Source organism: Salarias fasciatus, chromosome 15 (assembly GCF_902148845.1).
Source record: "Salarias fasciatus chromosome 15, fSalaFa1.1, whole genome shotgun sequence".
NCBI lineage: Eukaryota > Metazoa > Chordata > Actinopteri > Blenniiformes > Blenniidae > Salarias > Salarias fasciatus.
The window spans coordinates 4,218,371-4,290,459 of NC_043759.1; the positions used below are offsets into that span (position 1 = coordinate 4,218,371).

At 43.0% G+C, this 72,089-nt stretch overlaps 1 protein-coding gene and 2 long non-coding RNA genes across 3 annotated transcripts in view; all 3 read right to left on the reverse strand.

Annotated features, from left to right (window-relative positions):
• LOC115402076 (uncharacterized) overlaps positions 1-3,522 on the reverse strand; it is a 7,869-nt gene extending 4,347 nt beyond the window's left edge. Inside the window, exon 1 of the long non-coding RNA XR_003933067.1 lies at positions 3,477-3,522. This is a non-coding gene — a long non-coding RNA (uncharacterized LOC115402076). The remainder of the gene's footprint in view (positions 1-3,476) is intronic.
• Positions 3,523-11,957: 8,435 nt separating this feature from the next.
• On the reverse strand, positions 11,958-44,302 carry LOC115402261 (NACHT, LRR and PYD domains-containing protein 12-like; the record flags this gene model as incomplete). Its single annotated transcript, XM_030110775.1, has 6 exons — positions 44,261-44,302; positions 41,822-43,626; positions 41,126-41,299; positions 40,685-40,870; positions 35,088-35,270; positions 11,958-12,009 (listed from the first exon to the last, which is right to left on the reverse strand). Coding segments are annotated over exons 1-6 (2,442 nt in total), but the record flags the coding sequence as incomplete, so codon positions are not given.
• A 496-nt stretch (positions 44,303-44,798) lies between these two features.
• Positions 44,799-53,875, reverse strand: LOC115402081 (uncharacterized). The gene is made up of 2 exons (XR_003933071.1): positions 53,749-53,875; positions 44,799-45,116 (listed from the first exon to the last, which is right to left on the reverse strand). It is a non-coding gene; the product is annotated as an uncharacterized LOC115402081 (long non-coding RNA).
• Between the last annotated feature and the right edge of the window lie 18,214 nt (positions 53,876-72,089).

The following is a 72,089-nucleotide window of genomic DNA, read 5'->3' on the forward strand; positions in this document are numbered from 1 at the left end:
ATGCCATTTTTTTGGCTCCGGCTTCTGCCAAAAGGGTCAGGGATCTCTGCGCCCTGTCGGTCTACCCCTCCTGCATGTCCTTCAGCCAGGATGGTGGATTGGTTAATCTCTGGCCTAGTCCGGTCTTTCATCCCAAGGTTATCACTTCGGATTTCATTTGAGAGTGACGCTTTGCACCTCGCCTGTTTCGTCAGTGAATTCGCGGCTGCGGTTGCTGTGTCCGGTCAGAGCTCCGGGTTGTTACGTTGAGCGTACAGCTCGCTTCCACACTACGGCCCAGCTGTTTGTGGGTTTCAGAGCCGTGGAAGCCCGCTGTTCTCCCAGCGTCTTGCCCACTGGGTTGGTGGTGCTATTACGGCTGCTTATGAGGCACGAAACCGCCCACCGCCAGCGGTGATTCCCGCTCATTCCACACGTGGCGTGGCCACCTCTGCTGCTCTGTGCAGAGGTGTCACGGTGGGTGACATCTGCCAAGCTGCTTCTTGGGCTTCTGCGTCTATCATAAATATGTAAATAGATTGAAAAGATCAACACAGAGAAGTTCATTTATTTGTTTAAAACAGAATATTCCATTTCATTTTAAGCGTGGCAAAAATGTTTTTCTGAAATTGTACAAGATTTGGGTGACATGAGAAGTTCACGTGATAGTGTGACCAATAAGACGACACCAGGGCGTACTGAACTGTCACGTCACTGTTTCTTAAAAGCGGGATCCTGGACTAATGAGAGCCCTGTATTGTGCCCTGTGCCTGGAGTGTGTGTGTGAACTGTGAGCCTCTGGTGAGTAACTTTTACTGAAGTTAGTCTGATAAATGGAGTAAAATGTGTTGCTTTTGTTAATGTTAATATGGATCAATGAGGCATTATTTCAATGAATGTGGTAGTTAAAAAAATGTTTTATACGACAGTGTTTTGTTTACAGCTGCCCTCATTCCGTGGTTTTTTAGTGAGTGGCGGTAAAAAGAAAGATAAAAGAGGGAAAGAAATGTTCATCCATTTTGCTTCATGTTAAAGCTATAGTGTGTAACTTTAAAACGTCTATGAATGTCCTTTTTAGCCAAGCCACTGCTAGTGGAGATGACAAAATGCAGATTAAGCCGATCGGCTCCTCGAACATGTCGCGGGATTTTTCAATATATATAATTCTTGCTATGCGTGTCGACCGGCGACATTCCCGCGCTGGTGTGCAGGAAATTACGCATTTTACGTCACAAGAAGGGAGGGGGAGGACGCGCGGAGGGTCTAATAGCAACAGGCCTAGCTCAGGCAGAATGAGGAATCGGCATGGCAGTTAATCCAAAGAAACGGCCGAGAAAGAGTCCTGAAGTGGATCCTACCACCAAAAAAAAAAAGCCTGGACGGTCGGCAGGATTGCTGGTGAAGGAAAGTGACAGACAGAGAAGGCAAACAAGGATGTGTATTGGCGTGGCTTTTCCTCAGTGGAGAGCATTGAAAGCAGAAAAAGAAAACCATAATAACCTCTTCAGAAGAGTCCATCTTTTTTTCAAAAACTGTCCTTATTCACAGAGAATAAAAACTGTTTCCAGCAGTGATTCGCGCTGTAGAAACGCAGCGGCAGCCGTGGCAGTGGTTGAGGGGAGAGAAGGGGGGGGGGGGGGGGGGACACCTGGGCGTCCATCATATGGAAGCGCCGGCTTTATTGTTGAAAGAATTCCACTAGAGGGCGACCGAAGTTACGCACTATGGCTTTAAAACTGAGAAATGTCATCAGTTCATTGAATTTACAGTAAAAAGTGGTTAAGAAGCTGTGTTACAAGGTATATGTATAGGAATGTGTGTTTATATGTATCTGTTTAAATGTAAAAGTATATTTTGTTTATGAAAACAACATAGTGACCCTGTTTTTGACCTTTGCGGGCCGGCTCTTTTTCTTTGTCTTTTTCTTGTCTTCCTTTGTTTTCATTCCCTTCCTATGTATGGATTCCTGTGCTGATCTGCAAGACTACTTCTTCTAGACAGTTCAGCAGAACCACATGGTTCACCTGGCAAAGACCAGACCTCTTCAGAACAGTTCACTCAGGTGGAAAAACTACATTTGTTTCTCAAACAAATGATCAAAGTCTTCAAAAAGCTTCGTCTCTTTGTCATCGTGAGTCACTGACAGTCAGAATGTAGAGATGTTTTGTCTTTAAGGCAGAGGAACATTGAAATATCCCTCATCTACCTTTCAGTCTGAGCCCAGTCCTTCATTCACAATCATTACTGTGAAAGTTTTTTGTTTTTCACAGGAAGAAGAACCTTCAATTTATGACTCACACTTTGCTCTCATACTTCCAAGGAAATAATTATTTTATTTACACACAAAGTAACTTCATCCATCAGAGTTCAACATACTGTAATACACACACAAAAGGAGCAAACAAATGAACAAAAAGGAAAACTGTATGAAGCCCACAGTGCTGTAAATAAAGCTGGAGTTTAAAAGCTCACTGCTTCACTGCTCACCCCCTGACCGTCCTCCTCACCCCCTGACCGTCCTCCTCAACCCCCTGACTGTCCTCCTCACCTTCATGTAAACAGATCCACGTCTGATCTTCACAGTACTGCAGTTTGTTCTTGACAGATTTTGACAGTTGATCAGACTATTGATCACTGATACAACGAAATACTGCTCATATGTTTTGGAGAGAACAACCATGAGACTGAGAATCTATCAATCAGTTGAGATCAACATGATCTATTCACTTGGAAATTGTGTTAAATCGAGCCTGACTGTGCTTCATAAGTTGCAAAGATGCTCTGAGACACTGAGACATGGCCAAAGCTATTTACAATGTGGTAAAATGAAGGAAACACTGTTCTGTTGTGAGCAGTTACAGAGTAGTTTGGAGGTTTGTCCATGTTGTTTTGAGAATGTCATTTCTGTTTCAAGAAATGAGCCAAAGCAACGGAGAAAAACTGTAATCCTGTTTAGATGAGACTGACCACACTGATCCTTGGTCTCCATTTCTTCTTCAGAAAGTTGGAGCTCCGTGGAAGTGAAAGAAGAACTGGGGTTCTTCTTCTCTCTGATTTGATCTTTGATCTTTCAGAGAGCTCAACTGATGTGAAGACCAAACAGAAGCAGAGCCCAGTGGAGGACATGTCAACAGCCAAGGTTACTGGACAGAAAGCCAACAAGTCCAGAGTCTGCAGAGTTGCTGAGAGTCTGGAGCTCCAGCTGGGAGATCAGTGACAGCTGGATCCAGGAGAGATCAGCCTGCTTTGAAAGCTGAAGGTCAACATGGAGCGTGTCAGAGGTTCACAGTCAGTGATCCACTGCAGCAGCTTTCTTCTTCTAGCAAGCTTTGAAATGTGGAGCTGCACACGACTCTGCCACAGTCACAGGACTAAAGAGCAGAGAAGAAGCTCCGGTCCTCATTGAGATCCTCTGTGGATCACTCTCAGACCAGCCTGATGTCTGACCTTTATGTCAACACAACTGTACTGAAACACACTTAAACATGGATTCTGACCTCAGAGTCTTCAGACGGCAGAGTGGACTCTGCAGAAAACCACACAGCTGAGAAACTCCTGGATCCTGAAGAGGGTTCCAGCTCAGGTCCAGATGTTCCAGATGTTTCTGGAGGGAGGGGTTGGACTTCAGAGCTGAGGCCACAGAAGAACAGCTGATCTCTGACAACCTGCAGCACCGCAACCTGAATAAAGAGAGAAAGAAGTGAGATTAGAGGACAAAGTTTGATGTTGAAGTGACTGAGAGCTGAAGAAGGTTCAGACTGGAAGAGTTTAGAAATGTAAAGTCCAAACAGCTGAAGCCTCCAGGAGGAGAGTAGCTCTCATCAACATGCTGCAGAGCTCCTTCTCTCCACTCTCCCTCATCACTGTGTGGAATTTGTTATCATATTATCATCAAATCAAATCAGACTTTATTTGTCGAGCTCTTTTCATATTTATAAAAACAACGCAAAGTGCTGAAGAGAACAAACGATCATAAAATCAAAAGAATAAAAACCGCACCATCAATAAATATACACCACACACACACACACACACACACACACTGAATTATTTGCACACAGCAGAGGAGACATGGCATGACACTAAGCATCATGGGAAAACACTACCAGTGGGGCCGTTCACAGCAGGAGAAGGCGAAGGTCATTAACACTGGGGCCCCGGCGCTCGACCCCCGACCCCGCCAGACCAAGGGGAACCCGCACACCGAGGTGTGGAGACCCCCAGGCCAGCCAGGACCAGAGGACTCGAGCACAGTGACCCCAGCAGAGGACCAGGACCAACTCCCGGTGTGAAGAACCCCCCCTGAGGAAACACTGGAGCTAAAACAGCTAAAGACATAAAAAGACATAATACAAAGTTAATAGTAAGATGAGATTATAAAGTAATAAATTAAAATAAGTTAGAAATACATAATAAAAATAGAAGGAATAAATAGGATAAATAGATTAAAATAAAAATGATAATAAAAAATAAAAATGATGGAGATAAGAACTATAAAAGGTCAGTTGAAAGCCAGATTAAAAAGGTGTGTTTTTAACCTGCCTTTAAAAATATCAACAGACTCTGCGGTCCTGAGGTTCTCCGGCAGGCTGTTCCACAGGCGGGGGCCGTAGTGGCTGAAAGCCGCCTCGCCATGCGTCTTGGTTCTAGCTTGGTTCTGATGACATCATCTGATTTATAATTCATTTTTGCTGGTGTTTTCTCCCTGTATTTATGTTGAATTTTTGTTGTATACCTATGTTTCAGTGTAATTATACTGAAAGAAAAGGGGCACGCTGTAGTACATCTGTGCATGCGGTACGTGCTGGATCTACTTTGTGCTCAGACGCGATGTTGACTGGTGACGCTGAGCTGTTGTTTACCTGGCAGGACAAACTGTGTTCTTCATAAATAAACTTCGAAGAAACAGTTTTGGAGTGTCTGAAGCGTGAGTAGACACTGTGTCATCAAGTCAACACACCCTTTACGATGGGAGTTATTAATAATAATAGATTTTATTTGTAACGCACTTTACATTTAAAATCAATCTCAAAGTGCTACAAGAGGCACAGGGTTAAAAACAAGCACAGGGTAAAAACATTACAATACAAGCAACATATTAAGCAACATTATTGTTGGTAAGCCTTTCTGAAGAGGAAGGTCTTCAGTCCTTTTTTAAAAGCGCCCACCGTCTGTGGGGCCCTAAGGTGGTCTGGGAGAGCGTTCCACAGACGGGGAGCTGCGGCTTCAAAGGCCCGGTCCCCCACGGTTTTGAGCCGTGTCCTGGGCTGAACCAGACGATGCAGTTGGCCTGACCGGGTCCGGGCAGAGGTGTGTGGTGTGAGCAGTTCAGTGAGGGAGGTGGGGGCCGCACCGTGCAGACAGTGATGGGGGTGCAGGAGGATCTTGTTCTCTATACGGGCCTGAATGGGAAGCCAGTGGAGAGTGTGAAGGATGGGAGTGATGTGCTCATATTTCCGCCCCTCATCAGGACTCTGGCAGCGCTGTTCTGGACATACTGGAGCTTTTGGAGGCTCCTGCCAGAGATCCCGATGAGGAGGCGTTACAGTAGTCCAGCCTGGAGGAAACAAAGGCGTGGACAAGCTTCTCTGCAGCAGGGGGGGAGAGGGAGGAACGTCAGAGTTTCCCCTCCATACACTTTACTTGGGCGGGCCGCCCAAGTAGATTGACACCCGCCCAAGAAGATGAATGAAAAAAAAAAAAAAAAACGCGCGGTCTGTATCTCACACTGGGTGTCAGGCTCGTGCACCCCCGTGTACTCTCATCTCTGGACACATAGCATGGAAGCATGCTAGTTTAGCCGCTACCGGCTACAGGCTAACAGCCTGCAGGCTGCAGATTAATGCTGGTCGACCGTCCCGGACAGTAAAACTTATAATCAGCTCGATTGGCTGATATTTCCTGCAGAAGCTCCTCATGCTGTTTTATTGAACAGGCCGTATGTTCTGGTGTTGTGTTTGTTTATATCACGCTGCATGTGCAGCTCTGAGTCCTGCTCTGTGTCTTCTTCTCCATTTGGAGTTGCTGTGTCAGAGTGACAGCGCCATCTGAAGGCCTGGCGGGTGAACTACATCGTTTTGAGTCCTTGTTATGTTGCGTGGATGTAGATATTTCCTGAAGCGATGCTGTGTGGACAGGAAACTGAGAAGGAGATTGTAAACAAACAAGTTGGGCTCATTTGTAATTCAGGGACAGGTAGACGTCCAGTTGTGTTCCATTCTCAGCTGCTCAAAACACCACATCACACTGGAAACATCTGGAACCACGTACCATTAATAATTTTCTATGGTCTTCCAGTCATGGGATTTTCCCTAATGCCCACAGAGAAGACATTTACATTACCAGCAGAGTTCTGTCGGATTTGGACGTCTGTTGCTGTGAAAGTTAGGAGAGAGGGAGAGAGGGGAATGGTGTGACCTCGGAATGAAACAGAGGTAAGAGGAGAGGAGCGGAGTTGATGAGGAGGACCCGTTTGAATGGCTTCTGTTTTTGAGCCGTTAAGCTGCAGGAAGTTTTGACTCATCCACGCCCCTATATCCTCCAGGCAGGAGCTGAGGGTGGAGACAGAGGGGGTAGGAGAGCTGTTGGATGAAATTTTGATGTAGAGTTGTGTGTCGTCAGCATAGCAATGGAAGTTTATTCCATGCTTGCTGACAACACGACCAAGGGGAAGCATGTATATGGTAAAGAGGGAAGGACCGAGTACGGAGCCCTGGGGGACCCCACACTAAACTAGGGACGCTAGTGCAATAAAACCGTACAATCACTGATTTACATTAACTTGCATATTGTGGGTTTTATTCTTTTCTAACTCTTAGAACACTAAAACATTATTATTATTTTTTTTTTTTCAATTTTAATGTTCAGGTCTGAATTCTCAGTTTTCACCTCTTCTCTACAGAACTCCAAATCCTTCAACATCTGTTTCCTGAATCTTTTCTAACTTTGGTTTTAAATGTCAGCTGAAATGAGGAGTGAGTTCTTCTCCATTGGTTGGGCTCATTTTTTGAAACTGAAATCACATTTTCAAAACTCTAAGATCTTTTGGCTCAGCAGTCTCACAGTTCAGCTCGACGCTATAGTTCACTTTCTGAAGCTCATCTCTCTCCCAGAACTGTTCACTCATGTTTCAAAGCTACATTTCTTTCCCATATAAACAGTCAAGCATCTCCAAAATGTGAAGATCCTTCTCAACAGCATTGGCTCATTTTTCCAAACAGACCAGACGTTCTCAGTTCTCTTGGTTCTCTTGTCAAAAACAGCCTGGACAGTTCAGCAGAACCACATGGTTCACCTGTCAAAGACCAGACCTCTTCAGAACAGTTCACTCAGGTGGAAAAACTACATTTGTTTCTCAAACAAATGATCAAAGTCTTCAAAAAGCTTAGTCTCTTTGTCATCGTGAGTCACTGACAGTCAGAATGCAGAGATGTTTTGTCTTTAAGTCAGAGGAACATTGAAATATCCCTCATCTACCTTTCAGTCTGAGCCCAGTCCTTCATTCACAATCATTACTGTGAAAGTTTTTTGTTTTTCACAGGAAGAAGAACCTTCAATTTATGACTCACACTTTGCTCTCATACTTCCAAGGAAATAATTATTTAATTTACACACAAAGTAACTTCATCCATCAGAGTTCAACATACTGTAATACACACACAAAGGAACAAAGAAATGAACAAAAACTGTATTAAGCCCACAGTGCTGTAAATCAGTGGCGATTGCTCGAAGACTGCAAGGGAAGCTCAACTTCCCCTAAAATGTCAAAAAATAAGTGGTCCAATATTTACTGTTGTGTGTACATTTCATTGACTAAATATGCGCTACAACACGTTCATCTTTTTGTTTAGCATCAGCTTTAAACAGCTGGACGCTGAGCGTCCATGCCAGTGTTGCCAGGTGGGAAATGTAGGATTATCGAACCAGAGATATAAAATTATCGTATTTTGAGGAAAATTATCGTACACCCGTCATAATCAAACTAAAAAAGTCTATTGATGTGCTATCGTCACTGTAGTGCTGAAAAGCGTCACGGCTTTGCGCCAATACGGATTGGACCAAAGAACGTCTGAATGGATTCATCAGCAGCACCACAGTTGCGTTCGGCGGATGTGTCCCCGATAAACAATGACGGGTGGGAACTAACGAGCCAAACCATGAGGCCTGGAGGCCACCTCATGTCAGGAAATAGACATAGCACCAGGCTTTAAAGGGAAATAGTTTCCATGATAAGTGACAAGGAAATAAAGATCTGGCTTCAAGTATTGAAATGTTATTTTCAGTGAAACAACATTGTCTCTGTGCTCACAATGAAAAAAGGTCATAAAATAAACAAAAACTGCACTTATGCAAACTTAAGAGGGCCTGTGTCATGCCCAAACTTGATTTTTGCCAGAAAGTGATTTCCAGTAGGCGGAATCAGTTTTTGTCAAGCAAAATAAGCTGATTTTGACATTGTAATGTCTTTACTCATTTTTCATGTGGTATAAAGTACTGGTTGTGTTCAAATGTTGTAAATCTGACTCTGCTGTGTTATATTAAAAAATTTGGGGCAAAATATCCCTCTGTATACAATACCAGAGGCATGAATATGTCTTTGGCAAGCAAAATAAGCTGATTTTCACATAATGTCCCTTTACTCAATATTCAAACCGTACACAGCACTGCCTGGGATCAAATCACTCTGTTCAGCGATCTAGTAATTTTGGTGCAGAAAAAAAAAACCCACATACAACAAGGCAGCTGGACGTACAGGAGGCTATCACATGCAAACACATATAAACACCGTTCGATGTTCATGAACAAACTTGTTTGAGCCGGATGGAGGCTGCTGTAGAGACACAGAAGCTGCGCTTTTCAGCAGCCGGTGGAGCAGCTCCGTTTTTTCTTCTATTATTTTTTTTTTCCCCCTTTCCTCACTCATGGGGTGCAGCGGACTATTCAGCCAATCATTACCGTTGTTCTGAGGCAGGCTCACATTTAGAAAAGCAGGATTGGCTTGAAACTTGTCACATGGAAAGAGATGCCTTCAGGGTTCACCAAAAAAAATCCGACAACAGCTGCGACAGGCTGATTACAACCAATTACAACCACACTTTCACGGAATGGTCAAATTATTGTATATTTGGCCTTTTTTGGGATTATTGATCGTACATCGCACAGAGGGCAAAATTATCGTACAAATACGATAATTATCGTACACCTGGCAACACTGGTCCATGCGGAAGCGAGAGTGGGTTGTTCCGCTGCAGTGAAACTGGACGCTCATTGGATAAAATGCTGGGCTGGTCCCGCCCATCGGACTACGAAGCTTCAAAGGGGTCTATGGGCAGTGGGCTGGCCTGGACGCTGAGCTTCTGCGTGCTGATTGGATGATCTGTCTGAAGCTTGATTGAAAGCGAAATGAGCAAATCAGTGATCTTGAAGTAAAAAAAAATGCACCAAAGCGCTTCTGAAGTTTTTCATTCTGTTGTTCTGAGTTGATCCGGAGGCTTTACTGATCCTCGGAGACTCACCCTCGTTCTCAACCCTCAATCTTAAAAATGCACGCTCCCGCGAGTCAAGTCTTGTCCCAACTCTCAAATATTTTGAGCAAAAGGACGAGTTTGAGGGAGGTTATGTCCCTCAATGTTGAGATTTTCCCAGACCACCCTTGGTGGTAAGGGATATCCAGAATGCATTGCTGTTATGCTGTTGTTTTTAATTTATTTGAAGCGTCTTTGAGTATCTTGAAAAGCGCTATATAAATAAAATGTATTATTATTATGTTATTATTATTATTAATATTATGATTATTGCGCGTGTATAATACACACACCTGTATCTGAGTCATCAGTGCTGCCATGTGACTGAAGAGTCTTCTCCTTCGCACCGCTTTTCTTGTTTCTACAGACAATCTTGAAAAGATTCGCAAAGCCCACGCAGCTGGAGTTTCCATTTCTTGTTTATTTCTGGGTTTACTTTCTTCTTCTACGTTGTGTAGTGCTGCCATTCATCTGATATAGTGCTGCCCTCTTCAGTCTAAGGGTGTAACTGCGTTTAAGTGGTGTCCCATTTCCAAGTCACATTATATTCCTCAACTCTCATTTTTGAGGGACCCTCAGATTGAGCTTTGAGCTTGAGTGTTGAGATTGAGGGTGAAGATGGGAATTGGAATTGGCCAAACGACGAGCGTTGTGTTTGGAGACTCGTTTAGGTCACTCTGCGGTTTCTGTCCTCCACCAGCAGCTGGAGCTTCTCCCCGTCTCTCACTCTCACTCTCAGGCGGTCACACAGCGCTCTGGCCTCTGCAGCAGCTCCAGCTGCTCACAAGCTGCACACAACAGCAGACAATGTGAATGTTGTGGACCAGATTTTGGCGAAGCCATTTGATATTCTTCCTTACGAAAAGAAAATTGGTGTTAAACTGCAGAACAGATCAACTCCTAAGACTGAGCTGGTGCCAAAACGTGGGGAAAAGTAACAGGTCTTTTCAGCTGTCCTGGTCTGACCAGGTGAGCTGCTGACTGGAAGCGCTGTCACCAATAAAACATCCTGCTGGCCATGCCACTGGATGAAACCATCTCAGGGATGTGTTTTCTGGTCACAAGTGGGCTTTGGGGATCTGTCTAACGTTGTCAGGGCATACAAAAGGCATGAAAGCTAATAGAATTTACATACAAAAACAGACACATTTTACAATGTATGCTAAAAATGAGCTTCCCCTTTTTGGAAGACCAGCATCCGCCACTGCTGTAAATGAAGCTGGAGTTTAACAGCTCACTGCTTCACTGCTCACCCCCCTGACCGTCCTCCTCACCCCCCTGACTGTCCTCCTCACCCCCTGACTGTCCTCCTCACCCCCTGACTGTCCTCCTCACCCTGACTGTCCTCCTCACCCCCTGACTGTCCTCCTCACCTTCATGTAAACAGATCCACGTCTGATCTTCACAGTACTGCAGTTTGTTCTTGACAGATTTTGACAGTTGATCAGACTATTGATCACTGATACAATGAAATACTGCTCATATGTTTTGGAGAGAACAACCATGAGACCGAGAATCTATCAATCAGTTGAGATCAACATGATCTATTCACTTGGAAATTGTGTTAAATCGAGCCTGACTGTGCTTCATAAGTTGCAAAGATGCTCTGAGACACTGAGACATGGCCAAAGCTATTTACAATGTGGTGAAATGAAGGGAAACACTGTTCTGTTGTGAGCAGTTACAGAGTAGTTTGGAGGTTTGTCCATGTTGTTTTGAGAATGTCATTTCTGTTTCAAGAAATGAGCCAAAGCAACGGAGAAAAACTGTAATCCCGTTTAGATGAGACTGACCACACTGATCCTTGGTCTCCATTTCTTCTTCAGAAAGTTGGAGCTCCGTGGAAGTGAAAGAAGAACTGGGGCTCTTCTTCTCTCTAATTTGATCTTTGATCTTTCAGAGAGCTCAACTGATGTGAAGACCAAACAGAAGCAGAGCCCAGTGGAGGACATGTCAACAGCCAAGGTTACTGGACAGAAAGCCAACAAGTCCAGAGTCTGCAGAGTTGCTGAGAGTCTGGAGCTCCAGCTGGGAGATCAGTGACAGCTGGATCCAGGAGAGATCAGCCTGCTTTGAAAGCTGAAGGTCAACATGGAGCGTGTCAGAGGTTCACAGTCAGTGATCCACTGCAGCAGCTTTCTTCTTCTAGCAAGCTTTGAAATGTGGAGCTGCACACGACTCTGCCACAGTCACAGGACTAAAGACCAGAGAAGAAGCTCCGGTCCTCATTGAGATCCTCTGTGGATCACTCTCAGACCAGCCTGATGTCTGACCTTTATGTCAACACAACTGTACTGAAACACACTTAAACATGGATTCTGACCTCAGAGTCTTCAGACGGCAGAGTGGACTCTGCAGAAAACCACACAGCTGAGAAACTCCTGGATCCTGAAGAGGGTTCCAGCTCAGGTCCAGATGTTCCAGATGTTTCTGGAGGGAGGGGTTGGACGTCATAGCTGAGGCCAGAGAAGAACAGCTGATCTCTGACAACCTGCAGCCCTCCAACCTGAATAAAGAGAGAAAGAAGTGAGATTAGAGGACAAAGTTTGATGTTGAAGTGACTGAGAGCTGAAGAAGGTTCAGACTGGAAGAGTTTAGAAATGTAAAGTCCAAACAGCTGAAGCCTCCAGGAGGAGAGGAGCTCTCATCAACATGCTGCAGAGCTCCTTCTCTCCACTCTCCCTCATCACTGTGTGGAATTTGTTATCATATTATCATCAAATCAAATCAGACTTTATTTGTCGAGCACTTTTTCATATTTATAAAAACAACGCAAAGTGCTGAAGAGAACAAACGATCATAAAATCAAAAGAACAAAAACCGCACCATCAATAAATATACACCACACACACACACAGACACACACACACACACACACACACACCCCACACACACACAAACACACACTCTCTGAATTATTTGCACACAGCAGAGGAGACATGGCATGGCACTCAGCATCATGGGAAAACACTACCAGTGGGGCCGTTCACAGCAGGAGAAGGTGAAGGTCATTAATACTGGGGCCCCAGCGCTCGACCCCCGACCCCGCCAGACCAAGGGGAACCTGCACACCGAGGTGTGGAGACCCCCAGGCCAGCCAGGACCAGAGGACTCGAGCACAGTGACCCCAGCAGAGGACCAGGACCAACTCCCGGTGTGAAGAACCCCCCCTGAGGAAACACTGGAGCTAAAACAGCTAAAGACATAAAAAGACATAATACAAAGTTAATAGTAAGATAAGATTATAAAGTAATAAATTAAAATAAGTTAGAAATACATAATAAAAATAGAACGAATAAATAGGATAAATAGATTAAAATAAAAATAATAAAACATAAAAATGATGGAGATAAGAACTATAAAAGGTCAGTTGAAAGCCAGATTAAAAAGGTGTGTTTTTAACCTGCCTTTAAAAATATCAACAGACTCTGCGGTCCTGAGGTTCTCCGGCAGGCTGTTCCACAGGCGGGGGCCGTAATGGCTGAAAGCCGCCTCGCCATGCGTCTTGGTTCTAGCTTGGTTCTGATGACATCATCTGATTTATAATTCATTTTTGCTGGTGTTTTCTCCCTGTATTTATGTTGAATTTTTGTTGTATACCTATGTTTCAGTGTAATTATACTGAAAGAAAAGGGGCACGCTGTAGTACATCTGTGCATGCGGTACGTGCTGGATCTACTTTTTACTCAGACGCGATGTTGACTGGTGACGCTGAGCTGTTGTTTACCTGGCAGGACAAACTGTGTTCTTCATAAATAAACTTTGAAGAAACAGTTTTGGAGTGTCTGAAGCATGAGTAGACACTCTGTCATCAAGTCAACACACCCTTTACGATGGGAGTTATTAATAATAATAATCGATTTTATTTGTAACACACTTTACATTTAAAATCAAATCTCAAAGTGCTACAAGAGGCACAGGGTTAAAAACAAGCACAGGGTAAAAACATTACAATACAAGCAACATATTAAGCAACATTATTGTTGGTATGCCTTTCTGAAGAGGAAGGTCTTCAGTCCTTTTTTAAAAGCGCCCACCGTCTGTGGGGCCCTAAGGTGGTCTGGGAGAGCGTTCCACAGACGGGCAGCTGCGGCTTCAAAGGCCCGGTCCCCCACGGTTTTGAGCCGTGTCCTGGGCCGAACCAGACGATGCAGTTGGCCTGACCGGGTCCGGGCAGAGGTGTGTGGTGTGAGCAGTTCAGTGAGGGAGGTGGGGGCCGCACCGTGCAGACAGTGATGGGGGTGCAGGAGGATCTTGTTCTCTATACAGGCCTGAATGGGAAGCCAGTGGAGAGAGTGAAGGATGGGAGTGATGTGCTCATATTTCCGCCCCTCATCAGGACTCTGGCAGCGCTGTTCTGTACATACTGGAGCTTTTGGAGGCTCCTGCCAGAGATCCCGATGAGGAGGCGTTACAGTAGTCCAGCCTGGAGGAAACAAAGGCGTGGACAAGCTTCTCTGCAGCAGGGAGGGAGAGGGAGGAACGCAGTCTGGAAATGTTACGAAGGTGGAAGAAGGAAGTTTTGCAAATGGAGGTGACATGATTGTCAAAAGAGAGGTGGGGGTCAAACTTGACCCCAAGGTTTGTAACAGAGGGAGAGAGGGGAATGGTGTGACCTCGGAATGAAACAGAGGTAAGAGGAGAGGAGCGGAGTTGATGAGGAGGACCCGTTTGAATGGCTTCTGTTTTTGAGCCGTTAAGCTGCAGGAAGTTTTGACTCATCCACGCCCCTATATCCTCCAGGCAGGAGCTGAGGGTGGAGACAGAGGGGGTAGGAGAGCTGCTGGATGAAATTTTGATGTAGAGTTGTGTGTCGTCAGCATAGCAATGGAAGTTTATTCCATGCTTGCTGACAACACGACCAAGGGGAAGCATGTATATGGTAAAGAGGGAAGGACCGAGTACGGAGCCCTGGGGGACCCCACACTAAACTAGGGACGCTAGTGCAATAAAACCGTACAATCACTGATTTACATTAACTTGCATATTGTGGTTTTTATTCTTTTCTAACTCTTAGAACACTAAAAGATTATTATTATTTTTCTTTTTTTCAATTTGAATGTTCAGGTCTGAATTCTCAGTTTTCACCTCTTCTCTGCAGAACTCCAAATCCTTCAACAACTGTTTCCTGAATCTTTTCTAACTTTGGTTTTAAATGTCAGCTGAAATGAGGAGTGAGTTCTTCTCCATTGGTTGGGCTCATTTTTTGAAACTGAAATCACATTTTCAAAACTCTAAGATCTTTTGGCTCAGCAGTCTCACAGTTCAGCTCGACGCTATAGTTCACTTTCTGAAGCTCATCTCTCTCCCAGAACTGTTCACTCATGTTTCAAAGCTACATTTCTTTCCCATATAAATAGTCAAGCATCTCCAAAATGTAAAGATCCTTCTCAACAGCATTGGCTCATTTTTCCAAACAGACCAGACGTTCTCAGTTCTCTTGGTTCTCTTGTCAAAAACAGCCTGGACAGTTCAGCAGAACCACATGGTTCACCTGTCAAAGACCAGACCTCTTCAGAACAGTTCACTCAGGTGGAAAAACTACATTTGTTTCTCAAACAAACGATCAAAGTCTTCAAAAAGCTTCGTCTCTTTGTCATCGTGAGTCACTGACAGTCAGAATGTAGAGATGTTTTGTCTTTAAGTCAGAGGAACATTGAAATATCCCTCATCTACCTTTCAGTCTGAGCCCAGTCCTTCATTCACAATCATTACTGTGAAAGTTTTTTGTTTTTCACAGGAAGAAGAACCTTCAATTTATGACTCACACTTTGCTCTCATACTTCCAAGGAAATAATTATTTTATTTACACACAAAGTAACTTCATCCATCAGAGTTCAACAGACTGTAATACACACACAAAAGGAGCAAACAAATGAACAAAAACTGTATTAAGCCCACAGTGCTGTAAATCAGTGGCGATTGCTCTAAGACTGCAAGGGAAGCTCAACTTCCCCTAAAATGTCAAAAAATAAGTGGTCCAATATTTACTGTTGTGTGTACATTTCATTGACTAAATATGCGCTACAACACGTTCATCTTTTGTTTAGCATCAGCTACTTATCTCAGGTAATTGACTCAGATTTTTTCTCACTCCTCCTCGCAGCAGCACGGCGCTTTAAACAGCTGGACGCTGAGCGTCCAAGCGGAAGCGAGAGTGGGTTGTTCCGCTGCAGTGAAACTGGACGCTCATTGGATAAAATGCTGGGCTGGTCCCGCCCATCGGACTACGGAGCTTCAAAGGGGTCTATGGGCAGTGGGCTGGCCTGGACGCTGAGCTTCTGCGTGCTGATTGGATGATCTGTCTGAAGCTTGATTGAAAGCGAAATGAGCAAATCAGTGATCTTAAAGTAAAAAAAAATGCACCAAAGTGCTTCTGAAGTTTTTCATTCTGTTGTTCTGAGTTGATCCGGAGGCTTTACTGATCCTCGGAGACTCACCCTCGTTCTCAACCCTCAATCTTAAAAATGCACGCTCCCGCGAGTCAAGTCTTGTCCCAACTCTCAAATATTTTGAGCAAAAGGACGAGTTTGAGGGAGGTTATGTCCCTCAATGTTGAGATTTTCCCAGACCACCCTTGGTGGTAAGGGATATCCAGAATGCATTGCTGTTATGCTGTTGTTTTGAATTTATTTGAAGTGTCTTTGAGTATCTTGTAAAGCGCTATATAAATAAAATGTATTATTATTATTGTTGTTGTTATTATTATTATTATTATTATTATTGCGCGTGTATAATACACACACCTGTATCTGAGTCATCAGTGCTGCCACACACACACACTGAATTATTTGCACACAGCAGAGGAGACATGGCATGGCACTCAGCATCATGGGAAAACACTACCAGTGGGGCCGTTCACAGCAGGAGAAGGCGAAGGTCATTAATACTGGGGCCCCAGCGCTCGACCCCAGACCCCGCCAGACCAAGGGGAACCTGCACACCGAGGTGTGGAGACCCCCAGGCCAGCCAGGACCAGAGGACTCGAGCACAGTGACCCCAGCAGAGGACCAGGACCAACTCCCGGTGTGAAGAACCCCCCCTGAGGAAACACTGGAGCTAAAACAGCTAAAGACATAAAAAGACATAATACAAAGTTAATAGTAAGATAAGATTATAAAGTAATAAATTAAAAGAAGTGAGAAGTACATAATAAAAATAGAACAAATAAATAGGATAAATAGATTAAAATAAAAATGATAATAAAAAAAAATGATGGAGATAAGAACTATAAAAGGTGAATTGAAAGCCAGATTAAAAAGGTGTGTTTTTAACCTGCCTTTAAAAATATCAACAGACTCTGCGGTCCTGAGGTTCTCCGGCAGGCTGTTCCACAGGCGGGGGCCGGAATGGCTGAAAGCCGCCTCGCCATGCGTCTTGGTTCTAGCTTGGTTCTGATGACATCATCTGATTTATAATTCATTTTTGCTGGTGTTTTCTCCCTGTATTTATGTTGAATTTTTGTTGTATACCTATGTTTCAGTGTAATTATACTGAAAGAAAAGGGGCACGCTGTAGTACATCTGTGCATGCGGTACGTGCTGGATCTACTTTTTGCTCAGACGCGATGTTGACTGGTGATGCTGAGCTGTTGTTTACCTGGCAGGACAAACTGTGTTCTTCATAAATAAACTTTGAAGAAACAGTTTTGGAGTGTCTGAAGCGTGAGTAGACACTGTGTCATCAAGTCAACACACCCTTTACGATGGGAGTGATTAATAATAATAATAGATTTTATTTGTAACGCACTTTACATTTAAAATCAAATCTCAAAGTGCGACAAGAGGCACAGGGTTAAAAACAAGTACAGGGTAAAAACATTAAAGCCGCAAGCGGCATTGGTCGGGACCGAGCCTCCCCGCCGGCCTGCGACTGAGATGTCCACCCACGAACATGCTAGTTGTTAGCATCTCCCTTCGTCTAAGATGTAGCTGTTAGCGTATGTCATCCACTAACATGTAGCTGTTAGCATCTCCCATCCACTAACATTGAGTTGTTAGCATCTCCCATCCACTAACATGGAGTAGTTAGCATGTCCCATCCACTAACATGGAGTAGTTAGCATCTGTCATCCACTAACATGGAGTTGTTAGCATCTCCCATCAACCCACATGTAGCTGTTAGCATCTGTCATCCACTAACATGGAGTTGTTAGCATGTCCCATCCACGAACATGGAAATGTTAGCATCTCCCATCCATTAACATGGAGGTGTTAGCATCTCTCATCAACTAACATGGAGCTGGTAGCATGTCCCATCCACTAACATGGAGTTGTTAGCATCTCTCATCCACTAACATGGAGTTGTTAGCATGTCCCATCCACTAACATGGAGTTGTTAGCTTGTCCCATCCACTAACATGGAGCTGGTGGCATCAATCATCCACTTCTCTTGTCAAAAACAGCCTGGACAGTTCAGCAGAACCACATGGTTCACCTGTCAAAGACCAGACCTCTTCAGAACAGTTCACTCAGGTGGAAAAACTACATTTGTTTCTCAAACAAATGATCAAAGTCTTCAAAAAGCTTCGTCTCTTTGTCATCGTGAGTCACTGACAGTCAGAATGCAGAGATGTTTTGTCTTTAAGGCAGAGGAACATTGAAATATCCCTCATCTGCCTTTCAGTCTGAGCCCAGTCCTTCATTCACAATCATTACTATGAAAATGTTTTGTTTTTCACAGGAAGAAGAACCTTCAATTTATGACTCACACTTTGCTCTCATACTTCCAAGGAAATAATTATTTTATTTACACACGAAGTAACTTCATCCATCAGAGTTCAACATACTGTAATACACACACAAAAGGAGCAAACAAATGAACAAAAACTGTATTAAGCCCACAGTGCTGTAAATCAGTGGCGATTGCTCTCAGACTGCAAGGGAAGCTCAACTTCCCCTAAAATGTCAAAAAATAAGTGGTCCAATATTTACTGTTGTGTGTACATTTCATTGACTAAATATGCGCTACAACACGTTCATCTTTTGTTTAGCATCAGCTACTTATCTCAGGTAATTGACTCGGATTTTTTCTCACTCCTCCTCGCAGCGGCACGGCACTTTAAACAGCTGGACGCTGAGCGTCCATGCGGAAGCGAGAGTGGGTTGTTCCGCTGCAGTGAAACTGGACGCTCATTGGATAAAATGCTGGGCTGGTCCCGCCCATCGGACTACGGAGCTTCAAAGGGGTCTATGGGCAGTGGGCTGGCCTGGACGCTGAGCTTCTGCGTGCTGATTGGATGATCTGTCTGAAGCTTGATTGAAAGCGAAATGAGCAAATCAGTGATCTTAAAGTAAAAAAAAATGCACCAAAGCGCTTCTGAAGTTTTTCATTCTGTTGTTCTGAGTTGATCCGGAGGCTTTACTGATCCTCGGAGACTCACCCTCGTTCTCAACCCTCAATCTTAAAAATGCACGCTCCCGCGAGTCAAGTCTTGTCCCAACTCTCAAATATTTTGAGCAAAAGGACGAGTTTGAGGGAGGTTATGTCCCTCAATGTTGAGATTTTCCCAGACCACCCTTGGTGGTAAGGGATATCCAGAATGCATTGCTGTTATGCTGTTGTTTTTAATTTATTTGAAGCGTCTTTGAGTATCTTGAAAAGCGCTATATAAATAAAATGTATTATTATTATTGTTATTATTATTATTGCGCGTGTATAATCCACACACCTGTATCTGAGTCATCAGTGCTGCCATGTGACTGAAGAGTCTTCTCCTTCGCACCGCTTTTCTTGTTTCTACAGACAATCTTAAAAAGATTCGCAAAGCCCACGCAGCTGGAGTTTCCATTTCTTGTTTATTTCTGGGTTTACTTTCTTCTTCTACGTCGCGTAGTGCTGCGATTCATCTGATATAGTGCTGCCCTCTTCAGTCTAAGGGTGTAACTGCGTTTAAGTGGTGTCCCATTTCCAAGTCACATTATATTCCTCAACTCTCATTTTTGAGGGACCCTCAGATTGAGCTTTGAGCTTGAGTGTTGAGATTGAGGGTGAAGATGGGAATTGGAATTGGCCAAACGACGAGCGTTGTGTTTGGAGACTCGTTTAGGTCACTCTGCGGTTTCTGTCCTCCACCAGCAGCTGGAGCTTCTCCCCGTCTCTCACTCTCACTCTCAGGCGGTCACACAGCGCTCTGGCCTCTGCAGCAGCTCCAGCTGCTCACAAGCTGCACACAACAGCAGACAATGTGAATGTTGTGGACCAGATTTTGGCGAAGCCATTTGATATTCTTCCTTACGAAAAGAATATTGGTGTTAAACTGCAGAACAGATCAACTCCTAAGACTGAGCTGGTGCCAAAACGTGGGGAAAAGTAACAGGTGTTTTCAGCTGTCCTGGTCTGACCAGGTGAGCTGCTGACTGGAAGCGCTGTCACCAATAAAACATCCTGCTGGCCATGCCACTGGATGAAACCATCTCAGGGATGTGTTTTCTGGTCACAAGTGGGCTTTGGGGATCTGTCTAACTTTGTCAGGGCGTACAAAAGGCATGAAAGCTAAAAGAATTTACATACAAAAACAGACACATTTTACAATGTATGCTAAAAATGAGCTTCCCCTTTTTGGAAGACCAGCAGCCGCCACTGCTGTAAATGAAGCTGGAGTTTAACAGCTCACTGCTTCACTGCTCACCCCCTGACTGTCCTCCTCACCCCCTGACTGTCCTCCTCACCCCGACCGTCCTCCTCACCCCGACTGTCCTCCTCACCCCCTGACCGTCCTCCTCACCCCCCTGACCGTCCTCCTCACCTTCATGTAAACAGATCCACGTCTGATCTTCACAGTACTGCAGTTTGTTCTTGACAGATTTTGACAGTTGATCAGACTATTGATCACTGATACAATGAAATACTGCTCATATGTTTTGGAGAGAACAACCATGAGACCGAGAATCTATCAATCAGTTGAGATCAACATGATCTATTCACTTGGAAATTGTGTTAAATCGAGCCTGACTGTGCTTCATAAGTTGCAAAGATGCTCTGAGACACTGAGACATGGCCAAAGCTATTTACAATGTGGTGAAATGAAGGGAAACACTGTTCTGTTGTGAGCAGTTACAGAGTAGTTTGGAGGTTTGTCCATGTTGTTTTGAGAATGTCATTTCTGTTTCAAGAAATGAGCCAAAGCAACGGAGAAAAACTGTAATCCCGTTTAGATGAGACTGACCACACTGATCCTTGGTCTCCATTTCTTCTTCAGAAAGTTGGAGCTCCGTGGAAGTGAAAGAACAACTGGGGTTCTTCTTCTCTCTAATTTGATCTTTGATCTTTCAGAGAGCTCAACTGATGTGAAGACCAAACAGAAGCAGAGCCCAGTGGAGGACATGTCAACAGCCAAGGTTACTGGACAGAAAGCCAACAAGTCCAGAGTCTGCAGAGTTGCTGAGAGTCTGGAGCTCCAGCTGGGAGATCAGTGACAGCTGGATCCAGGAGAGATCAGCCTGCTTTGAAAGCTGAAGGTCAACATGGAGCGTGTCAGAGGTTCACAGTCAGTGATCCACTGCAGCAGCTTTCTTCTTCTGGCAAGCTTTGAAATGTGGAGCTGCACACGACTCTGCCACAGTCACAGGACTAAAGAGCAGAGAAGAAGCTCCGGTCCTCATTGAGATCCTCTGTGGATCACTCTCAGACCAGCCTGATGTCTGACCTTTATGTCAACACAACTGTACTGAAACACACTTAAACATGGATTCTGACCTCAGAGTCTTCAGACGGCAGAGTGGACTCTGCAGAAAACCACACAGCTGAGAAACTCCTGGATCCTGAAGAGGGTTCCGGCTCAGGTCCAGATGTTCCAGATGTTTCTGGAGGGAGGGGTTGGACTTCAGAGCTGAGGCCACAGAAGAACAGCTGATCTCTGACAAACTGCAGAACTCCAATCTGAATAAAGAGAGAAAGAAGTGAGATTAGAGGACAAAGTTTGATGTTGAAGTGACTGAGAGCTGAAGAAGGTTCAGACTGGAAGAGTTTAGAAATGTAAAATCCAAACAGCTGAAGCCTCCAGGAGGAGAAGAGCTCTCATCAACATGCTGCAGAGCTCCTTCTCTCCACTCTCCCTCATCACTGTGTGGAATTTGTTATCATATTATCATCAAATCAAGTCAGACTTTATTTGTCGAGCACTTTTCATATTTATAAAAACAACGCAAAGTGCTGAAGAGAACAAACGATCATAAAATCAAAAGAATAAAAACTGCACCATCAATAAATATACACCACACACACACACACACACACTGAATTATTTGCACACAGCAGAGGAGACATGGCATGGCACTAAGCATCATGGGAAAACACTACCAGTGGGGCCGTTCACAGCAGGAGAAGGTGAAGGTCATTAATACTGGGGCCCCAGCGCTCGACCCCAGACCCCGCCAGACCAAGGGGAACCTGCACACCGAGGTGTGGAGACCCCCAGGCCAGCCAGGACCAGAGGACTCGAGCACAGTGACCCCAGCAGAGGACCAGGACCAACTCCCGGTGTGAAGAACCCCCCCTGAGGAAACACTGGAGCTAAAACAGCTAAAGACATAAAAAGACATAATACAAAGTTAATAGTAAGATAAGATTATAAAGTAATAAATTAAAATAAGTTAGAAATACATAATAAAAATAGAAGGAATAAATAGGATAAATAGATTAAAATAAAAATGATAATAAAAAAAAATGATGGAGATAAGAACTATAAAAGGTGAATTGAAAGCCAGATTAAAAAGGTGTGTTTTTAAGATGCCTTTAAAAATATCAACAGACTCTGCGGTCCTGAGGTTCTCCGGCAGGCTGTTCCACAGGCGGGGGCCGTAATGGCTGAAAGCCGCCTCGCCATGCGTCTTGGTTCTAGCTTGGTTCTGATGACATCATCTGATTTATAATTCATTTTTGCTGGTGTTTTCTCCCTGTATTTATGTTGAATTTTTGTTGTATACCTATGTTTCAGTGTAATTATACTGAAAGAAAAGGGGCACGCTGTAGTACATCTGTGCATGCGGTACGTGCTGGATCTACTTTTTGCTCAGACGCGATGTTGACTGGTGACGCTGAGCTGTTGTTTACCTGGCAGGACAAACTGTGTTCTTCATAAATAAACGTTGAAGAAACAGTTTTGGAGTGTCTGAAGCGTGAGTAGACACTGTGTCATCAAGTCAACACACCCTTTACGATGGGAGTTATTAATAATAATAGATTTTATTTGTAACGCACTTTACATTTAAAATCAAATCTCAAAGTGCTACAAGAGGCACAGGGTTAAAAACAAGCACAGGGTAAAAACATTACAATACAAGCAACATATTAAGCAACATTATTGTTGGTATGCCTTTCTGAAGAGGAAGGTCTTCAGTCTTTTTTTAAAAGCGCCCACCGTCTGTGGGGCCCTAAGGTGGTCTGGGAGAGCGTTCCACAGACGGGGAGCTGCGGCTTCAAAGGCCCGGTCCCCCACGGTTTTGAGCCGTGTCCTGGGCTGAACCAGACGATGCAGTTGGCCTGACCGGGTCCGGGCAGAGGTGTGTGGTGTGAGCAGTTCAGCGAGGGAGGTGGGGGCCGCACCGTGCAGACAGTGATGGGGGTGCAGGAGGATCTTGTTCTCTATACGGGCCTGAATGGGAAGCCAGTGGAGAGAGTGAAGGATGGGAGTGATGTGCTCATATTTCCGCCCCTCATCAGGACTCTGGCAGCGCTGTTCTGTACATACTGGAGCTTTTGGAGGCTCCTGCCAGAGATCCCGATGAGGAGGCGTTACAGTAGTCCAGCCTGGAGGAAACAAAGGCGTGGACAAGCTTCTCTGCAGCAGGGAGGGAGAGGGAGGAACGCAGTCTGGAAATGTTACGAAGGTGGAAGAAGGATGTTTTGCAAATGGAGGTGACATGATTGTCAAAAGAGAGGTGGGGGTCAAACTTGACCCCAAGGTTTGTAACAGAGGGAGAGAGGGGAATGGTGTGACCGAGGAATGAAACAGAGGTAAGAGGAGAGGAGCGGAGTTGATGAGGAGGACCCGTTTGAATGGCTTCTGTTTTTGAGCCGTTAAGCTGCAGGAAGTTTTGACTCATCCACGCCCCTATATCCTCCAGGCAGGAGCTGAGGGTGGAGACAGAGGGGGTAGGAGAGCTGTTGGATGAAATTTTGATGTAGAGTTGTGTGTCGTCAGCATAGCAATGGAAGTTTATTCCATGCTTGCTGACAACACGACCAAGGGGAAGCATGTATATGGTAAAGAGGGAAGGACCGAGTACGGAGCCCTGGGGGACCCCACACTAAACTAGGGACGCTAGTGCAATAAAACCGTACAATCACTGATTTACATTAACTTGCATATTGTGGTTTTTATTCTTTTCTAACTCTTAGAACACTAAAAGATTATTATTATTTTTCTTTTTTTCAATTTGAATGTTCAGGTCTGAATTCTCAGTTTTCACCTCTTCTCTGCAGAACTCCAAATCCTTCAACAACTGTTTCCTGAATCTTTTCTAACTTTGGTTTTAAATGTCAGCTGAAATGAGGAGTGAGTTCTTCTCCATTGGTTGGGCTCATTTTTTGAAACTGAAATCACATTTTCAAAACTCTAAGATCTTTTGGCTCAGCAGTCTCACAGTTCAGCTCGACGCTATAGTTCACTTTCTGAAGCTCATCTCTCTCCCAGAACTGTTCACTCATGTTTCAAAGCTACATTTCTTTCCCATATAAACAGTCAAGCATCTCCAAAATGTAAAGATCCTTCTCAACAGCATTGGCTCATTTTTCCAAACAGACCAGACGTTCTCAGTTCTCTTGGTTCTCTTGTCAAAAACAGCCTGGACAGTTCAGCAGAACCACATGGTTCACCTGTCAAAGACCAGACCTCTTCAGAACAGTTCACTCAGGTGGAAAAACTACATTTGTTTCTCAAACAAACGATCAAAGTCTTCAAAAAGCTTCGTCTCTTTGTCATCGTGAGTCACTGACAGTCAGAATGTAGAGATGTTTTGTCTTTAAGTCAGAGGAACATTGAAATATCCCTCATCTACCTTTCAGTCTGAGCCCAGTCCTTCATTCACAATCATTACTGTGAAAGTTTTTTGTTTTTCACAGGAAGAAGAACCTTCAATTTATGACTCACACTTTGCTCTCATACTTCCAAGGAAATAATTATTTTATTTACACACAAACTAACTTCATCCATCAGAGTTCAACATACTGTAATACACACACAAAAGGAGCAAACAAATGAACAAAAAGGAAAACTGTATGAAGCCCACAGTGCTGTAAATAAAGCTGGAGTTTAACAGCTCACTGCTTCACTGGTTACCCCCCTGACCGTCCTCCTCACCCCCCGACCGTCCTCCTCACCCCCCCGACTGTCCTCCTCACCCCCTGACCGTCCTCCTCACCCCCCCCGACCGTCCTCCTCACCCCCTGACTGTCCTCCTCACCTTCATGTAAACAGATCCACGTCTGATCTTCACAGTACTGCAGTTTGTTCTTGACAGATTTTGACAGTTGATCAGACTATTGATCACTGATACAATGAAATACTGCTCATATGTTGTGGAGAGAACAACCATGAGACTGAGAATCTATCAATCAGTTGAGATCAACATGATCTATTCACTTGGAAATTGTGTTAAATTGAGCCTGACTGTGCTTCATAAGTTGCAAAGATGCTCTGAGACACTGAGACATGGCCAAAGCTATTTACAATGTGGTGAAATGAAGGGAAACACTGTTCTGTTGTGAGCAGTTACGGAGTAGTTTGGAGGTTTGTCCATGTTGTTTTGAGAATGTCATTTCTGTTTCAAGAAATGAGCCAAAGCAACGGAGAAAAACTGTAATCCCGTTTAGATGAGACTGACCACACTGATCCTTGGTCTCCATTTCTTCTTCAGAAAGTTGGAGCTCCGTGGAAGTGAAAGAACAACTGGGGTTCTTCTTCTCTCTAATTTGATCTTTGATCTTTCAGAGAGCTCAACTGATGTGAAGACCAAACAGAAGCAGAGCCCAGTGGAGGACATGTCAACAGCCAAGGTTACTGGACAGAAAGCCAACAAGTCCAGAGTCTGCAGAGTTGCTGAGAGTCTGGAGCTCCAGCTGGGAGATCAGTGACAGCTGGATCCAGGAGAGATCAGCCTGCTTTGAAAGCTGAAGGTCAACATGGAGCGTGTCAGAGGTTCACAGTCAGTGATCCACTGCAGCAGCTTTCTTCTTCTAGCAAGCTTTGAAATGTGGAGCTGCACACGACTCTGCCACAGTCACAGGACTAAAGAGCAGAGAAGAAGCTCCGGTCCTCATTGAGATCCTCTGTGGATCACTCTCAGACCAGCCTGATGTCTGACCTTTATGTCAACACAACTGTACTGAAACACACTTAAACATGGATTCTGACCTCAGAGTCTTCAGACGGCAGAGTGGACTCTGCAGAAAACCACACAGCTGAGAAACTCCTGGATCACGAAGACCAGAGTTCCAGCTCAGGTCCAGATGTTGCAGATGTTTCTGGAGGGAGGGGTTGGACTTCAGAGCTGAGGCCACAGAAGAACAGCTGATCTCTGACAAACTGCAGCGCACCAACCTGAATAAAGAGAGAAAGAAGTGAGATTAGAGGACAAAGTCTGATGTTGAAGTGACTGAGAGCTGAAGAAGGTTCAGACTTGAAGAGTTTAGAAATGTAAAGTCCAAACAGCTGAAGCCTCCAGGAGGAGAAGAGCTCTCATCAACATGCTGCAGAGCTCCTTCTCTCCACTCTCCCTCATCACTGTGTGGAATTTGTTATCATATTATCATCAAATCAAATCAGACTTTATTTGTCGAGCACTTTTTCATATTTATAAAAACAACGCAAAGTGCTGAAGAGAACAAACGATCATAAAATCAAAAGAATAAAAACCGCACCATCAATAAATATACACCACACACACACACACTGAATTATTTGCACACAGCAGAGGAGACATGGCATGGCACTCAGCATCATGGGAAAACACTACCAGTGGGGCCGTTCACAGCAGGAGAAGGCGAAGGTCATTAATACTGGGGCCCCAGCGCTCGACCCCCGACCCCGCCAGACCAAGGGGAACCTGCACACCGAGGTGTGGAGCCCCCCAGGCCAGCCAGGACCAGAGGACTCGAGCACAGTGACCCCAGCAGAGGACCAGGACCAACTCCCGGTGTGAAGAACCCCCCCTGAGGAAACACTGGAGCTAAAACAGCTAAAGACATAAAAAGACATAATACAAAGTTAATAGTAAGATAAGATTATAAAGTAATAAATTAAAAAAAGTTAGAAGTACATAATAAAAATAGAAGGAATAAATAGGATAAATAGATTAAAATAAAAATGATAATAAAATATAAAAATGATGGAGATAAGAACTACAAAAGGTCAATTGAAAGCCAGATTAAAAAGGTGTGTTTTTAACCTGCCTTTAAAAATATCAACAGACTCTGCGGTCCTGAGGTTCTCCGGCAGGCTGTTCCACAGGCGGGGGCCGTAGTGGCTGAAAGCCGCCTCGCCATGCGTCTTGGTTCTGGCTTGGTTCTGATGACATCATCTGATTTATAATTCATTTTTGCTGGTGTTTTCTCCCTGTATTTATGTTGAATTTTTGTTGTATACCTATGTTTCAGTGTAATTATACTGAAAGAAAAGGGGCACGCTGTAGTACATCTGTGCATGCGGTACGTGCTGGATCTACTTTTTGCTCAGACGCGATGTTGACTGGTGACGCTGAGCTGTTGTTTACCTGGCAGGACAAACTGTGTTCTTCATAAATAATCTTTGAAGAAACAGTTTTGGAGTGTCTGAAGCGTGAGTAGACACTGTGTCATCAAGTCAACACACCCTTTACGATGGGAGTTATTAATAATAATAATAATAGATTTTATTTGTAACGCACTTTACATTGAAAATCAAATCTCAAAGTGCTACAAGAGGCACAGGGTTAAAAACAAGCACAGGGTAAAAACATTACAATACAAGCAACATATTAAGCAACATTATTGTTGGTATGCCTTTCTGAAGAGGAAGGTCTTCAGTCCTTTTTTAAAAGCGCCCACCGTCTGTGGGGCCCTAAGGTGGTCTGGGAGAGCGTTCCACAGACGGGGAGCTGCGGCTTCAAAGGCCCGGTCCCCCACGGTTTTGAGCCGTGTCCTGGGCTGAACCAGACGATGCAGTTGGCCTGACCGGGTCCGGGCAGAGGTGTGTGGTGTGAGCAGTTCAGTGAGGGAGGTGGGGGCCGCACCGTGCAGACAGTGATGGGGGTGCAGGAGGATCTTGTACTCTATACGGGCCTGAATGGGAAGCCAGTGGAGAGAGTGAAGGATGGGAGTGATGTGCTCATATTTCCGCCCCTCATCAGGACTCTGGCAGCGCTGTTCTGTACATACTGGAGCTTTTGGAGGCTCCTGCCAGAGATCCCGATGAGGAGGCGTTACAGTAGTCCAGCCTGGAGGAAACAAAGGCGTGGACAAGCTTCTCTGCAGCAGGGAGGGAGAGGGAGGAACGCAGTCTGGAAATGTTAGGAAGGTGGAAGAAGGATGTTTTGCAAATGGAGGTGACATGATTGTCAAAAGAGAGGTGGGGGTCAAACTTGACCCCAAGGTTTGTAACAGAGGGAGAGAGGGGAATGGTGTGACCTGGGAATGAAACAGAGGTAAGAGGATAATGATTATGCCCCAGAGGTGCAGCGGAGGCGAAAGGAGTACAACACAGCTAAGGCAGCGCTCCGGGAAAAGAATATTCGCTTCCAAACACCATTTCCGTCCAAGATGAGAGTGTTCTACAGTACAGGCACAGTGACATACAACTCTGCACAGGAGGCGACTGAGGACATGGTGCAAAGGGGGATATTAGACACTCCCATCAAAAAACCGATGTCACTTTTGGATCAAATCCGACAATCCACTTGGCAAAGGAGCGGAAGAAGAGGGCAGTCACGCGAGGATCCCAGCATTGAAAGAGTTAAGGAGAGGCTTCAGGCTTTCCGACACCAAGAAGATTCGCGATAAAGTCTGACACTGGATTTTCTTTTACGAGGTAAACTTTAAGCATATAGGAATATAAACGCACTTCGATTACTTTGGTTTTGTATTTTTTGATGAACACTTTGCTATTTCTGCCGTTATCATAATAATTGGGGGCGAGGACATTATACTCCGATAGTCGGGAAATCACAACATGATCCCTTCAGACTCATGTGGTACTGGCCTACGGGCTGAAGAGGGCGCTCCTGTACAACAAGACGGACTGGCCCTTCCCCTTCCCTTGGCCAACTGGATGGCCTTCTCTTTGGAAATCCGTGGATTTTATGTTTGTGTTTTTTTTGTTCTGATGTTCTTAAACTGTTCTAGTTTGGTTCTGAGAGGTGTACTTATTATATTGGGTTTACATACAGGAATGATCCCTTACACAAGTAATGCAGGGTGTCAAGCCAACTAAAATTGCAACTTATAATGTAAATGGTTTGGGGAACCCTATTAAGAGAAGCAAAATTATGACAAAACTTAAAAAAGAACAAATTGAAATTGCTTTACTCCAAGAAACTCATTTAAATCAGGCAGAGCACGATAAATTAAAAAAATGGAGATTCAAACAGTTTTCTTCTTCTTGCCCACAAAGTTCTAAGAGAGGTGTTGTAACATTGGTTTCAAATAGATTAAACTTTGAGTGCACTCAAGAAAAAAGAGACAGAGAGGGTCGGTATGTTTTGATTAAAGGATATTTGCAGGGTGTTTTAATCACTATTATAAATGTATATGCTCCCCCAGGATCAGAATGGAAATTTTATAAACAAATTTTTGATCTTATTAATGTAGAGTCGGAAGGCATTCTGGTTTTAGGGGGAGATCTGAATATTCGATTGAACCCGTCCATAGATTCATCTAATCCACAGATTGGGGGGTTAAATAAAACTACAAAAAATATCAAATCATTAATGACTGAAATTCAACTTTTGGACGTATGGAGAGAATTTAATTTAACGAAAAGGGATTATAGTTTTTTTTCCCATCCTCACAATTATTATTCTAGATTGGATTATTTTTTCATGTTCCAAAATGATATGCACAGAGTGTTTTCTTGTAATATAGGCATTATGGACCTGTCAGATCATGCCCCAGTGTATTTGGAAATCATTTTTAGCAAAGAAAAAAGGGATACCTTTTGGAGGCTAAATACAAGTGTTTTACATCCAATGAGGGAGAAAATTAGGGATGATATTAAAAATTATCTACTTGACAATGACAATGGCCAAGTGTCTCCCTTAATATTATGGGATGCACTTAAGGCAGTTATGCGGGGTAAAATAATTGGATATAGTTCAACTTTGAAAAAGAAACAAAAGGAACATTTAAAGGAGCTTCAAGCACAGTTAAAGAACATGGAAAATGTTCAAAAAATAACTCCAAACAAAAACTTAAAAATTGAACTAAACAAGATAAAAAATCAAATAAATGAAGTTTTTTCAAGTGAAATTAAAAGAAAAATGACCTTTTTACGGCAAAGTTACTACGAGGCAGGAGGCAAATCAGCAAGATTATTGGCATACAAACTGAAAAAACAGCAGCTAGAAAATACAATTCATAAAATAAAAAATCCCCAAACAAATATGGTTATGAATAAATTAGATGATATTCAAAAAGCCTTTTTATTGTTTTATAAGACTTTATACAGTCAACCGGAAGTGGATGGAAACCATATGGCTGATTTTTTAGATACAATTACTTTATCAAGAGTGACTGAAGATCAAAACAAAAATTTAACTTCTGAAATCACTGAATCTGAAATTAAAAAAGCCATCTCTGACTGTAAAACAAACAAAGCACCGGGGCCTGATGGCTTTCCATCGGAGTGGTATAAAGAGATGAAAGACCTCATTGTTCCAACTATGAAAACAGTTTTCAACTACGTTTTAAAAAATGGAGAAATGCCTCCATCGTGGAATGAGGCATCCATTTCATTGATAGCTAAAGAGGGTAAAGATAGGCTTGATTGTGGTAACTATCGGCCCATAAGTGTGCTTAATCAAGATTATAAAATATTTACTCACATTATATCCAAACGGTTAGAGAACGTACTGCCTGAAATAATTAGTTTGGATCAGACTGGCTTTATTAAAAAGAGACAGACACAAGACAATATTCGCCGGACCCTGCACATCATTGATCATACTGTTAAAAATCAAAATAAGATGGTACTCCTAAGCCTAGATGCCGAAAAGGCATTTGACCGTGTCAACTGGGAATTTTTATACAGAGTTTTAGAGAAATTTGGATTTAACCAATCATTTATAAAAGTTGTTAGAACAATGTATAGATGTCCAAAAGCAAGACTTAAGGTTAATCGGGCTCTTTCAGACTCATTCAAGCTTGAAAGAGGAAGTCGTCAAGGGTGTCCAAGTAGCCCTCTGTTATTTGCCATTTTTATTGAAGCATTAAGCCAGGGACTTATTCAGAATGCCTCTATTACTGGTGTACAGATGTTCGGACAAGAACACAAGATTTCTCTCTTTGCGGACGATATTCTGATTTATTTGACAAATCCAGATGCATCTCTCCCTCATCTCCTCTCGTATTTGGAATTGTTTGGTTCAGTGTCCGGCTATAAACTTAATATTTCTAAAACACAATTGCTGAGTTTTAATTATACCCCTAGCCGGACACTGATTTCTAAAATGAATGTGAATTGGGAGTTGGAATATATAAAATATCTTGGTGTCAATATACCAAAAGATTTATCAAAATTGTATGATCTAAATTTAGAACCATTATATCAACAAATTAATAATGATATTAGAAGATGGGATTTATTACCTATATTTAACTTTGAATCATGAGTAGAAACTGTCAAAATCAACATTTTACCTAAGTTGTTATATTTTTTCCAAACAATTCCTATTTTTATTGCAGATAAACAATTTAAAAAGTGGGACAAGATAATTATGCGGTTTATATGGCAAAGAAAAAGACCAAGAGTGCGACTCAAAACCCTTCAACTGGCAAAACAGAAAGGTGGTCTGGCATTACCTTGTTTTAAAGATTATTATATGTCAGCGCAATTCCGAACTTTGGTCTGTTGGTGTAACCCAGAATATTTGGCTAAATGGAAGGACATAGAAATGAGTATTTCGGGAGAGTGCCCAATTCAAGCAAGACTGGGAGATAAAAGGCTTATTAAGGAGCAAATGCAAAAAAATAATCAGTGGATCAATTTATCATTAAAACTTTGGTTAAAATATATCAATAAAAATCATTTACAGTCTGAGATAAAAGTATTACGCTGGCCCTATCATGATAGCGACTTTATACCGAGCAAAACAGATCCGAGTTTCAAAAGTTGGACAAACCAAGGTTTATCATCTTACTGCACCTATTTCTATAATGGGACAATTAAAGATTTTCAATCACTTAAGAGAGACCACCAAGTGCATAACAGTGATTTCTTTAGGTTTTTACAAATACGTCACCATATACATACTTTTATGCCAAAAAATAAGAATGTTTTTGAAATACCAATTCTAAAGATTTTTACAAACACTTACATAGCAGATTCAGGTCTTAAATTGATTTCGAGATTGTATAAAGGTTTCCAAGAGCTAAATAAGTCAAATACAAATTATTTAAAGCAAAAATGGGAAAAGGAAGCAAATGTGCAAATATTGGACGAAATTTGGTTAAATCATTGTGCCTTTCAATGGAAAATTACTAGTTCTAATCTATGGAGATGCTTTGGTTGGAAGAGCCTTTGTAGATACTTTACAACTCCAGCACAAACTGCTCACTTTTCAGGTTCTTCAAGCTGTTGGAGACATTGTGGTGCACATGATGTAAAACAACACCATTTGTTCTGGTCTTGTCCAATAATACAAACTTTTTGGAAGTTGGTTCAAATAGAGATAAAATCCATATTAAACTTACACTCACTACATTGGGATGAGTTACTATTTGGATGTTTACATTCCACTGATATACAAAAGGAGACTAGACATCTGTTTGGCATACTGAGTTTAGCAGCTCGAAAAGCAATCACTAAGAAATGGCTAAATTGTGTTTGCCCTAACCTGAATGACTGGCATGATGTTATCTATTCAATATTTGTTATGGAACGAATAACATTTCATAAGAAACTCCAGTTGAATAAGTTTAATAAAGTATGGACAAAATGGTTAATGTATGTTTTACCTAAGAGACCCGAATTTGTATGATCTCCTGTATTGTTGTGTACACCTCTGGTTCTTTGTTGTTACTGTTTCTGTTTTAAAAATGTGTGAAATTTTAAAAAAATAAAATTGAAAAAAAAAGAAACAGAGGTAAGAGGAGAGGAGCGGAGTTGATGAGGAGGACCGGTTTGAATGGCTTCTGTTTTTGAGCCGTTAAGCTGCAGGAAGTTTTGACTCATCCACGCCCCTATATCCTCCAGGCAGGAGCTGAGGGGGGAGACAGAGGGGGTAGGAGAGCTGCTGGATGAAATTTTGATGTAGAGTTGTGTGTCGTCAGCATAGCAATGGAAGTTTATTCCATGCTTGCTGACAACACGACCAAGGGGAAGCATGTATATGGTAAAGAGGGAAGGACCGAGTACGGAGCCCTGGGGGACCCCACACTAAACTAGGGACGCTAGTGCAATAAAACCGTACAATCACTGATTTACATTAACTTGCATATTGTGGTTTTTATTCTTTTCTAACTCTTAGAACACTAAAAGATTATTATATTTTTTTTTTCAATTTTAATGTTCAGGTCTGAATTCTCAGTTTTCACCTCTTCTCTACAGAACTCCAAATCCTTCAACATCTGTTTCCTGAATCTTTTCTAACTTTGGTTTTAAATGTCAGCTGAAATGAGGAGTGAGTTCTTCTCCATTGGTTGGGCTCATTTTTTGAAACTGAAATCACATTTTCAAAACTCTAAGATCTTTTGGCTCAGCAGTCTCACAGTTCAGCTCGACGCTATAGTTCACTTTCTGAAGCTCATCTCTCTCCCAGAACTGTTCACTCATGTTTCAAAGCTACATTTCTTTCCCATATAAACAGTCAAGCATCTCCAAAATGTAAAGATCCTTCTCAACAGCATCGGCTCATTTTTCCAACCAGACCAGACGTTCTCAGTTCTCTTGGTTCTCTTGTCAAAAACAGCCTGGACAGTTCAGCAGAACCACATGGTTCACCTGTCAAAGACCAGACCTCTTCAGAACAGTTCACTCAGGTGGAAAAACTACATTTGTTTCTCAAACAAATGATCAAAGTCTTCAAAAAGCTTCGTCTCTTTGTCATCGTGAGTCACTGACAGTCAGAATGTAGAGATGTTTTGTCTTTAAGGCAGAGGAACATTGAAATATCCCTCATCTACCTTTCAGTCTGAGCCCAGTCCTTCATTCACAATCATTACTGTGAAAGTTTTTTGTTTTTCACAGGAAGAAGAACCTTCAATTTATGACTCACACTTTGCTCTCATACTTCCAAGGAAATAATTATTTAATTTACACACAAACTAACTTCATCCATCAGAGTTCAACATACTGTAATACACACACAAAAGGAGCAAACAAATAAACAAAAAGGAAAACTGTATGAAGCCCACAGTGCTGTAAATAAAGCTGGAGTTTAACAGCTCACTGCTTCACTTGTTACCCCCCTGACTGTCCTCCTCACCCCCTGACTGTCCTCCTCACCTTCATGTAAACAGATCCACGTCTGATCTTCACAGTACTGCAGTTTGTTCTTGACAGATTTTGACAGTTGATCAGACTATTGATCACTGATACAATGAAATACTGCTCATGTGTTTTGGAGAGAACAACCATGAGACTGAGAATCTATCAATCAGTTGAGATCAACATGATCTATTCACTTGGAAATTGTGTTAAATCGAGCCTGACTGTGCTTCATAAGTTGCAAAGATGCTCTGCGACACTGAGACATGGCCAAAGCTATTTACAAAGTGGTGAAATGAAGGGAAACACTGTTCTGTTGTGAGCAGTTACAGAGTAGTTTGGAGGTTTATCCATGTTGTTTTGAGAATGTCATTTCTGTTTCAAGAAATGAGCCAAAGCAACGGAGAAAAACTGTAATCCCGTTTAGATGAGACTGACCACACTGATCCTTGGTCTCCATTTCTTCTTCAGAAAGTTGGAGCTCCGTGGAAGTGAAAGAAGAACTGGGGTTCTTCTTCTCTCTAATTTGATCTTTGATCTTTCAGAGAGCTCAACTGATGTGAAGACCAAACAGAAGCAGAGCCCAGTGGAGGACATGTCAACAGCCAAGGTTACTGGACAGAAAGTCAACAAGTCCAGAGTCTGCAGAGTTGCTGAGAGTTTGGAGCTCCAGCTGGGAGATCAGTGACAGCTGGATCCAGGAGAGATCAGCCTGCTTTGAAAGCTGAAGGTCAACATGGAGCGTGTCAGAGGTTCACAGTCAGTGATCCACTGCAGCAGCTTTCTTCTTCTAGCAAGCTTTGAAATGTGGAGCTGCACACGACTCTGCCACAGTCACAGGACTAAAGAGCAGAGAAGAAGCTCCGGTCCTCATTGAGATCCTCTGTGGATCACTCTCAGACCAGCCTGATGTCTGACCTTTATGTCAACACAACTGTACTGAAACACACTTAAACATGGATTCTGACCTCAGAGTCTTCAGACGGCAGAGTGGACTCTGCAGAAAACCACACAGCTGAGAAACTCCAGAATCCTGAAGAGGGTTCCGGCTCAGGTTCAGATGTTCCAGATGTTTCTGGAGGGAGGGGTTGGACTTCATAGCTGAGGCCACAGAAGAACAGCTGATCTCTGACAAACTGCAGCTCTCCAACCTGAATAAAGAGAGAAAGAAGTGAGATTAGAGGACAAAGTTTGATGTTGAAGTGACTGAGAGCTGAAGAAGGTTCAGACTGGAAGAGTTTAGAAATGTAAAGTCCAAACAGCTGAAGCCTCCAGGAGGAGAAGAGCTCTCATCAACATGCTGCAGAGCTCCTTCTCTCCACTCTCCCTCATCACTGTGTGGAATTTGTTATCATATTATCATAATCTGATTTATAATTCATTTTTGCTGGTGTTTTCTCCCTGTATTTATGTTGAATTTTTGTTGTATACCTATGTTTCAGTGTAATTATACTGAAAGAAAAGGGGCACGCTGTAGTACATCTGTGCATGCGGTACGTGCTGGATCTACTTTTTGCTCAGACGCGATGTTGACTGGTGATGCTGAGCTGTTGTTTACCTGGCAGGACAAACTGTGTTCTTAATAAATAATCGTTGAAGAAACAGTTTTGGAGTGTCTGAAGCGTGAGTAGACGCTGTGTCATCAAGTCAACACACCCTTTACGATGGGAGTTATTAATAATAATAATAGATTTTATTTGTAACGCACTTTACATTTAAAATCAATCTCAAAGTGCTACAAGAGGCACAGGGTTAAAAACAAGCACAGGGTAAAACATTACAATACAAGCAACATATTAAGCAACATTATTGTTGGTATGCCTTTCTGAAGAGGAAGGTCTTCAGTCCTTTTTTAAAAGCGCCCACCGTCTGTGGGGCCCTAAGGTGGTCTGGGAGAGCGTTCCACAGACGGGGAGCTGCGGCTTCAAAGGCCCGGTCCCCCACGGTTTTGAGCCGTGTCCTGGGCTGAACCAGACGATGCAGTTGGCCTGACCGGGTCCGGGCAGAGGTGTGTGGTGTGAGCAGTTCAGTGAGGGAGGTGGGGGCCGCACCGTGCAGACAGTGATGGGGGTGCAGGAGGATCTTGTTCTCTATACGGGCCTGAATGGGAAGCCAGTGGAGAGAGTGAAGGATGGGAGTGATGTGCTCATATTTTCGCCCCTCATCAGGACTCTGGCAGCGCTGTTCTGTACATACTGGAGCTTTTGGAGGCTCCTGCCAGAGATCCCGATGAGGAGGCGTTACAGTAGTCCAGCCTGGAGGAAACAAAGGCGTGGACAAGCTTCTCTGCAGCAGGGAGGGAGAGGGAGGAACGTAGTCTGGAAATGTTACGAAGGTGGAAGAAGGATGTTTTGCAAATGGAGGTGATATGATTGTCAAAAGAGAGGTGGGGGTCAAACTTGACCCCAAGGTTTGTAACAGAGGGAGAGAGGGGAATGGTGTGACCTCGGAATGAAACGGAGGTAAGAGGAGAGGAGCGGAGTTGATGAGGAGGACCCGTTTGAATGGCTTCTGTTTTTGAGCCGTTAAGCTGCAGGAAGTTTTGACTCATCCACGCCCCTATATCCTCCAGGCAGGAGCTGAGGGTGGAGACAGAGGGGGTAGGAGAGCTGTTGGATGAAATGTTGATGTAGAGTTGTGTGTCGTCAGCATAGCAATGGAAGTTTATTCCATGCTTGCTGACAACACGACCAAGGGGAAGCATGTATATGGTAAAGAGGGAAGGACCGAGTACGGAGCCCTGGGGGACCCCACACTAAACTAGGGACGCTAGTGCAATAAAACCGTACAATCACTGATTTACATTAACTTGCATATTGTGGTTTTTATTCTTTTCTAACTCTTAGAACACTAAAAGAGGATTGTTAATATTATTTTTTTTTTTTTCAATTTTAATGTTCAGGTCTGAATTCTCAGTTTTCACCTCTTCTCTACAGAACTCCAAATCCTTCAACATCTGTTTCCTGAATCTTTTCTAACTTTGGTTTTAAATGTCAGCTGAAATGAGGAGTGAGTTCTTCTCCATTGGTTGGGCTCATTTTTTGAAACTGAAATCACATTTTCAAAACTCTAAGATCTTTTGGCTCAGCAGTCTCACAGTTCAGCTCGACGCTATAGTTCACTTTCTGAAGCTCATCTCTCTCCCAGAACTGTTCACTCATGTTTCAAAGCTACATTTCTTTCCCATATAAACAGTCAAGCATCTCCAAAATGTAAAGATCCTTCTCAACAGCATTGGCTCATTTTTCCAAACAGACCAGACGTTCTCAGTTCTCTTGGTTCTCTTGGTTCTCTTGGTTCTCTTGTCAAAAACAGCCTGGACAGTTCAGCAGAACCACATGGTTCACCTGTCAAAGACCAGACCTCTTCAGAACAGTTCACTCAGGTGGAAAAACTACATTTGTTTCTCAAACAAATGATCAAAGTCTTCAAAAAGCTTCATCTCTTTGTCATCGTGAGTCACTGACAGTCAGAATGTAGAGATGTTTTGTCTTTAAGTCAGAGGAACATTGAAATATCCCTCATCTACCTTTCAGTCTGAGCCCAGTCCTTCATTCACAATCATTACTGTGAAAGTTTTTTGTTTTTCACAGGAAGAAGAACCTTCAATTTATGACTCACACATTGCTCTCATACTTCCAAGGAAATAATTATTTTATTTACACACAAAGTAACTTCATCCATCAGAGTTCAACATACTGTAATACACACACAAAGGAACAAACAAATGACCAAAAACTGTATTAAGCCCACAGTGCTGTAAATCAGTGGTGATTGCTCTAAGACTGCAAGGGAAGCTCAACTTCCCCTAAAATGTCAAAAAATAAGTGGTCCAATATTTACTGTTGTGTGTACATTTCATTGACTAAATATGCGCTACAACACGTTCATCTTTTGTTTAGCATCAGCTACTTATCTCAGGTAATTGACTCGGATTTTTTCTCACTCCTCCTCGCAGCAGCACGGCGCTTTAAACAGCTGGACGCTGAGCGTCCATGCGGAAGCGAGAGTGGGTTGTTCCGCTGCAGTGAAACTGGACGCTCATTGGATAAAATGCTGGGCTGGTCCCGCCCATCGGACTACGGAGCTTCAAAGGGGTCTATGGGCAGTAGGCTGGCCTGGACGCTGAGCTTCTGCGTGCTGATTGGATGATCTGTCTGAAGCTTGATTGAAAGCGAAATGAGCAAATCAGTGATCTTGAAGCAAAAAAAAAATGCACCAAAGCGCTTCTGAAGTTTTTCATTCTGTTGTTCTGAGTTGATCCGGAGGCTTTACTGATCCTCGGAGACTCACCCTCGTTCTCAACCCTCAATCGTAAAAATGCACGCTCCCGCGAGTCAAGTCTTGTCCCAACTCTCAAATATTTTGAGCAAAAGGACGAGTTTGAGGGAGGTTATGTCCCTCAATGTTGAGATTTTCCCAGACCACCCTTGGTGGTAAGGGATATCCAGAATGCATTGCTGTTATGCTGTTGTTTTTAATTTATTTGAAGCGTCTTTGAGTATCTTGAAAAGCGCTATATAAATAAAATGTATTATTATTATTATTGTTATTATTATTATTATTATTATTATTATTATTGCGCGTGTATAATACACACACCTGTATCTGAGTCATCAGTGCTGCCATGTGACTGAAGAGTCTTCTCCTTCGCACCGCTTTTCTTGTTTCTACAGACAATCTTGAAAAGATTCGCAAAGCCCACGCAGCTGGAGTTTCCATTTCTTGTTTATTTCTGGGTTTACTTTCTTCTTCTGCATCGCGTAGTGCTGCGATTCATCTGATATAGTGCTGCCCTCTTCAGTCTAAGGGCGTAACTGCGTTTAAGTGGTGTCCCATTTCCAAGTCACATTATATTCCTCAACTCTCATTTTTGAGGGACCCTCAGATTGAGCTTTGAGCTTGAGTGTTGAGATTGAGGGTGAAGATGGGAATTGGAATTGGCCAAACGACTAGCGTTGTGTTTGGAGACTCGTTTAGGTCACTCTGCGGTTTCTGTCCTCCACCAGCAGCTGGAGCTTCTCCCCGTCTCTCACTCTCACTCTCAGGCGGTCACACAGCGCTCTGGCCTCTGCAGCAGCTCCAGCTGCTCACAAGCTGCACACAACAGCAGACAATGTGAATGTTGTGGACCAGATTTTGGCGAAGCCATTTGATATTCTTCCTTACGAAAAGAAAATTGGTGTTAAACTGCAGAACAGATCAACTCCTAAGACTGAGCTGGTGCCAAAACGTGGGGAAAAGTAACAGGTGTTTTCAGCTGTCCTGGTCTGACCAGGTGAGCTGCTGACTGGAAGCGCTGTCACCAATAAAATATCCTGCTGGCCATGCCACTGGATGAAACCATCTCAGGGAGGTGTTTTCTGGTCACAAGTGGGCTTTGGGGATCTGTCTAACTTTGTCAGGGCGTACAAAAGGCATGAAAGCTAATAGAATTTACATACAAAAACAGACACATTTTACAATGTATGCTAAAAATGAGCTTCCCCTCTTTGAAAGACCAGCATCCGCCACTGCTGTAAATGAAGCTGGAGTTTAACAGCTCACTGCTTCACTGCTCACCCCCCTGACTGTCCTCCTCACCCCCCGACTGTCCTCCTCACCCCCCGACTGTCCTCCTCACCCCCTGACCGTCCTCCTCACCCCCTGACTGTCCTCCTCACCCCCTGACTGTCCTCCTCACCTTCATGTAAACAGATCCACGTCTGATCTTCACAGTACTGCAGTTTGTTCTTGACAGATTTTGACAGTTGATCAGACTATTGATCACTGATACAACGAAATACTGCTCATATGTTTTGGAGAGAACAACCATGAGACTGAGAATCTATCAATCAGTTGAGATCAACATGATCTATTCACTTGGAAATTGTGTTAAATCGAGCCTGACTGTGCTTCATAAGTTGCAAAGATGCTCTGAGACACTGAGACATGGCCAAAGCTATTTACAATGTGGTGAAATGAAGGGAAACACTGTTCTGTTGTGAGCAGTTACAGAGTAGTTTGGAGGTTTGTCCATGTTGTTTTGAGAATGTCATTTCTGTTTCAAGAAATGAGCCAAAGCAACGGAGAAAAACTGTAATCCCGTTTAGATGAGACTGACCACACTGATCCTTGGTCTCCATTTCTTCTTCAGAAAGTTGGAGCTCCGTGGAAGTGAAAGAAGAACTGGGGTTCTTCTTCTCTCTAATTTGATCAACAGCCAAGGTTACTGGACAGAAAGTCAACAAGTCCAGAGTCTGCAGAGTTGCTGAGAGTCTGGAGCTCCAGCTGGGAGATCAGTGACAGCTGGATCCAGGAGAGATCAGCCTGCTTTGAAAGCTGAAGGTCAACATGGAGCGTGTCAGAGGTTCACAGTCAGTGATCCACTGCAGCAGCTTTCTTCTTCTGGCAAGCTTTGAAATGTGGAGCTGCACACGACTCTGCCACAGTCACAGGACTAAAGACCAGAGAAGAAGCTCCGGTCCTCATTGAGATCCTCTGTGGATCACTCTCAGACCAGCCTGATGTCTGACCTTTATGTCAACACAACTGTACTGAAACACACTTAAACATGGATTCTGACCTCAGAGTCTTCAGACGGCAGAGTGGACTCTGCAGAAAACCACACAGCTGAGAAACTCCTGAATCACGAAGACCATAGTTGTCACTGAGGATCAGATGTTCCAGATGTTTCTGGAGGGAGGGGTTGGACTTCAGAGCTGAGGTCAGAGAAGAACAGCTGATCTCTGACAAAACGCAGAAATCCAACCTGAATAAACAGAGAAAGAAGTGAGATTAAAGAAAAAAGTTTGATGTTGAAGTGACTGAGAGCTGAAGAAGGTTCAGACTGGAAGAGTTTAGAAATGTAAAGTCCAAACAGCTGAAGCCTCCAGGAGGAGAAGAGCTCTCATCAACATGCTGCAGAGCTCTCTCCACTCTCTGTCCCTCCAACATCTGGAATCTTCCTAAACTCCTCTCAGTCCTTTGACTCCAACAGATTCTAACTTCAAGGCAGTGAACTGACCTCAGAGTCTCCAGTTTACAGTTTGGACTCTCCAGTCCAGAACACAGAATCTTCACTGATGAATCCTTCAGGATGTTCACACTCAGGTCCAGATGTTTCAGATGGGAGGGGTCAGACTTCAGAGCTGAGGAGATCACTTCACAGTGAGGATCAGAGAGTCCACAGCGAGAAAGACTGTAATGAGACCAGAGAGGACATGATGAGAGAGGACACTTTGTTGGACGATCTGACATCAGACCTGCTCTCCTGTAGAAACACCACAACCTGCTGCACCGTGCTGCAGGTCTTTAGTCCTGTTCCTACTGAGTCTGACATGATTTTTTTCATCAGATGGAAACAGTCTCAAGAAGATCAAGAGAAGATCTGCTGCTTTATTCTCACACTGTCTGAGGGCTGATGAGAGGAATTCAACAAACTGGAAAATATTTGAATGTTCCAGACAAGAACAGAAGCAATGTGAATTAGAACATGGAGGAAGACTGACAGCCTCAGTCTGAACAGATCCTGAGAACTGAGCCAACCTCTGCAGGGGATTGTTGACACTGAGGAACAGCAGTAAATGTAGGGAATCATGGGATGAGTGGACTGATGGGTTCTTCAGGACAGCTCACTGAGGATCATCTCCACAGAGGAACTACAGGAACTACGTTCTAGAAACATCACTGAGACATTGATCATGAAGACTTGTGGACTCACTCAGCCTTCCTGCAGTTCTTCACAGCTGGGATCAGTCTCCATCGTCCCTCCCATGATGTGTTGTAGTTCTTCAGGTTAAACTCCTCCAGGACCTGGTCTGACATCTGCAGCATGTAGGCCAGAGCTGAGCAGTGGATCTCAGAAAGTTTCTTCTCTGATCTGTTCTCTGACTGCAGGAACTCTTGGATCTCCTGATGTACTGAGAGGTCCTTCATCTCCATCAGACAGTGGAAGATGTTGATGCTTCTGTCAGGAGACACTTTTTCACTGTTGATCTTCTTCAGGTTCTGGATGACTCTCTGGATGATTTCTGGACTGATCTCTGTCTGACCCAGCAGACCTTCTAAGAGTCTCTGGTTGGATTCCAGAGAGAGGCCATGAAGGAAGCGGACAAACAGGTCCAGGTGGCCGTTCCCACTTCTGACGGATTTCTCCAGGACGACCACCAGCAAATCATCAAGAGATCTGAAAGCATGATCCTCTCCAAAGAAGGTCTTCAGTACATCTGTCTTCCTGCTGGTGAAACAGTGGAACATGGAGACTGCAGCCAGAAACTCCTGAACACTCAGATGGACGAAGCTGTAGACGGCTTTCTGGAAGATCATAGACTCTCTTCTGAAGATCTGAGTACAGATTCCAGAGTACAGCGAGGCCTCAGTCACATCCAGACCACACTGCTCCAGGTCTTCTTGGTAGAACAGGATGTTTCCTCTGTCCAGGTGTTCCAAGGCCATCCTGCCCAGCTTCAGAAGAAGCTCCCTGTCAGCCTCCGTCAGCTCCTGTGGACCCGTCTCAGGTCCTTCATGGTACTTGAGCTTCTTCCTGTGTGTCTGAACCAGCACAAAGTGGGAGTACATGTCAGTCAGGGTCTGGGGCAGCTCTCCTCTCTGCTCGCTGCTCAACATGTGCTCCAGAACTGTAGCAGTGATCCAGCAGAAGACTGGGATTCCACACATGACGTGGAGGCTCCTGGAGGTCTGGATGTGGGAGATGATCCTGCTGCTCAGCTCCTCATCACTCAGCCTCCTCCTGAAGTACTCCTCCTTCTGGGCGTCAGTGAAGCCTCGCACTTCTGTCAGTCTGTCCACACATGTTGGAGGGATCTGATGGGCCGCCGCCGGTCGAGAAGTGATCCAGACCCGAGCCGAGGGCAGCAGATCCCCCCGGATGAGGTTAGTGAGCAGCTCGCTGACTGAAGACTGCTGGGAGACGTCAAGCAGCCGCCGGCTGCTGCTGAAGTCCAGAGAAAGTCTGCTTTCATCCAGACCGTCAAAGATGAAGAGCAGCCTGCAGACATCCAGCTCCTCTGCCGTCAGCTTCTGGAGCGTGGGATGGAAAACAGCCAGCAGCGAGAGGAGGCTGTACGGCCGCTCTCCCAGCAGGTTCAGCTCCCTGAAGGAGAGCACCACCAGCACCCCCACATCCTGGTTCTCCAGGCCCTCGGCCCAGTCCAGACTGAACTTGTGCACCGAGAAGGTTTTTCCACTGCCGGCCACGCCGCTGGTCACAACCACTCGGATGTGTCTGAGCTGCTGGGCCGAGGCTTTGAAGATGTCCTGAACCCTGATGGCAGAGTGACGGAGGCTCTCCTCCCTGATGGCAGAGTGACGGAGGCTCTTCTTCCTGGAAGCTGTCTCCAGAAGCTTCAGCTCAGGTTCCCTCTGAAGCTCCTCACTGTGTTCCTCTGTGATGTGGAGCTCAGTGTAGATCCTGTTGAGGAGGCTTCCTCCTCCTGCTTCATCACTTCCTTCAGTCACACGTTCACATCTCCTCCTCAGACTCTTCTTGTGTTCTTCTAGAAGCTGCTGCAGACCCACACCTGCTCAAAGACAACAACAACAGTCAGAGTGCACACAAACAACCAGCTCTCATGTCTCTACAACACAACAACCAGTCCCAGTTCCTCAGCAGACGAATGTCCACTCTTACTTGGTGCAGCTCTGCTTCTGGATCTTTCTGGCTGCTCCTCACAGACATCAGTCCTCCTCTTCCTCTTTCTGTGGACACCAAGCAACATTGCCTCTGAGCAACACAACACAGGAAAGACACAAAGATCCAGCTTCAAAATACTGGAGCTGAATCTGAACGTGAGCTCAACGTCTCTCAGTCTGCTTTAACGGAAATGAAAGAAAAACAGTTTCTTACTTTGTGTCTGAAGGTCCAGGTTCAACACTGAAGTCTGGTACTAAACCTTTGGACCAGTCACTCTTCAGAGACAACCTTAGAGAGAAATCAGAGGATTTAGAAACAGCTTGAATGGTTCAGTCAGTTCACTGTAAACCCAGTTGTTTATGAAGAGATGAACATGACAGAGGTCAAAGGTCACACCCACACTGCCCAATCAGGAGTTTGACAGCAGGTCCAAATGTTCTGTTGGCTCATTGACAGATCAGGAGGTTCTGACAGTTTACACACATTCATTCAACATGTGAGACGTACATGTCCAACCTGGAGAGGAAGGTTCACACACCTTCCACACATGACGGCAACATTAGAAGAGTCAGATCACTCTGTGGTGGCAGGAAGAAACACTGAAGAGAACGCCTGACGGCTCTTACCTGTCCACACCTGACCTGCCCTCCTCTTCATCCACATCTGACATCTTCAGTCACTGAGACAGAGCGCACGCACACACACACACACACACACACACACACACACACACACACACACACACACACACACACACACACACACACGTTTGTACTTATATCGTTGTGGGACACTCACTGACATAATGCATTTCCTAGCCCCTTACCCTAACCCTAACCATCAAAAATTAATGCCTAACCCTAACCTCTGCCCTAAACCTAACCTAAACCCAATTGTAACCCTAAATCAAAAACCAAGTCTTAACCCTCAAAAAGGCCAAAAAAAGGCCTTTTGAAAAGTGAGGACCAGCAAAAATGTCCTCACTCTGTTGGTGAAATACGAATTTTGGTCCTTACTTTTGGGTATGTACAAGAACACACACACACACACACACACACACACACACACACACACACACACACACACACACACACACACACACACACACACACACACACACACACACACACACACAGATAACAATAACACAACATCAACTTTCAGTTCAAATCCAGTGACTTCATTCTGAGTGGAGCAGCTCTACTAATAAAGACTAAATTCTACTGCTCCAGTGTTTCTGGGAAAAATCATTTCACCTGCTGTTTGTCCATTTTCTGCTCCACAGATTGATAAAACATGTTCCACATTTGAGGCGAGACAAAGTTCAGTCAGGAACCAATGTTGAAAGAGTCTGACCTTTATTCTGTTGGAGAAAATGAAGAAAGGAGCGGATGTGACTGTATTCTTCATTTGTAGAGCACATTGGACCAGGTCCAGATCTAAATCCACTAGAACTTGACCTCTCTTGACTACATTGGACTAGGTCCACCCCACCAGCCACATCTAGCCCCCCCCCCACCACCCACAGCCCCGACCCCACACAGATGCAGACAGATATGTATGGATGCGATGGATGGAGGGATGCATGTTGGCTCCGTCGATCTCGAGATATCATGGACAAGCCGGGGCGAAGTTATGGAGGAACGACAGATCCCCCTTCTCAGCCTCGCTGGTAGTGTCCAACGGAAGAGACAGGCCCATACAGTTGGTACCAACTTGGCTGCAGGAGTTTCTGGAAGGTACCGTAACACGAGGACTTCAGGGCTCCACTTCAAATTTTCTGTAGGGGAGGTCTCCCTTTGCCTTTGTCACTCCAGTGACGACCACAAGGCAGTGGTGCTATTTTACCAATAACTGGGGATTGCGACATGCAGACCGGGGGACACAGGAATCAAACTAATAACTTCCCAATTGTAAGATGACTGCTCTCCCCACTAGACAAGATGACTGCTCTCCCCACTAGACATCAGCTGCCCCATTAATCATGATGATGGCTGTGATATTGACCGTATCAATATAATAATGATGATCGAAATTATACATTGATGACTGAATCAGAAATACAATCCTAAAACAAACCCATCAATAACAACCTCAATCAGCCTGAACAGTTCCTGAGCAGCTTTTGTTCTGTTTATGCCTGTCTGTCCTCCAGAAATCACAGCTGATTGGTTTCTGATCACTTTCATGGTGAAAACATGTGGTTCTCCTGCAGATTTCATGGCTGTGGGGCCAGAGGGACCTCAGCAAGATGGCCGCCCCTAAGGCACATGACCTCCAGCTGCGTCAGGATGTCATGATATCTTTGGCCCCGCCCCCTGCTATGGGTGAAGTTTCTCCCTTTTTCTCAACAGTCAATGGTTTGGATCAGAAAGTGACTGAACTCTGTTTCAGGCTCTGCCACTGGGGAGTTGAGGAGCTGACAAGAACAAACCAGAGACTGAAATCATTCTGAGGAAAGAGAGAAAAATAACTGAAGGACTTCAATCACTTTTTTACTTTCACTTTCAACACGAGTCTCAGTTCTCAGCGAGAAAATAGAGATAAATAAACCAAGCAGGGAAATTCAGAGCAAATGTCAAGCCTGAAATCAGTCCATCGTCCAGTTTCCTGCTCTGAATGACTCTAAAAGTAGCTGAACATCGTGACACAAGGAGACAGAGAGGCCATTAAAACTCACCGTTTGTCCTCTGGACCAGTCAGATGGAGCAGAAATCCGAGAGGCAGAAAGAAATCTCTCTGACCTCTGCAGTTAGAACGGCGGCTTTATATCAGAGTCGCGATGAAAAAGAGAAGAAAGCTGTGAAGTGAAGGCGCGCACTTCCCTCCACCAGTGGAACAGGAAGTGTTTTGTGGTGATGTGTCGTTCGTGAACGTAATGGCTCTATGAGCCGGCTCTTTGAAGTGAACGACGGGAGCCGGCTCCCCACCAATCAGGAGCCGGCTCCCTTCGAGACGCTTTTTTTCTGTCTGCTCTGCTTCGTGTGCTGAGCAGAGGGGGGAGGGGCTGCAGCCCAGCACACTCACACACACACACACACACACACACACAGCAGCAGCAGCACAGTGAGCACAGGAGCGGGTCAAGAGAGGAGAGAGAGTCCAATACGGGGGACAAAAAGAAAAACTAAAAAGAAATTAGTCAAATCAGGAAAAGGAGCCAAATTTGGACTCATTTTAATTATATTGATGGCTCCAAAAGCAGAGTGCATTGTCTGCAAGACCAAAATGTCATATAGTCCCCTCTGAGAGAATCTTCTCTAAAACAGGTCAGATAATCACCGATGGAAGAAGCCGAATCAGTCGCTCAAAGCTGAGGCACTTGGCGTTTCTAAATGCCAATCTTCAGTAGAGTGCTGATCTTTTTCTTTTTGTTTTAAACATTCTAATTTTTTTTTTTGCGTGTTTTTCAGGGGTTCTGTGTTGTTTCAGTCTAAATTGGTCAAAAGTTGAATTGTAAATAGATAAAAGTTCTTGTATTTTATAGTTTATTTATAGCATTGAAGAGTTAATATTTGTAATTTTTATTTTGTTGTTTTGAATTTTTTTTCAGGGATTCTGTGTTGTTGTTTGACTTTAAATTTGTTGAGTGTATAAAAAGCTAAAGTTGTTTGTATTTGAGAATTTATTTTTTTTGTAGATCTGTAAATCAGTCTGCCCCAGAGCAGCTGTGGCTACAACAGCAGCTTACCACCACCGAGTATGGTGTGAACAGGTTAATGTGATATTGCAGTGTGAAGCGCTTTGGGCTCTGTCATGCAGGGTAAAAAGCGCTATACAAGTGTAGTCCACTTACCATTTACCATTTTAATTTATATTTTGTGTGTTTTCAGGGATCCTGTGTTTCACTTTAAATCTGTTAAGTATAAAAAAGCTAAAAGTTTATTCTTGTATTTCATAGTGTATTTGTTGTTGCACTGAAAAGTAAATATTTGTAATTTACATTTTGTTGTGTCGTGTGTTTTTCAGGAATTCTGTGTTGCTTGACTTTAAAGTTGCTTAGTATAAAAAAGTTAAAAGTATAAATTAGTTGAAAGTTCACTTCAGAGTGAAAAAATAAAGGCTATCATAAAATAGTAGTATAATACATTTTTTTCATAATTATTAATTCATTTTGTGCATAACGTTACATTATTATTGGTAATATATCGATTAAAGCAACAAAAAAATCTGAAGAGCCGTTTGGGAGCCAAAAGAGCCGGCTATTTTTAGTGAGCCGAACTGAAAGAGCCGGTTCCCTAAAAAGAGCCGGAATTCCCATCACTATTTGAAAGGAGATGCAGTGCTGCTCTGGTGCGGAAATGCAAACGCAACGGGTTGCCAGGTCTGACAGGAAATCAGCCCACACAGTTCAAAACAGACGCAGCAAGTTCAACAGTGCCGCTGCCGTAGATATCTTATAGAACACTGGATGCCTCACGGCAGATTCCACGACGTCCGCAGAGGTCGGCCATCTTTGTACGGGAAAGTTGTCAGAGTTTCTGTGGAACGCAATGTAAGGTTGGTGATCTGTGCAGACTTTTATACTCTTATTTCACTGAATTTTTTTAATGGAACATCTTAAAGCACTATAAGGCAATTGCTGTTGTGACTCTGAGTTATATAAAAATTGATTGATCAAGAGATTGACTCAGTTGCCTTTTATTCGTTTACCGAATTATATTGTGACTGTAATTCCTTTTATACGTTTTTACAATGCCTAATTAAATATTTTTTTTTAAACAATGTGATTTCTGGTGCACTATTTCATGTTTAAATAATCAATGGGGGGACATTATACATTCACAATAGATTTAATAATGTGGAAGTTTACTGTTTAATGTTCTATATTAATGAAAAATAATGTAATACATTCAATATAATGAGGTTCATGAGATTTAAGTATTTCTGAAGTTTCAGGTGGGTAAATAGTTTATCTTCAGCCTCCACTGCAGCCCTGCCACGTCTTAAAATATTTTCACACAAAACTAAAAATATGGACATGTATGGCTTGTCTAAATTATTCGTAAGTGCTATAAATATATCTCAGTGTAAGGATTTGAACATGGAGCCTAATATGAAGAATATTATTAATATTTACGATATGATATATATTTATGATATATATTTAAGGCATGCCATACTCATCAAACATATGTCATGTCATTAACAGAGATTTGATGTTTATTACAAACCAAACCGTTTAAAAATCGGTAAAAAATTGAGCAAGTTATAGCTTGTTAAGCAGTTCATGTCTCATCAACACAGTGTTATCAGTGAGCCAGATTCCCGTACAAAGATGGCCGACCTCTGCAGACGTCCGACTTCATTGGCCAGCAGCGGAGACGAGGTATCTCGTGTTATATAAGATATCTATGGCCGCTGCTGCCAAGGTAGGGGATGCTGAAAAACATGTGATCATTCAGGGAAGCACGCGCGTGCGGACGTGTGTGTGCCAATCTGTCTGTCCTGAGTAAGAGCTGTAAGTGAGTAAAAGAAAGTCACCACAATCTTCAAAAGTTGTTCGGAATTAGGTTTTCAAATGTGTCAAAAAAAAAATAAATCAGCTAATTTAAAAAAATTGATGAATGTATTCAGACCTATCAGTGTGTACAAAGATATTCAGAGTTGAAAAATAGACACAATCAGTTTGAAGAGCTAAAAATACAGACAGCTCAAACAGCTTGTCCAGAACCTTGGTTCTCAAACTGTGGTACGCGTACCACTGGTGGCACGTGAGCTCCCTCTAGTGGTATGCGGGGGAATCACAGAAATATATATATTCTCTGAAAATTAGTTAAAGCAGAACTATGCAACTTTTTTACCTCAATAAATGTTTTTCAGAATCCCTGTGGGGGTAAACAAAGACTTGTCACGGTGATTCACCTGTCCGTCTATTGCCCCCAGGGTCTGTGTCCTGAAAACAGCACTTGTAACTTTCAGAGGAGCGGACCCGACTACATCTCGCGAGAACAAACCTGCTTTACGGCACTCATACGGGAGTACAAGTATAAAAGCGCGTAAAACAAACATGAAACCCTCGCGAGTGTCAGCAATGCCACCCTTAGGTGCTCACGGAGGGCAGAACCAAAGAGACAGAAAAAAAACTTTGTCTAACGAGCGGAAAACAAGAAAACGGGAGTGGGACGCTCTCTGCACGGGGGCGGGGGTGGGGGAGGGGGGTGATGTGGAGAACATTTACGACAGTGACCTTTCACAGGAGACCAGTAGGGGGAGTGTAAAGCAAATCTTGCATAGTTCTCCTTCAAGTCAAAATGTTCGTAAACAAATATTACCACAAAAATACATAATTTAAAATTAAAATGCATCAAATCAATTGTAATTCACATTCAGTTCTTCCAATTTATTTCGTTGGACTGCGACGTGGTCACGTTCACTCATGTAGTAGCGCGCACATACGTCATCCATGATTAAACTCGATATCTAAACTCCCCTATTTGTCCAAATTGTTAGAAAAGGTGGTGGCGACACAGCTCACATCTTTTGTACAAGAGTATGACATCTATGACATTTTTCAGTCAGGGTTTCGTAAACACCATTCTACAGAGACTGCCCTGCTGAAAGTGTCCAGTGACATCCTTTTTTTTTAAATTTACCCTTGTCCTGTTCGGCAGCTGGGGCATGCAATATTGTATGATTGTAGCGTTTTACTATCCGAACAGATTTTCATGTTAGCAGCAGGACGACACTGAATCTCCTCCTGCTGCTGCCTTTATTTAAAGATGGCATCCGATGGACCCCTTTATCTTGCCCCCCTTTATCTTTCTCTCATGAAATAAACATACAACCTATGTACAAATTCACAATACAAAACAGTGTTGTCGATGCACCTCATGTCACCAAGAACAATCCCAAACCCCACTCCAGGCAACACCAAAACAGAGCCGACAACCAACACCAAAACTGACAGAACCATATATATATATATATATATATATATATATATATATATATATATATATATATAAATATATATATATATATATATATATATATATATATATATATATATATATATATATCTTAGGGGTGTCGATGATTTGTTCGAAGGGGCCTGATTCGACTGCCAATCACGCAGTCCAAGCATCGAAAAAATGTGGTTATGAAAGGAGGACCATTCCATTACAGCTGTATGGGGGTGCTGAATGACTGATTTTACATAGAATTGCTTGGTTTTTTTTCCAAATAAACATGATATAAATCCTATTTAATATACATGTTAGCCTATCAAATACACTGTGGAAAAATTTACTTGTACTTTTATTCAATGTTCTATTTAGTGTTTGTGAATGAACCACCATGGTGAGTGGCACAATCCGATTTTGCTCAGAGCTCTGTCACAGAGAGGGAGGAGCTTGTGTCCTGTCTTCATGTTGACAATGGCGGGATCGGTGCAGAAATCACTGTAGCTCTAAACTCTTCAAATGTATAACTTTATCGGGTTTTTTTTTAAATTAGGCGACAAAGTGGTCGTTTCGAGCCCGATTGTGTCGTTTGTTTGTCTGAATACCAACTGTTTATGATTTTGTTCGGATGAATTCGGCGAAATGTGAGCCAGCCGCAGTGAGCGGCTCCAGCATGGAGGTGTCAGAGAAGCAGGAGAGAAGCAGAGAAGCAGGGAGAGAAGCAGAGCACACCCTGGACCCGCCCCGGGTCCCCCCGCCCGGCACGGCGCGCAGCGCTGTTCCCCCGACCCAGCGGCCCAGCCTCCAGGCCCGGTTGGGCTTTGGCGGCGGGCGACGCGGATCACACCGTCGGCCGCCCCCGCCTCTCCGACCGGCTCCCCGGCGACCCGCAGCAGGACCGAGACGCGCGGTCTCACCCAGCGGTCCTACGGAGCGGGCCCGCTCCGGGCGTCGCACCGAGTCGGCCCCCCGGTGCGGCGCGTCACCCCAGCGGCGGGCCCGCCGGCGAGCCTCCGCCTCTCCCGGGCCCAGTTTGACGAGCTTCTGGCCCGCGTCAGCGCTCAGAGTGCTCGTCTGTGATTGGATGACGCTCGGCGTTGACGCTTCCAAAGTTCAATTTTCCCAACTTCAGGCGTTGACGCCTGCAACGCCTGACGCGCATGGCGCGCGTCGGCAACGCTCGAAACGCTCGGAAAGCGACGCTCGAAAAGCGCCTGATGCGCGTTAGGTGCGTTGAAGCTCGTCCACCATAGACTTTGAATGTAAAAGCGACGCCCGTGACGCTTGCAACGCGTCCGGTGTGAACGCACCATTAATTTTTTCACTCTACAGTGAACTTTCAACTTATTTAACCTTTTAACTTTTTTATACTAAGCAACTTTAAAGTCAAGCAACACAGAATCCCTGAAAAACACAACACAAAAAAATGTAAATTACAAATATTTACTTTTCAGTGCAACAACAAATAAACTATGAAATACAAGAATAAACTTTTAGCTTTTTTATACGTCACAAATTTAAAGTGAAACACAGGATTCCTGAAAAACACACAAAATATAAATTAAAATGGTAAATGGTAAGTGGACTACACTTGTATAGCGCTTTTTACCCTGCATGACAGAGCCCAAAGCGCTTCACACTGCAATATCACATTAACCTGTTCACACCATACTCGGTGGTGGTAAGTTACTGTTGTAGCCACAGCTGCTCTGGGGCAGACTGATTTACAGATCTACAAAAAAAATAAATTCTCAAATACAAACAACTTTAGCTTTTTATACACTCAACAAATTTAAAGTCAAACGACAACACAGAATCCCTGAAAAAAATGCAAAACAACAAAATAAAAATAACAAATATTAACTCTTCAATGCTATAAATAAACTATAAAATACAAGAACTTTTATCTATTTACAATTCAACTTTGACCAATTTAGACTGAAACAACACAGAACCCCTGAAAAACACGCAAAAAAAAAAAATTAAAATGTGTAAAACAAAAAGAAAATGATCAGCACTCTACTGAAGATTGGCATTTAGAAACGCCAAGTGCCTCAGCTCTGAGCGACTGATTCAGCTTCTTCCATCGGTGATTATCTGACCTGTTTTAGAGAAGATTCTCTCAGAGGGGACTATATGAAATGTTGGTCTTGCAGACAATGCTCTCTGCTTTTGGAGCCATCAATATAATTAAAATGAGTCCAAATTTGGCTCCTTTTCCTGATTTGACTAATTTCTTTTTACTTTTTCTTTTTGTCCCCCGTATTGGACTCTCTCTCCTCTCTTGACCCGCTCCGGTGCTCACTGTGCTGCTGCTGTCTGTGTGTGTGTGTGTGTGTGTGTGTGTGTGTGTGTGTGTGTGTGTGTGTGTGTGTGTGTGTGTGTGTGTGTGTGTGTGCTAGGCTGCAGCCCCTCCCCCCTCTGCTCAGCACACTGGCCCGTCCATGCTTCACATGTACGCGACACAGTGAGAGTTGTCAATGTGTCAAAGAGTTTGTCAATGTGAACCAGAATCTTCAAAAGTAGTAATTAGGTTTTCAAAGCGTAAAAATCCTGCTAGTCTGCATTAAATTTGAACATGTAATAAGAGTTGTCATTGCATACAAAGATATTCAGAGTTGAAAAATGTTCCGATTCAGCTTCAAGTTCTGAAACTACAAACCACTCACCAGTCACGAGTGGAGAAATGTCACCAGTCGACTGTTTATTTACACCTGACTTTGGCTCCACTGCTGCCGTCAGACAGATTCATATCTGTAAAGGTCATATTGGCGCGTGTGCATGTTATCGCTTGTTATGTACACTGAAGACTGACACCAGTATGAGCCAATCAGAGTGAAGTAGGACTGAAGCCCCGCCCACTGTGAAACCGAAAGTAGTAATCATTTGTTTTTGTTTTTTCAGTCACAGCAACAAGTAAAGAAACTGAATTTTAACTCGTGTTAAATGTTGATTCAAATGTCTGTCTGATTCTGTGAATCAGAAGAAAGCAGCTGTCAGGTTTGTGATGGTGTGAATGAAAGAGAAACGGAGAAGTTAAAAAGCCTCCTGGTCCGTTGTGGAGCTTCTAAAGAGCTGACAGATTCTCACCTGAACTCTCTTCACGTCTTCTTACAGACTCTTTTCCATGAGTGAAGAAACTTGAGGAGAGAAGAAGCTGCTCTGTGTTCCTCTCAGTCCTGCTCTCAGATCAAGACGAAGTGTTTTCTCCTCTGACACAGCCAGAGGAGGAGACATGAGGGGAGGGAGGCTTTTCCCAGAAATCACGTGTTACTCAACATGAGAGGAGGCGGAGCCAGAAACATTTCAGCAGAAGACCCAGATGAAATATGTGCTTCTGTTGGGGCAACATGAGTCACGATGAACAGAACAATAATGTGTCTAAAGTTCTGTTTGAAAGAGATTATCACTACCTGTGGATTTCTGGTAACTCGTGAAATATCTAGGTGTTACTTGTAGTGTGTTCACACAGGATAAGGGAATTCTGTATTTTACTTTCATTTACTGAAATTACAGCCTGGATAAGATGTGTGAATGTGCCATGTGTCCATGCAATGCTGCTACAAGGAAAAAAAAAAAAAAAAACGGACACGTCAGTTGAGCAAGGAGTCATCAAATTGTGAAATTATTAAACTAAAGCTATTTTGAGGTCTCTTTCGGTAAAGCTTCAGAAAAACACTTGGTAACTTCAACTCTTTGTCAGAGCTGATAAACTGTCTGGTTCTGACTGTCTGTCCCACAATCTGCAGACACCAAGTCAATCACTGCTTTCTGTCCACTGCCTCCAGACTGCTTGGACAACCGTCTCCAACCTGCTCTGTCCCCCTCTGCTCTCTGTGTCTCTCCCCTTTCACACACATCAGGCAGGTGCAGCAATCAGCCTGGAGCTGAACACACACCTCATACACCTCTGCAGGAAAATCACTCAAAAATAACATTCCTGTCACAAAATAAATGAAATACATTAAAACATTGTAACCATTCAAACACACTGTAAGAAACAGAAAATACACATTCAAATCACTGTTTTAATCTTTTCTAACCTGTTTATTTACAAATTTAGATATATTTTAATATTTCACACTGGACAATAGCGGGCTAAAGATCAGTCTGCAGAGACATTCTCACCACCACTGGTCAGCCTGATCATAAAATGAGAGTGTTTGTAATGTGTCGTCACACATATGTTGTGTCAGAGTGACGCTTATGTGAAACCAGAACACAAACTGCATCCATTAAAATTGAACATGTCACGTTGGTTGGAAAGGAGGGGAAGTAGAGCTCTGACTTCACGTGACCCTGAATGAAAATGTTTTCTCATGAAAAACAAGAAGCATTATCCCTTTACACACACTCCCACTGCACTCTAATAACTTCCTGCTTTAACTAACCTCACTTGGTTACAAAACAAACTGTCTTGGTTTATTTTTTCCTTCCATTGTTCGTCTCAGAAATGTGTTTTGAACATATTTTATCCAGGATTGACGACAAAATAAAACACCTACAGGATTAAAATTCATTAATACTGAGTAGTTTTTGGCAGGAGTGTTGTGTTCCACTACTGAACGTCAACATGGAGTTTGAAAACAAAATCTGACTTTGTATTTGGTGTAAGACATTTTCTCCTATGACAGTGTTGTTCAACCTGTGGCTCTGGAGCCACATATGACTGTATAGCTCCTCAAGTGTCTCCCTGAAGGTTTCATTAAGTTTTCCACAATCACTATTGAAATGTGATAAATGTAGCATCAGATGCAGTTTTTTTTGTGTGTGTGTGAATCATAACTATATATGAATGAATGAATGAATGAATGAATGAATGAATGAATGTCTTTATATATGAAACTTTATCAGCTGCGTTCGCCTCATTTTAAAGGTTCAACATGTTTTGTGGCTCCAGGTAAATTTGATTTGGTGGAAAGTCATCAGAATGTGTCTTTTGGTCCTGAAGGTTCCAGACCTCTGTCTCATAATGGGGGGCCGTGGTCTCCTCTGATAATCCTCGCCCCCCCACGCAGCACGCTGTGGTTCTGGGAGGAACCTTCAACACTGTCACTGCAGCTCTGGAGGACACTTTACCTGGTAACACCTGCAGCTCCGTGTTCAAGACAAACCACTAAAAATATCAGAGCACTTCCACACAGTGATGATCAGAAATACCCAGCAACTGCAACGACTGAGAAGATTTTAATACGTCTAACTTTATATCACTAATTGTCAAGTTCTCCTCCCTCCTGTGAGGCTCAAATGAGTCTTTTTCCTTCTCTTATTTTGAAGTCATTATGGGCAAATGGGTGAAAAACCTTAAAATGTAAAAATATAGTGTTCAGGAAAAAACAAATCAAGAATCAATAATCAATATAATCCAGAAGATAGTTTTGAAAAGTATCTGAAAATCTGAAAATTTATCTTGGAAATCAGGATTAAACACCCAGAAGATGTCTATATTCTAACGGACTGTTAAACAAGGATTTTACCTTGACAAACTTGATCAGCTTTAAATCAAAGTGAAAAAATCACAAAAATCAAACAACTTTTCAGCTTTAAACTTTCCTGAACTGCTCCACATTTTTATCAGTACATTGATCCCCACATTGTAAAGACTGCATGACATTTCATCACTTAACCAGTCCATAGTTCACAGCAAGTCCAGGAAAGCTGCAAACATAACAGAGAACTGGAAGCTCAGCGGCTCCTCTCCCTTGTTAGGAACAAGCTTCAGTTTCCGAGCTCTTTCTCCCATCAGTTTGCACACAATGCTCCCTCACAGCCTTCTGAGCTGAGTGCCTCCAACAGAAAACACACTCACACATAAACAGACGGAGTAAATACGACACTGTCCACGGTGCTGAAACAACATCCACACGTTTACTAAACACATTGCCCCCCCAACACAGACATTCAGATACAGACACGTGCACGCATGCATGCATGCACGCACGCATGCACGCACTCATACAGAATGTAAATGTGGTACTGTCCTTTGTGCTGAAAGATCTACGAACATTTAGTGCAAACATTCTTTCTGTGCCTCACATGCACAGATTCACATAGGTTCGCATGCACATACAGTCTCACACAAACAGACACCCACGTTCACATGTGAACAAACAAATAGAGAGTACATACAGTACTGTCCCTGGTGCTGAAACTACAACAACAACACTTAAGTAAACACAAACCCAGGGGGGTATTGCACAAAACCAGGATAAGGGATTAAGCCGGCAAACTGTGGTTATCCTGTGGTGATCTTGTGGTTATCCTGGACGAAGTTAGCCTCAAGTCGATTGCACAAAAGCTGGTCAAGTTGATCCCGGACCAGTCACCATGGTGACTTATTCTCTGAAGCTAACCTGCTCCACAGCAGGCTAACGACCCAGGATAAGATTAAAGTGCTGTCAACAAAGTGAGAAATGGGCGTGGTTTACAGCATTTCCTTGTTTTTTCCACACATTACATCATTTAATCATCCTGCAGCCAAATCTTACAACTGCAGTCGTTGCATTTGCAGGGTCTGGTTGACTTTAGTATTATTTTGATGCACAGATTATATGAAGACCAAAATAACTTTCAACACAGACATTTCAGAATCCTTTCTTTATTAATACAAGTCCTACAATAAAAGGTTCACAATTGTTGTAAAGACAATAAAAAAAAAACTTAATGAAATTGGTACTAAACCACACTGATGTAAAAAAAAAAAAAGAATAAGAAATAAAATACAATAACCCTTGTGAAATTTTACTGTTTCCTTTTACAAATTTACTATATTCTGTCTTACTATTTCCTCTTCTATCCTATAAAGTACAGACAATTTCCGCCCAAAATTTCTACTGAAGACGTACCCAAAGTAAACTGAATGCTGTTCTTGAACTGTTTGGAGTACATGCATGGTTGGGGTCTCATTTGAAAGCTGACAACCTGTATTTTCACCCATTGCAGTCAGAATTACTCCAGGTGCTACTGGCACATATTTATTTATGTTGCAGCACACTGAATTAGGATGAATTTCATTCGCGCCTGAATTTTTTCCCTCATAAAACACCTGGAAATAAGTGTGGAAGCACTGAAATAGCTTGAAAACACAATTTTGCTAAAGCCTGGGGTCTTACATAGTTCAGGTCAAAATGTCAGAGCAGTACTACAAGAAATGAGTGTTTCACACATGTATTTGTACTGCTATGCCCCGGCGGGGTCAATTTTGGACATCCTCTGTACACCCCCTGGATGCCCTCTGTACAATGGTATATGTTGGTTTTTGGCCCGTTTTTACATTATTTTCACTCCAAAAACTCATAAAGTTCTCAAAAAATCACTTCAGATAGGCTTCAGTGTGGAATTGGGGACATAAATTGAGAGGAACAGAGACAGGTGCAGTTTTCAGCCCTCTCAGACTCTCAGCAGTCCCAAAACAGCGCTTTCGGGCCATCCAGCCATTCAGCAAGCTCATTGGCTACCAGCCCTGTCAGTCAAACGTTTCCTCCGACGTGATTGGCTCAGAATTCATCGACCAAGAGCGATGACGAGCGATGACGAGGGTCCATCAGTCTCGGCAGCGGTTGGCTGGTTACCCCCCTGAGGCAGCGATGAGTCACTTGATTGGTTGAAATATGACGAATAAGCAAAGGAAACCGTTCAGTTGCCATATTGGATATCCTCAGCGCGATGAGCTCGACTCAAACATGTATTTCTGATAAAAGTATGGATTATTATAGGACGCGCACGCGGAGAGACGCGCCGAGTGCAAGCGTGGTAGCGCGTCTAATTCTGGATTATTATTATTATTTCAAGACATGTTTTAGACAAAATGCTTTACTTTCTAGCTTTGTCTGGATGCATACGTTTGGACTGTGGCAGTTTTGCTGCTTTTCATCTGTGATCAGTTATGAGCCTCCAAAGGTGAGTTGCGCTGTTTACTTTATTTGCTGTTTGTTGGACAAGTGAGTTTATATTACCCGCTGTGGTAATCACATCTTAAAGTGGTTTATACCAGCGGATTCATGAGAATTTAAGCTTTCTAACGATACATCGTGTGTCCGTGGAATCTGGGAACTGCGTCTCTACATTAGGTAAATGCTAATGGAGATGTTTACCGGGCCGGCGTACTTTAACAGGTTTTAATATTGGCTCTATTGACCAAAGACTAGCTTAGGTCAAGAGGGGGAATTGTGGAAATTTACAACTTATATTACTATTCTACTGTCTTCTGACCAATTTAATATTATGGGGAAATGCAGCTTGTGACTCATAATCTTGCTCTCCTAATCAGACATACGCTAATGTTCATGCAAGGAATCTTTGAGTATCTCTGTGCAGAAAGACAACTCCTGATCAGGCGGAGCGGCTGTGCTGGACAACAGGAGGAACACCGGATCCACATCAGTGCGAGAGAAGCAGAGGCCCAACCAGCCCAAACCAGCTCCAGGGATGTGTAACCCCAGAAGAATGAAGATATCACCCCGCCTGTGAGCGGAAGACTTCATAAATACACACACATTAGATTAGACATCACTTTTGCTCTGACTCTGTCAGTGAGCGCTGCTGGAGGACAGACTAGGGACACAGAGGACCAGAATTCTGTCTCGAGGCTTCGCACAAATAAATTGTAATCAGCGTTGGAAATCTGCACTGGGACTCTTTATTTCTGCACTCTATTTGGGATCCAAGAAAGAATCTGTAGGGTACGAGGGGCAATCGGCGGGGAGCCCAGCCCGGCACCGGAGGGAAGAAAACTCCATCCTCGACAGTTGTCATTCTCCTTTAATAAAGGGGTAAAAAGATGTGAAATCAACCTCAGAAATGTGTCGATATTCAAAATGTTTCAGATCATTCCATTGCACAGAGTTTACTTTGTAGTGATATGCAATCTTTTAATTTTGTGCGGGAAATTTGTTTTATTGTGTTAATATATGTTGTTAGAAAAGAAAACGATTTTAAAAAATATAAATATTCCATTGGGGCAAATGACCTGTTCTACATTGATATGAAAATCCTCTGAGCTTCTGGACTCAAATGATATTAATGAGCTGCAGACTTTTCAATAAACTATATTTGTTACACTTCTATTGTGAATAAAACCAATCTTTTATTGAGTGTGTTTTATTGAGTGCTTGGTTTGAGTTGTGTGTTTTTCATAGTTTGAATTCAGATGACCTTGAGTGACCTTCCATTCTTAAAGCAGAGGATTTAATCTGATGTGGCTCCATCCTTTGGAGCTGGAGCAGCTTGAGGAATGTTGGAGCATTCTTCTAGAACAGGGCTCACTCCGACTCTGGATGTGGTTCCAACAGACTTTGTTAGACGGATCGGAAAGAAAAATCAAGGTGGAAGTTCAGAGTTTCTTCAGAAACAATCATTAATTAGGACCCATAGTTTTGGACAGATATCAGACAGGAGCCTCACAGAACAACCAGGTTCTCATCAGATTGTGTTGAACATTATTATAAATAACATTTTTCTGTCTATTATGTTCACAAACATCATGAAGTCACCAGCAAAAAGAAACCACACGATGGCACATGTTTAATCCAGGAAAGTTTATTCATGTCAATTACTGATTCGTCAATTCAATGAAAGGTTAGAAGCTGAAAGTTGTTTTTGTTACCTCGACTAGTTTCGGCCACATCCGGTGACCTTCTTTGGGAGGCACGTCACGATGGGAAGTGACGTGTCAAATAAGCTGCTGGCTCTTCTTCTGATGTTTTCCAGACAGTAGGGAGAAATTACGCCCCCTACTGTCTGAGGCCTTCTCCAGGACTGCGTCCCACGTGCGTGACAAGGTGTACGCCCCCTCGTCACGGTTCATGCTTCTTGGACCTCGCTTGGGGATCTCGATGGCTTCTCTTATCCAGCGTTGGGACTTGTCGCTTTCAGCACGGATGACCCTGGCATTGTCCCAGTCCATGATGTGGTTTTGTCTCTTGCAGTGGTCCGATATGGCAGATTTCAAATGTTCCTGATGTGCTTGTTCTTTTATTGCTCTTGTTAGTCTGTTGGCTGTCTCCTTTTCACACTCCTTCTGGTGTTCCTTTTTCCGTGTTCCAAATGGTCTCCCCGTCTCCCCGATGTATGCATCGTTACACGACAAGCATGGAATCTCATATTACGTTGCATTTGTGTTCTGGTTTTATTTTGTCCTTTGGTCTGACTAGTAGCTGTCGAAGTTTGGTGTGTGGTTTAACCGGTGTATTGATGTTATGTTTTTTCATGGCTCTTTGTACTCGTTCAGTGACTCCCCGGATATATGGCAGTATGACTGTGGCTGGGGTATTGTGTGTGTGTGTGTCCTTCTTATGTGTATGCTTTTCTTTACTGAGCGCCTGTTTTTTGCCCTTTTCTATTGCCCATTTTGGATACTGACAGTGTGTGACTGTTTTGTGTATGTGTTCCTCCTCCTCTTGTCTGTCCTTTGCGTCTGTGATGACTGTGGTCCGGTTGTACAGTGTTCTGACTACTGACAGTTTGAGTTCCGTGGGGTGTCCTGATGTCCATAGCAGATATTGATCCGTGTGTGTGGGTTTTCTGTGTATTTTGAGTTTTATGCTGCGGTCGTTGTTGTGATGTATTTTCAAATCCAAAAAAGCTATTTCCTGGTTTGTTTCCTCTTCGTATGTGAATTTGATGTTTCCTGTAGAGTCCATGGTGTTGAGGCGATCTGTGAGCTGTTGAGTGTGGCCAGTTTTGATTTTTTGCAGAATGTCGTCGACGTATCTTTTCCAAAATGTGATATTGCAGTCTGATGGTGCTGTGTTGATTGCTTCCTGTTCCAAGTGTTCCATGAAGAAACCGCTCATTATCGGTGAAAGTAGAGGTGTCCCCGACCAGTGTTGGGCACGTTACTTTAAAAAAGTAATTAGTTATAGTTACTCGTTACTTCTCCAAAAAAGTAACTGAGTTAGTAATTGAGTTACTCCACTATGAAAGTAACTTCTTACCAGGGAAAGCAACTATTACGTTACTTTTTTTTTTCTTTTAAATTTAAAAAAGAATTTGGATCCCCCCACAGAGCAGGTTTCACAAGCCAGGTGCACAGAATGGAACACCAAAAACAGGTAACTGCACAGAGGTTTTAATGTTTAATGCACCTCAACAGACCACAATACAACTGTAATTAAAGTTTTTTATATAAGCATTTTTCTTCAAGTATTTTTCTTCAAGTATTATCAGAACAGTTAACACTTTAAATGTGAAGTTCTTTTAACTTGCCGTGGTGTAAATTAAATACATCCAACTTCCATAACTGAAAAAAACTGAAGTAGATTCAGATACCAAAATATCAAGGTGAAAAAAAAAAGCCATGAATGGAAAATGAGTTCTGATCTTAAGGTTTGAAATAAAAAAGAGGTCCGTGGAGTTTCTCTCATGCTTTTTTGAACAAAGTGCTTTAACTCTCTAGTGTAAATTAAATAAATAAACCTGACATAACTTAAAACAACTGTTGTGCACACAAAGCTCCAAGTGTGTTCTTCAAAAGAAAAGTAAGTCCTGGGGAACAATCTCTGTAGTGACTGCTTCCCTGCTTTCACAAAGTACAAGCATGTCCTTCTCAGTGTCACCCAGAATCCTCCCTCGGACTCGAACCCGACCGAGACATTTAATGGTTTGCAACGTTTCCTCAACAACCGCGATCTCAGTGTTTTCAGGAACAACTGTCAGCAGAGCATGGCTTTCATCAATTGCTTCACCACGACACCATTTCTTAAGCTTATCAACCAGTGAGCTTGCCATATTGTATGAAAAAACTGAATCTTAAAAGCGAACTTATGGGTCAGGGGCCAAAAGTATAATCTGTTTTTCTGACCAAACCAACAAATGAAAAGGGAAAAAACGGCTCAATTTTCCTTTTTTCGTTATCAACAAAAAACGAAAAAACGTTTTTTTTCTTTCTCAATTCAAAACCAAAACCAAAACCAACACAAGCAAATTACAGCCGAATTTTGTTTTTTGGATTTCAATTTTTCGTTTTTTCGTTTCAGGTCTAAAAACGAAAAAACGGAAGCACGTGACCCCTGACGTCACGGGTCAAATGGACTCCCTACCAAAATAAAAGCCTTACTCATCAATGGGTAATAAAAGATGATTTACGTTAAATAGCGTTTTCATTTTTGCACAGCATTTATTGCATACACTGCTAGGCTTGTAATAATGTTGGAAAACAATAATAATAACTATTATTATTATTATTATTATTAACAACAATACTTGTGGTGTAGCTGTCAGAACACTGAATGCTGTTATTAGAAATTTTATTTTTAAGTTTATTAAGCGACTTATGGACTCTGATGATAAAATTATTCAAGCTTCTGTCAAACCTGGGCAGAGCAGTGTCTGGTACACTTCTGTGCTCTGGAGACACTGGAGAGAGTGTTTATTTCGTTTATATGTGTCGTGCTGTTTTTCTGTTTTGTTGCTGTCTTTAGTATTGTTGTATAATTTTATGGACCATTTCGAGTCTGGAATAAAGAATAAAGAAAGAAGAAAGAGGAGCATGCCACTGTTTGTCCATAGAAGCATAACATTGTAAGATCCTTACAGCCCGAACGCACTGGACACGGAAGCGTAGCGGAGGCGCCGCATGCGCCGCGAAGTCTCCGCGCCGGCGCTTGGCTGTTCGTATTGGAGGCTATCTGCTGCCTGCGCTCTCTGCGCTGGTCACACATCAACTGTACTCGGCTGGATCCGTCTGCTCTCGGTTTTCCTCTGTCTCGCTCTGCCAGGATGGATGTGTGTGTTTTGGTGACCTGTGGAGAGACTTTTTCTCCTCCTGTCCTCTTTTTTTCTGCATCACGCGAATCTCTGTCACTGAGTGTGTGTGTGTGTGTGTGTGTGTGTGTGTGTGTGTGTGTGTGTGTGTGTGTGTGTGTGTGTGTGTGTGTGTGTTTGATTGGGTGCATACGTGCATGTCTATTTGTGTGTGTGTGTCCATCTCTCTTGAGAATAGACCCGGTGACAGACGGACGAGCAACACCGTAACTAATCGTCATTTAATTTATGTTATTTTGAAAATTAAGCGGATTCTCTTGCCTTTTCTGTTTCCGACTTCCTGTCTGGTCCGATCTGCTTGATCCAGCTTGACAGTTGCCGCTCTCAGCGCTCGCGGTTCGCGTGAAAAATAGAACGAAGCGGAGCGGGCGTGCGGCGCCACTGTGCGCGTTGTGTCAGTCAGATAGATTAACATGGGAGGCGATCAGAAGCGCCGTGCGTGGCGCAACCGCGTGCGGCGCTTCCACGTCCAGTTGCGTTTGTGCCGTCAGTCCCTCAACTGAGTACTGGATTTTCTTGGCTCACTCTGCCATCTACTGGGCGAAAAAGAGAAACATTTCTCATCAGCACACGCCATGCAGCTGACATGTCAGAAAGTTAAAATGACCCACATTTTATGATGAACAGACATGTCACACTTATCGAAAAGGTGAACACTTAACGATCTCGCGTCCGCGAATTAGATGTATGCAGGCCAGGCAGCAGACCTGTAATCATTATTATTATTATTATTATTATTATTATTATTATTATTATTATCATTATTATTATTATTGTTATAGTAGTCGTAGTAGTAGTATTGTTGTGAATAATAATAATAATTATTATTATTATTATAGTTTTCCAACATTATTACAAGCCTAGTAGTGTATGCAATAAATGCTGTGCAAAAATAAAAACGCTATTTAACGTAATTTGTCTTTTCTTACCCATTTATTAGTAAGGCTTTTATTTTGGTAGGGAGTCCATTTGACCCGTGACGTCAGGGGTCACGTGCTTCCGTTTTTTCGTTTTTAGACCTGAAACGAAAAAACGAAAAATTGAAATCCAAAAAACAAAATTCGGCTGTAATTTGCTTGTGTTGGTTTTGTTTTTGGTTTTGAATTGAGAAAGAAAAAACCGTTTTTTTGTTTTTTGTTAAAAACGAAAAAAGGAAAATTGAGCCATTTTTTCCCTTTTCGTTTGTTGGTTTGGTCAGAAAAACAGATTATACTTTTGGCCCCTGACCCTTATGGCTCCAGAGGATGTCAAACTGAATCAACCCAAGAAAAATATTAAATCAAGTGAATCAATCCCAATTAATATTCAATAATTTATTATTTCCCGGACGAGCCCCCATTTTATGTAACCTTTACCCACTGTCTGAGGTAAGGGCCTCCCAGATCCTTATATCTTTATCTGTTGAATAAATGGGTTGAAGCTTCTTCACTTAATTGCTCTCCCTGAGTCAAATCAGTCACAAGCAGAAGCAGATGAAGCAAAACACCAAACCATAAGTTAAAGAGAGATCATAATTTACTGAAACAACAAAGACATGGTAAACATTTCATTGCCAACTGTTCTTGAACCTGATTTTTATAGTTTCATCCTTCTTTTTCAACAGTTTACCTGTTCAAACCTTTTTAGCTCATTCTTGAGAAAGCATCGCTTGTTTTCTTTTTCAATTTTCAAACTTGTTTTTTTTTAAATTGTGTTAGTTTTATGAATGTTTCAAACGGATTTGATGTTTTTTTTTTGTTTTACAATGTTTTTATTTATTGTTTTATTTATTGTTTTCCCGACTGAAACCTTACAGAGCAATCAAAGCTGATCCAGTTTTCCATTGGACCATATTTAATTTTCCTGCCTTGAGGCTGCAGCCTGGATCAGGCTATTGGTTAATCTGTTCCTTTTTGCGAGGGCACATCAGCAAACAGTGACCTCTATGAATTACTAAAGTTGATTAATTCAGCACACTGAGAAACGTGTGTCATAAACATAAAAGGTAAGCTCTCCAAAGCGAACAAATTCAAAAACTGAGTCTTCTCTAAGAGTCAGAGTAAATGGAAGACTGTCATTGTGAGGATGAGTCTACCACACTGACTGCCAAGCTAACAGCCAACTTGGGTGTTCCCACAGCGCCGCTGTCCGCGACTGCAATTGTAAGAGACCCCGCACACACAGGTGATTCAGCACCACCAGCAGTGGACAGCTCCGAAGAGGCATTCACGGTGGAGTGGGCCAATTGATGCACACGGTCAACATACGACTTGATAATGTTATATGACATAAGCTTGTACCACGGCACCGGTCCGGGGTGGAAATCACCTCATCCTGATCTCCAACCTTGATTTTCAGCATGTGAGCTCCCCAATACCGAGCCTGTAAACTGGAGCCAGGCACAGGCAGCAGGACCAACACTCCATCTCCGGGTGAGAACTCACCATTCTTGACACGTCTGTCAAACCACGTTTTCATCTTTACCTGCTCTCCCTCAAGATTCTGTTTGGCGATCTCACATGCCCAGTGCAGTCTGGACCGAAACAAGGACACAAACTCCAGGAGATTTTATTGCATTTCCTGTTTCAACCACTGGTTTTTGAGATGCTTCAGAGGACCCTGGACTGTATGCGTAAACACCAAATCATACGGATTAAAACCCAGGGACTCTTGAACCAATTCCTGAACTGCAAACTTTAGCATGTGGACCCCCTCATCCCATAGCAGGCAATACACTCAGAGACAAGACTTCAATAATAAATCCATGAGCTCCAGCGCGCCTTGGCTCTGGGGCCAGGAAGGGCTGGAATACACATGTTCGATGCTTCGCTGTTTCATGACTTGGGCAAAATAACCCGACATGAAATTGGTGCCACGGTTGGTTTGGACCACCTTAGGCAAACCAAACAGTAAAAAAAAACTTCATCAGCACCTCAACAGTAGAGGGAGCTGTAATTTTTTTTTGCAGGGAATCCAGTGGACGCACGCAACAGGAATTTATTCCCAGATTTTGTTAGTGAGAGAGGACCCATACAATCCACCAGGACCAATCAAACAACTCACTAACCACTGGGATCGGACACAGCGGAGCCGGTGGGATGGTCTGGTTTGGTTTTCCAATCATTTGACAGATTTGACGGTATGTGATATACTGCGTCACGTCAGATTTCAACCCAGGCCAGAAAAAATGCCTCAATGTGCATACGTTTTTCTAACTCCGAAAATGGATGGCCAGAAAATGGATAATCATGTGCGAAAGAGAACATCTGTGTATGATAAGGTACCGGCATGACAATCTGGGTTACCTGAAACCATTCCTCTGGAGCTGAAACATCATGTGGCATCCATTTAGGCATGAGAATGTTATCACTCAGAAAATAACCCGTTTGAGGGCCAAAAAAAAGTATAATTGGATTATAAAGTGATAAAGTTTTCAGGGCATGGCCTCACAGGAGCTTTATGAACTTCTCTGATGAATGCAACTGTTTCAGTGTTTCTTTTGGAGAGTTGGACGCATAGTAATTAAATGTCCAGGCTTCTCACAATAAAAACACATCACATCACCAGATTTTATCCCCACGACATCAGTCTGAATGTCAACAGCAATGATCAAAAAGCGATTCTTTCTCTCTGACAAATTTCACAAGTTTGACCGTACTGTTTCTTTAATTTGCAAAATTTCAGTCTACCAGCCTCTGGCAGAAGCTCACAGGCACGCAAAATTATGGACTCAACGTCATTTTTATGGAGGCTGTCATCGGCCGACAAAGATGCATCAGCCTCTTGGGATTTCCCCACCAAGACACACTGCAGCAGCAATGTCCACATCTCTCCAGGCCATTTTAAGGTGGTTGCCACTCTTTCAGATAACCTGAACTATTTTTCCACATCGTTCTTGGTGAATGGAGGGACCAAGTGGATATTCTTACTCAGGTCAAAGTCAGCTGGAGCATGAGGGTGAATGCCCAGTTCCAATTTGAGGAAGCGAATCCGTGTCCACTGTTCAAACTTCCTCGACTCCAGCTCTTTTTCCTGTGGAGACAACTTTTGGAACTCTGCCTCAAGCTCTTTCAGCTGAATTGCATCTTCTGCAGACATTGAAGCAGATCTTGAGCCCTTTGGTGAACTCTTTGAGGTAAAACCTCACGCTTCGCTACAGTCTCATCACCCCCGTGTGTCCTATGAGCCCCTGTACCTGTAAATTTTTCTGCTGTGAGATTAATGAAGTCTATTCTATTCTACTTGAAAATAGGATTAAACACCTAGAAGATGGCCATAATCTAAAGCACTGATAAATACGATTTTACGATGACAAACTTAATCAGCTTTTAAACAAAGTGAACTCACAAAAATCAGACACATACACGTTCATTAGAGAGAAAACAAAAGAGTACATGTGTTACTGTCCATGGTGCTGAAACAACATTGACACATGTTTATGAAACACACTGCCCCCCAACACAGACAGAGAGAGACAGAGAATGTAAATGTGGTACTGTCCATGGTTCTGAAAGATCTACAAACATTTCCTGCATACATTCTTTATACCTCACACACACACATTCACATATGTACGCAGGCACACGCGCACACAGTCTCATACAAACATACACACATTCACATGTTCATAGACAGAGAGAGAGAGAGTGTAAATGCAGTGCTGTCCATGGTGCAGAAACTTCTACAAACAATTTGTCAGAATATTGCGTCCCGCACGCTTGCACGTACAAAAACAAACATCGCGACACATTCACATGTTCATAAATAAAGAGGGAGTAAATGTGGAACTGTCCATGGTGCTGAAACAACATTTACGCTTCTTTAAAAAACACACTGCCCCCTCCACACACACACACACACACACACACACACACACACACACACACACACACACACACACACACACACACACACACACACACACAAACCTGGAGCGAAGCTTTCTGTCTAAACTGTACAGTTTCACTCACAAACTCTTGGAGGTACTTCCCACAAAAATCAGACCCATACTGGATTCACTTAGCGAGGTAAAGCTGCAGAGTCATCAATGCAATTTGTGTCTTCTTGTGGTGACTGAGAAGAGACAAATGATGACACTATGTGAACGGATGTTAGTTGTGATGTTTTGTACTGTTCACCCGTGATGGGCAAATGAGGCCTTCTGAACCGCTGCCGTAATTTTCTAAAGCCACTGGATGGCACTCTTGGTTCTAAATAGAGGCTGAAAGACTGATAGTGAAATGTGCTTTCAAACATTTCTTGAACAGACAGAACATGTAACGACTTCAGAAAATAAAGACAGTGGTTCGTGAGGCCTCATCTGCACGTCACTAGTATTCACCCATTCATACATCAGACTTAGACATAAAATTCTGACTTAAAGATGACAGTAAATGTGAGTTATCTTCTGATTAAGTGATGTGAACCCTGCTCTTTGAAGACAATAATTTGAAAGTAAAATCAACTATTAGAACATGTCTCCTTGTCTGTCTTGCTCTTTGTCGCCTTGCATCCTTCTCTCCCTCTGTCCATATGTCTCCCTCCCTCAGTCTGTGTCCCTCTGTCCATCTGTCTCTGTGTCCGTCTCTAATTAAATGTGATTAGATTAAATGAATAGAATTTATATACCTTTCCTATGGCATCGCAGACTATGCATCTGTTTGAAAATGCTGTTTTCTGCTCTCTGCAATAAATTTGCTTCTCCTTTTTCACAACATGTTGAAGGCAGAAGGGATACCATCATACGATGCATGACGGAGCTCCTCGAGGAGCCACTAGAGGAACGAATCAAATACTGCAAGGTATATTTAGAAAATTTGGATTATGTTTTCATCGTCACCATTATCACTTTGTCTTTTCCAACATAAACATGAAACCTCTATTGTTTGTGTGTCAGTGTGTTTGCTGAGAAGTCACACATGCTCTGAGGTGAAACATGTTCAACTTAAGCAAATTCCATAGTAAAGTTGATTTGGCAGTTGATGACAATTTTCCCAGATTTGCAAAACATTGGGAATATGAAATGTTTGAACAGCAAGTGTATAGGATTCTATTTAGTCACATGTCTTAATTTAAGTCTCATTGTTTGGTTACTGAGTAAGAATCTCAAGAGTTATTGAGGATTCTAAAAGTGTTAAAGCAGGACTGAAAACAAACTTCTGCATTTTTTTTCCAGACAATCTTGTTGGAAAAACAGATGATAGCCTCAGTGTACACCGATATATTAAAGCACAAACCTGGGTCAACCCAGACAAAGATGTGAAAAGTATTTCAATTTATTTATAAAAATAACACCATGTTAAAAATACAACACATTCAAAAATAAAAAAAGCGAAGCAGGTGGTAGCTAACATATGTAAATATAACAAATATTATCCCAAATAAATTAAAGAAAAATAATTTGATACTCCTGAAAATCAAGCATTTCCATATAAGTTTTTTCAGGAGATGCAAAGGTAGTCTTGAGTAAAATTTATAAGAAAAGAGTGAGTACACTTTAGAAATCTTCAGTAATATTTTCTTGAGTTTCTTAATGAAAAAAATATTTCTTGCTGTTAAATAAAGTTTACCTGAATGTAGTCCAACTAACATTTACTCACAATTTCCATGTGGAAGTTGTTACCCAGCTTTTTCTCAATAAACGGCACTCCAGATTGTTTTCAGTGTGGACTCTCAGCTTCTGAAAACTTCTACAAAGCCTCCTCTGTCTGAGAGCGACAGTGTGGTTTGGAAACAGCTAAAGACAGGAAGGAGTTGGCCCGGGTGGTGAAAACAGCAGAGGGGATTGTGGGGAGCCCTCTGCCACATCTGGACTCGATAAACCACAGGCGGGTTGGAAGGAGGGCTGGTGGTGGAGCTGCAGACCCCACCCACCCAGGTCATGAACTGCTTGAACCCCTTCCCTCTGGAAAGAGGTGGAGGAACATCAGAGCCCACAAACCGACTGAAGCACAGCTTCTTCCCCAGAGCGGTGAAATCAATCAAACCCCGCCCCCACCCGCCCCCCGGGTGATCCACTTTTGTTTGACGGAAGTGGGCCACAATCAAGCCATCACATCGCTGAAGGTAACCAAAAGTATCCCAAATGACCCAGCTCTCAGCCAGATGTGGGCCACTGCCCACACACCACATGGAGTCATGGCTCCTGGGTGTAAACGCTTCTACACTTTCCTGGCCACAATGCTACGTTTCATGAGGTGATCAAATATAATAGAACTGACTGAAATAAGAGACAGTTGGTGTTCAGATTCACCCTGAACTGGAACACATCCTATGACCTTGTTTGGCCTGAACGCCTAATGAGTCACAACTAAACCATTACCATGTTTCATGTCGAATATAAGCTGAGAACCAATCAGAACTGCTCTGAATTTGTGGCTATTTGCCATTAAATGACCTTCGGAGTGTGAAATGCTGGCATGTCAGAGGTCACATCTGGTTGAGACTCATCTGGGGTCTGAGATAGTAATGCTGCATCAGTGATGAAGAAACCTGCTGAAGAACTCAAGACTTTACCAAACTGTGGAACAACTGGTGACAGCAGAGGACTATCCTTTTCATTTCTTTGACAGCAACAAAATAAAAGGCAAAATAGAACAATTGAAACCAGTTCAGAGGAGTGGACTGAAAGAAATGTGAATCTAAGGTGAAGCAAGAACAGTTCACGCTGAAACTGTTGAACACTGGATCAACTTGAAGGGAAAGAGGTGGAGCAACGAAAACTTCAAAAACATCAAGCTCATCTTGTTCCTCTTCTCGTGGCCCTTTAAGAAATCAGACGTTCACATTTTGACACTGTAAAGCAGCAGTGTAATGAACAGGCCTTTCAGTCGAGGTAATGTCACAGAGCTCCACACTGAGCGCCGCTCTCAGCCACCCAGCACTTTCAGATACACTCTGCACTTCTCGGAGGCTACTTTGTACATCAAAAAATCATTTGCACAGTGATTTTCATGTTGAAATTCGTGATTGAAAACTTTTAACTGTCCGGCGGTCCGGTCGGGCTGCATCACCTCCGGTAGGGCTGAACGATATGGGCAAAATTTCATATCTCGATATCCATGTTAGATATCTCGATATCGATAGGATATATTACAATGAATTCAGTGAAAGTTAAGCATTTTTCAGAAAAATAAAAACATCATAATACAGGGCATGAAATTCGTCACAATTTTAACAGGCCCTCCAAGTTTTTTCAGCAGGTCCTCAGAAAATTTTAACAGTTCCTCACAAGTTTTAACAGGTCCTCCATTTTCAATTTCGTAAAGTGCTGATCACAAACAGGATCCAACAATATTTTTTAAATTAAACTGTTGTATTTTGTTGTACTTGTTTCGTTCTGTTTATATCTATTTGCTGCTCTGTGTCTGGGATGGTAGATCTTCTTATGCTGTATAGCCCACCCTAAGTTGCAGATTCATAAAATAATTTTTATTAATTTTGTTGCAGGTATGCATGTTGCTAATTGCTGATTGAAGCATCCCAGCTTTGACAAGTTCCTTTGGTGGTGGTGGCTCATTAACCCCAGAATCCAAACCAGCACAGATCACATTTCATATAATGTAGCTGCACCCAATTGAAACAAAGTATTTTAGCTAAGATCCTGCTGATGGCTGTGAATGTTAGTGTAGATTCTGATTCTATTCAGTTCTTAATCTGACCAGGTGTTGCCTGTGTATCAGACCCTGGAG